At 47.4% G+C, this 61,128-nt stretch overlaps 9 protein-coding genes, 2 long non-coding RNA genes and 1 pseudogene across 19 annotated transcripts in view; 6 read left to right on the plus strand and 6 right to left on the minus strand.

The window, feature by feature from the left end:
- The window catches only part of LOC112902793 (protein ZINC INDUCED FACILITATOR-LIKE 1-like), a 6,344-nt gene extending 3,520 nt beyond the window's left edge, over positions 1-2,824 (minus strand). The window contains exons 1-4 of one of the 2 annotated variants that reach the window (XM_025971972.1): positions 2,436-2,569; positions 1,212-1,889; positions 367-407; positions 111-171 (exon numbers count right to left, since the gene is read on the minus strand). In XM_025971972.1, coding sequence (XP_025827757.1) covers positions 111-171; positions 367-407; positions 1,212-1,356 — 247 coding nt within the window. In that variant the 5' untranslated portion in view covers positions 1,357-1,889; positions 2,436-2,569. Of the gene's footprint in view, positions 1-110; positions 172-366; positions 408-1,211; positions 1,890-2,435 lie in introns of both variants that reach the window. The other variant, XM_025971971.1, reaches the window with a different exon arrangement.
- A 3,388-nt stretch (positions 2,825-6,212) lies between these two features.
- LOC112903222 lies at positions 6,213-9,613 on the plus strand. 3 transcript variants are annotated; one of them, XR_003230758.1, is made up of 4 exons: positions 7,534-8,112; positions 8,763-8,818; positions 8,999-9,174; positions 9,289-9,613. It is a non-coding gene; the product is annotated as an uncharacterized LOC112903222 (long non-coding RNA). The 3 variants fall into 3 exon arrangements; XR_003230759.1 differs by lacking the exons at positions 7,534-8,112; positions 8,763-8,818 and adding an exon at positions 6,213-6,431; XR_003230757.1 differs by lacking the exon at positions 7,534-8,112 and having other exon boundaries at positions 8,698-8,818.
- Positions 9,614-12,262: 2,649 nt separating this feature from the next.
- On the plus strand, positions 12,263-14,629 carry LOC112902167 (L-aminoadipate-semialdehyde dehydrogenase-phosphopantetheinyl transferase-like). The gene is made up of 5 exons (XM_025971093.1): positions 12,263-12,651; positions 12,893-13,025; positions 13,180-13,415; positions 13,995-14,166; positions 14,350-14,629. The coding sequence occupies exons 1-5, from the start codon at positions 12,527-12,529 to the stop codon at positions 14,509-14,511; spliced, it is 828 nt and encodes a 275-aa protein (XP_025826878.1). The 5' UTR covers positions 12,263-12,526; the 3' UTR covers positions 14,512-14,629.
- Positions 14,630-14,635: 6 nt separating this feature from the next.
- On the minus strand, positions 14,636-18,752 carry LOC112902168. Of its 6 annotated transcripts, none has more exons than XR_003230503.1 (4): positions 18,206-18,752; positions 17,606-17,681; positions 17,110-17,185; positions 16,666-17,024 (listed from the first exon to the last, which is right to left on the minus strand). XR_003230503.1 is itself a non-coding variant. In XM_025971096.1 (3 exons), exons 1-2 carry the CDS (start codon positions 18,611-18,613, stop codon positions 17,616-17,618), a joined length of 474 nt encoding a protein of 157 aa, XP_025826881.1. In that variant the 5' UTR covers positions 18,614-18,752; the 3' UTR covers positions 14,636-14,654; positions 17,606-17,615. The 6 variants fall into 6 exon arrangements, 3 of the variants coding, with proteins under 3 accessions (XP_025826881.1, XP_025826879.1, XP_025826880.1); XR_003230502.1 differs by having other exon boundaries at positions 17,110-17,301; XR_003230501.1 differs by having other exon boundaries at positions 17,110-17,507.
- LOC112902164 (calcium-dependent protein kinase 25-like) lies at positions 14,962-17,069 on the plus strand. Its single transcript, XM_025971090.1, has 6 exons — positions 14,962-15,949; positions 16,046-16,161; positions 16,245-16,412; positions 16,511-16,638; positions 16,727-16,826; positions 16,929-17,069. Exons 1-6 carry the CDS (start codon positions 14,962-14,964, stop codon positions 17,028-17,030), a joined length of 1,602 nt encoding a protein of 533 aa, XP_025826875.1. The 3' UTR covers positions 17,031-17,069.
- A 52-nt stretch (positions 18,753-18,804) lies between the features above and the next one.
- Positions 18,805-23,586, minus strand: LOC112902165 (splicing factor U2AF-associated protein 2-like). The gene is made up of 13 exons (XM_025971091.1): positions 23,304-23,586; positions 22,901-23,029; positions 22,620-22,819; positions 21,576-21,785; positions 21,394-21,486; positions 21,211-21,249; positions 20,539-20,628; positions 20,355-20,457; positions 20,197-20,277; positions 20,022-20,098; positions 19,782-19,862; positions 19,446-19,537; positions 18,805-19,094 (listed from the first exon to the last, which is right to left on the minus strand). Exons 1-13 carry the CDS (start codon positions 23,410-23,412, stop codon positions 18,968-18,970), a joined length of 1,431 nt encoding a protein of 476 aa, XP_025826876.1. The 5' UTR covers positions 23,413-23,586; the 3' UTR covers positions 18,805-18,967.
- Positions 23,587-23,956: 370 nt separating this feature from the next.
- On the minus strand, positions 23,957-27,150 carry LOC112902166 (dual specificity protein phosphatase 12-like). Its single transcript, XM_025971092.1, has 6 exons — positions 26,593-27,150; positions 26,197-26,249; positions 26,037-26,101; positions 25,877-25,955; positions 24,725-25,021; positions 23,957-24,431 (listed from the first exon to the last, which is right to left on the minus strand). The coding sequence occupies exons 1-6, from the start codon at positions 27,006-27,008 to the stop codon at positions 24,277-24,279; spliced, it is 1,065 nt and encodes a 354-aa protein (XP_025826877.1). The 5' UTR covers positions 27,009-27,150; the 3' UTR covers positions 23,957-24,276.
- Positions 27,151-38,350: 11,200 nt separating this feature from the next.
- Positions 38,351-41,452, minus strand: LOC112902955 (probable auxin efflux carrier component 1d). Its single transcript, XM_025972153.1, has 6 exons — positions 40,270-41,452; positions 39,734-40,007; positions 39,548-39,633; positions 39,287-39,444; positions 39,123-39,199; positions 38,351-38,728 (listed from the first exon to the last, which is right to left on the minus strand). The coding sequence occupies exons 1-6, from the start codon at positions 41,264-41,266 to the stop codon at positions 38,662-38,664; spliced, it is 1,659 nt and encodes a 552-aa protein (XP_025827938.1). The 5' UTR covers positions 41,267-41,452; the 3' UTR covers positions 38,351-38,661.
- Positions 41,406-46,473, plus strand: LOC112902558. The gene is made up of 4 exons (XM_025971677.1): positions 41,406-41,513; positions 42,104-42,247; positions 44,987-45,791; positions 46,052-46,473. The coding sequence occupies exons 1-4, from the start codon at positions 41,406-41,408 to the stop codon at positions 46,471-46,473; spliced, it is 1,479 nt and encodes a 492-aa protein (XP_025827462.1).
- A 5,976-nt stretch (positions 46,474-52,449) lies between these two features.
- On the plus strand, positions 52,450-54,399 carry LOC112903189 (annotated as a pseudogene).
- A 283-nt stretch (positions 54,400-54,682) lies between these two features.
- Positions 54,683-55,280, plus strand: LOC112903190. The gene is made up of 3 exons (XR_003230752.1): positions 54,683-54,842; positions 54,933-55,062; positions 55,258-55,280. It is a non-coding gene; the product is annotated as an uncharacterized LOC112903190 (long non-coding RNA).
- A 2,687-nt stretch (positions 55,281-57,967) lies between these two features.
- LOC112902559 (atherin-like) lies at positions 57,968-59,197 on the minus strand. The gene has a single exon (XM_025971678.1). It carries the CDS (start codon positions 59,195-59,197, stop codon positions 57,968-57,970), a length of 1,230 nt encoding a protein of 409 aa, XP_025827463.1.
- Positions 59,198-61,128: the final 1,931 nt, after the last annotated feature.

A 61,128-nucleotide genomic window follows, 5' to 3' on the forward strand; every position in this document is an offset into this window, starting at 1 on the left:
CGATTAGGACTCCGATTGACGGACCAAGGAATCATTACTTGCTTTAGTAATATTTATGAATATTGAACTAAGCCAAGCAGAATAAAAGGGAGCAATTAATAAAAACTAACCTACAAAACCGGCATAGAAGCCGATATCTTCTGTTCTTTTAGCAACATTCAAGTCTCTTATCTGTGTAGTATAAGAAACAATATGAACCTTTGTCAGATGAATTAACTTAACAGATGCATGGTATAGATCGATGAAAAAGAACTATAGGCAGATCAAGTTATCCAAAAATATATAATTGACGTACTAGCTACATAATGGTCATATAACACAAAACCCTAAATAACCAGATAAAAGAGTATGAAATTGTGTACATACCATAAAATACAAGAAGGGGAACAATGATGATATTGGTAAAGCTGAAAAAGAGAGAAGAAAATTAGAAACAGCATCTAGGTATCTATGAAAAATAAAGAAAAGATATGAGAAGATAAATAAGATTAGCAACATAGAAAAAAATTCCAGTTATGTTCTGTAGGTCAAGAAGTGCAGGTGCTGACATCTATCAAGCTAGTTCAATAATAGCAACTGAGAAACTGCTTAATAAGACCTGACAAAAGTGGCCGTGCACTCAGAGAAATCAACCTTAAATAAAGAAAGCGTATAATCATTTATTAAAGGTCGTGACATGATGAACAAGTCTCATAAGTATAAAAAGTTTTAACTCTTTAAGTCCTATATGCCACCTAATTGGAGTGATCTAGCAACTTCTCACAAATAAAAAATCCAACGGGAGGAGCATGGTATGTCTGTCAGTACATCTTCAGAAAGTGAGGAAGTAGAGGTAGGGAGACACTGCAATGACTGCAAAATAACCTAAAATTACTGAATAAAATCAGTAGCACTACAGCTTCACAGCAGGAAATTTTTATCAAGGATTGGACTTTAGCTGCTATGACACAGTAACAGAGAATAAAAGTTGTAGTTAGCATACTGGACCATCGACCTACCAACAAGAAGCACAACCTAACATTGAGAAAAGATTTCTGCCACTCATGTTGCAGTACATTTGTCTGTCCTGCCAACCTCAAGCACTCGTTATCACCTGCTATAGCTATTGTAATAACATGTGGTCATCCAAATTCTCCAAAGTTACGAGCTCAAGAGAAAAGGCACCCGAAAGGGCTCGGAAAGAATGTGTTGTGAGGAAGAGAAGTCTGTACCGGCCGTGAGAGAAACCATCCAGACATAGAGGAACTCCTTGTACGGCATTCCCTTGAGGAGGTCCTTCCTCCGGTCGTAAGCGCAGCCGGGGCACCCCGGGTGGTACTCCTCCTTGAGCAACGGCGAAGTGCGCTCCTCCCCCATCGGCGGCGACCGGCGAGTTGCTTGCTCGCCCCCTCAATGCTCAGAACAGCAATTGGATGGAGGTCCGAAGCCAGATGAGAGCAGGGGACGCGCAACCAATGCCGCCTCTCCTCTCGGCCAGAAGAACCGAATCAAGGAAGGCCAATCAAATCAGTCGGTCCCGCCGGGCGCCGAAGTCGGCAAAGATGCTTCCTTTCGCTCTGCCCTAATGGTGGGGGCAATTATTTGGCAATGCGAGAGGCGTGTTCCAATGTTTGAGGCGTCCGCGCTGATAAGGCAGGCCATCAGGACGAGGAAGACGAAGGCAATGCGACGAGTTGAACCTCGTCGGTCCACATCGGAGGTGGCGCCAAACGGAACGGGGGATCCAATCCGTTCACGGCATTGGCGCATTGCATCTCGGCCTTCACGGGTACACGGAAGAGTGGTGGATGGCTGCCAAGAAGAAGAAGAAGGTTCGCGGCGGATGGAGTCGTGTATAGATCGGGCCGCCAGACCAAATGGGCCTGAGGAGAAACAGATCAAAGCCCAGCCTGCTAACACGGTTGAGCAGGCCTATTAATTTCTTCTACGGACCCTCAAAGAAAAATTCTTCTATGGGCTAGGCCAATACAATTAAGTAGGATTCTGGCCCAATTTCAATTTCAGGTCGAACTTCATTTTTCTATTTTCCCCATAGCTAAATAATCAGCACCGCATCTCGATATATTTGCAGCGTGGATGGTTTGTCCCAGAAAAAAAAAATGAGAGAAGGGATGCAGTGATGGCAGCCGCGTGTTGCGTGTTGATAGCTAGAGATGGCAACTCCACATCGTCAGCAAAAGAAAAACACAATTATATTAGAAGGTAGCCCCAGCCATGCTGACTTTGTTAGTTTATAATAATCCACACGTATGGTGCATGATTAATACGTAGGTTGGAATGAATGAACGAGCTACATACACCCAGAAGAATCGACGGTGCTAGTAAGCAGCAGCAGCAGGCCAGCAGCTTAATTTGCAAGTTATTATTAGCAAGCAAGCAGGCGATTTTATTCATTCGATATGATCGAGGAGCTATGGACAGAGAGATATGCGTACCTGTGCAGAGGGTGACGATCCAGACGTAGATGAAGCTGCCATAGGGGATGCCCGGGTTCGCCGCCTTGCGCCGGTCCACGGCGCACCCGGGGCACCCTTCCACCGCGTACGTCCTCCTCCCGCCGGCGGTACGCTTCTTGATCTCCTCCAGCAACGGCGCCGCCGACTGCCCCTCCTCCTCCGCCATTGTTGTCGCCTCCTGCTGGTTGGTTTGGAGATCTCGATTCGCTCCTCAACCTCTTCTTCGATCGGTACGTTGTTCACCCCCCCCCTATCGATCGATCCCTATCTATGATGAATTGAATTGAATTCAATTCCCTGAGAACGTTGCGTTTTTTTTTCTGGTCGAATATAATGACTCTGGCCGACACCCGTACCTACAACAGACAGATGGAGCTAATATATACTACTAGCTAGTAGATCGATGGAGAGAGAGAGAGAGAGAGCGCACAGAAGAAGAGATGGAATCAATGGTCACGTGCTGTTTTTTATTTGGTGGCTAGCTAGCTAGCTTCCGTGGTGGTCAAGCGGGCAGCTATATGATGAGTACCCTAAGCTGATCCGATTCATCTACTACCTCCTTTCCGGTCTCCAGCGAGTTGTCCAAAAGCAAGCAAGAAAGCCAAACCGAATCGCCACTTGCTACTTGTCCGCGGCGCAAACTTAACTAAATGGCTAGTATTTACCAAATTTTCCTGATGAGAAGCCATGGATTGCGCTCCTCCTTTGTTTGTTTCTCCTCGATCAATAATTGAGCGAGCGAGTCATCCGAGGAGGAAAAGTCGAAAACGAACTTGCATGCTTCTGCTGCTGCTTCTTTTTTTCCCAGGAACGAAGAACTTGCTTGCATGCTTCTGGTCATGTGTCAACTTCTCCTCCTCCACATGGTTATTTCTGCCACTAGTTCGAGCACTAGTTATACCAACGACAGCGGAGAGCGCCCCCAACAACGACATTTGATGTTCACGAGCATTTAATAATTTGATTTACGAAATAAGAGTGACAGCCATAGATGTCTTTGTCGCGTTCTTGGTGTTTGTACATATGATCCTTAATTTGCAGATTTCTTATATTTCTCTTCAAAACCTTCCGTGCGCATGTGGGCAAGTATACCCCAGCGTAGATCATGGAAAGTGCTTCTCATCTACCCCCGTTAGGTGGTAGTGCCTTTGTGTGAGAGGTCAGGTTGGGTAAATTTAATCGAGAATAGAATCGAAAGAATCCAGAATCGGAATCGAGAAAATTCAGTTCCTTTTTACCAGAAACCGAATTTACTCGGTTAATTCGGTTCGGTTCCTGGTTAACCGAAGGAATCGAGATTAATAAACATTCAGCCTATTAAGGCATTAAGCTTAATGGAGCACTAGCTAAAGTACCCAACTGGCCACACCGAAATCCTAGCCGTGCGCTCGCCCTTGTCCCGCCGCCCAGTCCTAGGCTCTCAACGGCCAGCATCGAGCCGCCGACGCCATCCATCCCGCCGCCCTCGCTGCTCAGTGCCCCTGCCCCCGCCGCCGCCCAGGCCATCCCCAACCCTGGCCCCCGCCGCCAAACGGCCGCCACACGCCCACGGCAGCCTGAGCCGCCGCCGCCGCCCAGCACCCCCACCCATGGCAGCCCAAGCCGCCGCCGCCGCCCGGCGCCCGCCGCATGGCCACAGCTAGGCGGCCAGCGCCCCTATCACTCGACCTAGGCACCCGTCTAGTTGGGTAGCAGGGCTATTTTTTTTTCATCCTGAAAATTTTTCGGTTCCCTCGGTTAGAATCTGGAACCGAACCGAAAGAACCGAAATCAAAATTTGATTTCGTATGTTCCTACATCGGAAAAAAAGAATCCTCAATTTTTATTTTTTAGGAATCGAATTTTTGAAAGAACCGAGGAACCAAACCGATCGGCCGGTTAGAATCCAATGCCCAGGACTTGGCACTCGATGACCATTTGTCTTCTTGCATCATTGTTTCTCCTCTCTCTCTCTCTCCTCTCCCCCTCCCATACTGCTGTTGTGTGTACTCCTGAGCCATGGGTGTGCTTGATTAATTATTGTCCACGAAATGGCTTCTACGTAAATTGATTTGTAGCTACTTTTTATTAATTCTAAAATTATTTCTAGAAAACAGATGACGTCTAGATTGATGTCTAGCATCTTGTCTAGAAAACCAGATTAGTTTCTAGCTCCTATCTAGATTCTAGTTTGATTTCTAAATTTTTTATAGAAATCAGATTCTGTCTAGATTGATTCTAGCATTTTGTCTAGAACTGTCGGAGTGGCTTGTGCTTAATCTGAAACTTTGGAATGAGCAAACAAGGTGACGAGAGAGAAAAAAAAAAGAGAAACAAACATGTTCTCAGTAGGAAACTTTGGAACAAGCAAATTAAGCAACTTGACGAGAAACAATTTGAGCAGCAGAATGCGATTTAGGATTCGGATCTTGGGTTTAGAATTAAGGAATAAAGATTTGGAGCTCAAAATATGACAAGAAAAATCTGACAAAAAGATTGCAGCCTTATGGCCTAAACCTACCACCATTTGTGCCAAACAGCTGCAGCACCTAGAAGCTACCTGCAGCAGCTGTTTCGTCGGTGGAGATAGCAGCAGCAATTGTTCTGCCAAGCGCGCGGTTGCGAGGTGCACGCCACGTCGTACAGCATGCAAGCCACACTATACCACAGCCCCATATTAGTATCACACATGTATCGGTATAAATAGAAAATCACCTTTAAACTATCAGTTGGTGTATAATCTTATCGACCAAGATCATTGATCGGTATTTTATAATTTTTCGATTGAACATCTGTCGGTATATCTAATTACATTTACCGGACAACCATCAGTCGATAAATCCAATTGAACCACCGGTCGGTACAGTACACCTAGCCATTTCCTTCCAAATGCGCGCTCCGGTCCAATAACTGACGTGCTAAATTTTTCAAGAGGTACATCGTCAGTTATTGCCAAACCCTAACTTTCCTCTTCCTCCACTTCACCAAAATTACACTGCCAGCCCTAGCTACCTCATCTCCCCCAAATTGATGCCAGCCCCAGCTCCCACCTCTCCCAAATCCATTTGTTCCACGCTCGCGCCCTCCAATTCGCGCCCTTCACCTCCCAATCCCGCACCTGCCGATCTCCACTCGCCGCTAGCCACATCTCCACTTCCCTCGCTACCAGCTCCAAGCCGCCGCGCGCCTGGTGCCATCCAAGCCTCGTCCCAGCGCCCCGAGGCCCGACTACACCCAGCACCATCAGCGACGCAGACCCACAAGTTTAAGATGAAAGTTGCGCCTTTTTCCAGCGCAACGGTGAAGTTGAACATCGCCATCGAGTTCCCTATGGGATCTTCAATAAACATCCCTACCTAGCGCGCTAGCTGCCAGTGTTTTACCGTCAAGCCTACCGAGGGATGCCCCAAGGTGGTGGATTTTTAGGTAGAGTGTCGCCGAGATTAGAAACTCGAAGGTGCTAGCAACATAAGATTTAAACAGGTTCAGACCGCGAGTAGCGTAATATCCCACGTCTTGTATGGTGGTTTGTATTGCGTGAGGTTTAGATGATAATGTTTGGAGGGGGTTCCTGCCCGGCCTTATATATTCTGGAGGACAGTGTTACAGATATCCTAGCCTAGTACGAGTTTAGAAGTTCTACTCTAATCATATCGAGTAGTTTCCTTCTATACTGACTAGTGTTACTCGAGTCCGAATACATTAAAGTTGATATAAGATACGAGACATGCTCATCTCTAGAAATAACTATACCACGTTAGCATTTAGATGGTTCCGGATCCGACAGGTAAGGCCCCGAACGCCACTACTACCTGCTGGGGCCACGCCCTGAGCCACTACCACCCCAAGGAGCTCAAGGGACGTGCCGTCACCACGATGAGCCCAGGCACCACCGCTGTCGCTTGGAGAGCACGGGTGTTGGGTGTGAGAGAGGAGAGGAGGAAGAGAGAGTGAGGGGGCGAAATGAATGCTAGGCTCACATGGTGGTGCATGTTGGTAAGTTTACTGGGGAACTGCTCCAACATCTACTAATAAATCTAAAAGTGGTATTGAACATCCCATTTAATTTAGTTATCAGAAAAGATTTATCGGGACACCACTAGATATGCTCTTATTCAACATCTAAACCATCGCATAATCTATGTAAACAACCGATGAGAGTTAATGTGAAAGGTTATCCTCATCTTTAAAGTAGAATACATTTTGGAATCAATTGGGTCACTTATCCTTGTTTCCCTTTTGATCTCTTTAATATATTTTATCAGCAGGGATAGTCATGTTGCTTTAAACAAACAACTTTCTTAGGTCTATAAGACATAAGTAATTCAATAGCAACGAATCTTGTGGTAATTGCTCAATTAGTATCCATAACATCATCCTTATGCAACAGAGTCTTTGCATTTGCTTAAGCTTATAATTAGTATTTCAGTTTTCTATCTTGTATTAACACAAGTCACGTACATGTTAGTCATAGCCACTGATCATTAGGTCATAAAGTGGTTTCATAATCACTAGATAATTGTTATAATATTTTCATATATAAACATGGTACACAGATATGCATCCAAGATATCATCTAAATACAAATAAGCACGTATCAACCGATTGGTGCATTTTGTACAGAGAATACATCTTTTGCATTTTAACCTATGCTCGTGCAGTGCGTGACGATGATGTGCTAGCTGGATGCAATAATCTATCGCTGCTTGGTTGGTGAGGCTGACTCCCCTAATATAATCCTCGTGTAAGAACGCACGCACGCACGCTGATGATAACTAAGCATGAAGAGAAATCTAGCTGCGACGACTCTGCGATGGAGTAGACTTTTTCGGTCCTAAACTATCCGTATACTCCTTCTATTTTTATTTACGTATCGTATTAGGTTTGTTCTACATCAAACTTAGCTAATTTTGATTAAATTTATTAAAAAAATAATAATATTTATAATATTTGTTTCATTGAATCCATCATGAAATATACATTAATAGTGCATATGTTGAATATAATTTTTGTTATATTTTTCTATAGATTTGATCAAAATTAGTTAGAATAAATCTAATGTAAATAAAAACGGAACCTCAATTTTTTGATAAGAAAATATGTCCTCGCACACCTCACAGGCTTACACTTGACGACCGCGGAGAAGGAAAAGCCCGCTCGAACTACTTGGCTCCCTCGAATTTGGCCCAGGCCCGCGACTCTGCTGCTGTTTCTACGACGAGGACGCGGGCCTTCCACGTGAAGCCCACCGAAATCGTCCATGTCACCGCCGGCGGATGGCGAGTCGGCGACGCGCCGCCGCCCCTCCCTCCCGCCCCGCCGTCGGCCGAATCAATACAATAATCCGTCTCATCCTCGCTCCCTTCCTCCCACATACTGGCCATTGCGCGCGGCGGCGGTACGGTAACTGATGCGTGGCCTTCAGATCATGTTGCCTGCTTACCTCTACAGGAAAGAGTTTCAGCAATGCCTGCTGCTCCATCCACGTCATACGTAGCGTCTGAACCTCTTTCCCTTGTTGGCATGGACACTGCATCCGTCTCCTTGCCCCAGAGAGAAACTATCACCGAGTTCATCTTCATCAGCAAATTCTCTTCGTACCTCACAGACCATGAGTGGAGCTGTATTGTTCGTGCTGCTGGCACCCCAGTCAAATGTTATAAGAGTAGTTCTACAGGTATACATTTCGTACAGGGGTTTCTTCATACATGATGATGGGTACATTCAGAACGAGCAGTTCTTCATACATGATGGGTACATCTTTAATAGTCATTCCCAACCCATGCTATCTATAGGTAGTATCCATCTTGCCATGTCATCAAAACTACACTCTACAACCTATAATATCTTGGTGCAGATTCCTATTAAACTCTATCTCTTTCTTCTCAATCTATCATATTTGTTCTCCATTTATTAGAAAGACATCACCTCACTCCAAATGCACAACTTGATAGTATCTAGTGCATAGGTTCTCCTATTGACACTAGGTCTTGCATGAGATCCGTTTCTTCCTCTCTCCACTCTCTCTCATTTACTATGATGCTATATAAGCTAAAAATCCTATGTGGCAATGTAATTAATGCTATGGAAAACATCCTACATGGAGGGTTGGGATACACTAAGTGTGCTTACTGTACGGGTTTTTTTGGGTATGGTTCATCAGCAGTTTGAATTCTTAAGTTCTGATGGGGCCCTGGACTAATCGGCATTATACCTATACCGACCAAGCATCTGTACGTCCAGAATGATACATAATTGCAAGCAAATTTACCCTGGAATTCGCCAATTATGCATGCCTCTCACTCAGCTTCTCATTTGGTTGGTTAGGTTACATCTGAAAGGCTGAAGGGTAAAGTTCTTCTTCCTATCTTCAGTAAAAAAAAGTATGTCTTCATTTTATAAATGTGTATCAGTGCTTTCAGTGATCTTTTCAAAAAAAAAATATCAGTGCTTTCAGTGCTATCTGCTAATAAGCATGGCGCAGTTCTGTTTTTTGGTTCCAATTATTAACTTATGAAGTTGAAATTATGTCAGTATTCAGCTTCGTTCTATTTATTTTGTAGGCACTGGTGTCTTGAAGAATCATTTGTTAAAGCCATATATAGGTGCTGGCATTTGATTTGATTTGCATCGATTGGAATTCCAACACTAAAACTGGACAAATATTTCTATCCGTATCAATGGTGTTTCGTCTAGTAGGTGGATGTTTTGGCTCTTCAAGCTTGACGAAATGCATTTGGTATGTATGGATTATTAGTATCATCTACTTCCCATAAACAGGAGTCAAGCTAGTTCCAGTTCTGGTTATGACTGCTCATCTATGTACCATCACCAACACCAATGGAAATTGCAGGCATCTATAGCAAGAGGAAATCCAGAGGGTGCTGTAAACAGCTACAAGAAAACATTGTCCAATGTAGCCACTGAGGTTGCGGTCATGCGGAGAAACACAATTGCAAGCTACACTGGAGATTCCAGAAGAGAGGCTTTCACTTTGTGGACATTGGAACAACTTACACAACTATAAGGGCATTCTTGAAACCAGCATTGTAATTTGTACCACATTCCCTCCCTCTTAATGAAAAACGTGCTCAGGCACGATCGCGAAAAAAAAAATTGTACCACATTCCTAACAACAGTTGACTAGCTATTCCCATCGAATGTTTTTCTTCAGAAAACGGCTCTGGTTATTTGGATTGCCTTCTTTGCCATAGAAACAAGTACTTGTGCCTTCTTGGGGCACTGTATGTAGTTGATCGGAGTTAAATAGCAATTTTGCTTGTGTGTTCTCCTGATCAAGCTAGCAACATTGTACAGCCTTTGACCACTTCTGATATGTTTACTTGCTCAATATAAATTTGTAATAGTAAGTACCACGTATAAGAATGGCAGCAAAGATTTTTGTCAGTTCCTCTAACCTGAGAAAGACGTACTAGATCTTTCTCTTTTCAGATAAACTGACTGATTTGAGATACCTTTCACACGACCTGGTGCAGAGTTTGAGCTCTGCCCCGTAACCTAACCATATAGCTAGCACTCCTATGTATAGTACGATTTCTCATGCAATCTACCGAAGCCCAAATTAAACAATCTCGGAAGAAAGTAAGAAACTATCCTAAGAAAACCTTAAACCTTCTCAAACAAACGGGAGAGCCCATCCATACAAAATCCTAGCACAATGGCAGCCTACTGTTGAGCACCAGCGGCCGAGAACTCCTCCGTCGTCGTGCCGGAGCTAGCACTGTTGCTCTGATGGTGCCTTCACTTTCGGACTGATGTCGATGCCAAAGAGACGCACTACTCTGCCAGCTCCGGCCGGCGCGGTCGGCGGCGCCTCCTCCTTCTTGATCGCCAGCGCAAGCGAAAGGCCCGTTGGTGGCGGCGGTGCCGCAACAATGTCTGCCGCGGCCAGCAGCGCGAGACCCCTCTTCCTGTTCTTCCTCCTGGCCGGCACGATGGGCGGGCCGGTGTAGTGCACCCTCATGTGGCCGCCGAGCGCGACCCCCGTGGCGAACACCTTGTGGCACTTGCGGCACTGGTGGTGCGGCGGCGCCTCCGCCCTGCGCGCGCGGCGGAGCGCGGCGAGGAACGCGCCGCCGTCCTGGAGGGGCATCGCCATCCCGGCAGCCGCGGCCTCGGCCTCCCTCTGCCCGCTCTTGTGCTTTGCGACGTGGCCGCCGAGGGCCTGGTGCGACGTGTACGCCTTGCCGCAGAACTTGCAGGTGTACTCCCGCTGAGGACGATCAGCAGCGCGCCGGGGGACGACGACGGGTCGGGGTAGCTGCTGCTGCGCTCCCGCCGTCTGGTGGTGGACTAGTTGAGCAGCTTGGTCGGCATAAGGCAGAGGAGGCGGCGCAGGCGGCTGGTGGACGACGACGGCGTGGAAGCTGCTGCTGTACTCGTCGCCGGACACGTTTGAGTGGCTCGATTGGGCATCCAAGAGGCGGCGCGGCCGCCTCTGAGAAAAGTTGAAGCTTGCTCCCAGTCCAGCCTCGCCTGCCGGTGGCGGCCCAGCCCCCGTCGAGCGGCAGTACGAAGCGGTTGGGCTCCGCCCTGAAGACGGAGGCGTGGCTGGGGTTGGTGCGGCCGTCGCTGATGGTCCCGTCCGACTCGCAGGAGGGCGTGGGGGACGGCAGCGCGTCGCCCCGGCCCAGAGCCAGGAGCTCTTCCAGGCTGAGGCGGCGGCGGCGGCGGTAGTGGCCGACATGCGTCGGGTGGGCATCGTCGTCGTCGGTGTCGGAGGATTGTTGGTAGGCGGTGGGGACGAACTGGCCCTCCTCTAGGTCATCATCGTCATCGTCCAGGCGGCGGCGGGGAAGGAGAGAAGAGGAGGAGGAATAATCCATGGGCGCGGTGGGATGGATTGCGATGAGTAGCTAGGGTTGCAGTGGTGGACTAGACTTGCAGCTAGCTAGGGTTTAGTTGGATTGTATCGGAAGAAGCGGCGGCGGCACTGCGCTGGCTTATATGGCGGCGGCAAGGCAGAGTAGAGTTGGGTTGCGTCGGGGAGGGGAGGGGAGGAGAGGAGATTGCGCGGCAAGGCAAGGCAGCAAGTCGAGTGGGGCGCGGACTCCTCTTCCTCTTCCCACCCACAAGGCCACAAGCATGGAGTCGATCACTGGAGAGCTCCTCCGATCCCTCCCAAACACGTACGGTAATCGATATGATCTGTTACGCCGCCATCGCCATGGCCATGCTACTATAAGCGCGGAACGACGACGACAGCCGTACATGTTTGATTAGGTGGCAAGTATACGGTAACCGGATCATGATCTGTTACGCCCGAAGATGCATGGTATATATAGTAACCGAATCACGCTCGATCGGACGGAGCGGTAATAATCTACCAGAGACGTACGTGTTTCCATGCATCATGGCCTGTGCGTGATGTGATTCATGCATGCTTCGGTTGCAACACAGTCAAGGTATGGCTGTTTCATATACAGTTCGCGGGCTATCTAGCTACTGACGGAGAGCGAGCTAGCAAATCATGCTTAATTAGTTACTCCCTCCATCCCGTAATATAGACATCTTAGCATTTTTTATGATAGATTAAGAAGATGAGAAAATGACGCATGTATCCCTAATTCCCCATTCGGTGCCTTGTTTGTTTGTCATTTTGCTGATTTCATGGCTCGCTGGGAATAATTAGTTTTCCAAAACACTCTAGGATACTTTATATTTCGGTACAAATTTTAAACCTTTCGATACCTTATATTTCAGGACGGAGGGAGTAGCTACTGCGGAGTATATATGCAACAAGTTGAAAATTCAAAATTCAACTTACTTGCCTTTGACAAGTTTACCTAAAGGTCCGTGTGTCCATGTCTTTATCTGAAGTCTATCATCCATCCGTTCATCTCGAGGAGGAGACCGGCGCGTGGGATTTGGGCCGCGACCCATCGGTTTGATCGAACTGAGGCCTCCTCCATCAGTCCACCAGGCTACCGTCCTGCAACATGGGCTGGGCCCATTTCACCAGCAGTACCACCCCTGTCCAGGGCCGTCGATGTCACCGATGATGATGACGCCGCCGGCCGCGTGAGTTGAGTATTGCCCGCCGGCAGCGGCCCCAGGACAGTTGGCTGGCGATGACGGAGGAGGAGAGCGGGGCGCGGCGGTGGCTCGTCGACATCGCCCGCTGGCGCCCCTCCCCCGCCCAATTCGACGCTGCAGCCGCCCTCCTGCCGCCGCACGAGCGCCCCGCCATCTCCAGGTGCTTCTTCAACCTCCAGCTGATGATCCCATATGCAGATATGCTGCTGTCCCCGTGTCTGATCCCCACTTCTGTCAACCTGATCCATGCCCCAGCAGATGATTGATCCTTGCCCCTTGGTCACCACTACAATCAGAACACCGTAACCGCCAGTTGCTCCACCAAAACTGCATACAGTACAGTTAGCATAGATCAGGGCTAGGTGACTCAAATTGAGCTCCTCCTTGTTAACCACCTGCAGGTTTGTGAAAGAAGATGACAGGAAGCGGGCGCTTGTCAGTCGCCTGCTGCAGTACTCGCTCGTGCACCACGTCCTCCGCATTCCGTTTCACCAGATCAGCATATGCCGCACACCTGAGGGGAAACCGTACCTGGTACTTGTGCACACTCTATCCACTTTTCATTCTAACAATCATCATCATCATTTAAGTTCAGCAACACCCAACAAGCAGCATACCTTTCCGACTGATGTCTGGACTGTTGCATTCTTACCACTGATCGCTCCAGGGTTGATTTTTCTTGCTGCAGAACAATTGTTCAACCTTCCCAAACTTCAACTTCAACACCTCGCATCAGGGAGACTACGTCGGCATAGCGTCTGAGCTGATTTGCCTTGTTGGCCTGGACATTGTATCCATCTCCAAGCCCCAGGGAGAAACCACCACGGAGTTCATCAGCAACTTCTCTTCATATCTCACTGACCATGAATGGGACTGCATTGTTCACGATGCCACTCCCAGTGAAGTGCTCACAGAGTTCTACAGGTACACCATTTTATTTCTTTTGGAATTTCTTGATAGACGACCTATAAAATCACAATCAGAATTTCAGTTGCGGTATGTTGCATCATATATGCTGGGAGTTTAAACTTCTATTGGTGGATCCTGGAAATCATTTATATATGCACTGTCTTCTGTCTATAATGATGAAGTACCCTCCTATGTCTAAAGTTTCTCCATAACCTCCTGGAAAATTCCTGATGATGCAAATAACCTTTGAAATCAATTCATCTGCATGTGGCTTGAAATTTACATTTAGCATAACGAATCTGCGGTTTTGCCAATAAAATGGACTTCTCACACAGCTCCTCTTGCAGCTAGATGAACAACATCAGAAGAGTTGAAAGGAAATTTTCTCTCTTTGAAACAGAATAGGTCTCTGTTTACAAAAACGTGTGCCCTGTACTTTCAGTTTTAGTACTAAGCATGATGCAGTTCCTGTTTTTGCTTGGAATTATTAAGTCGAAATCATGTCAGTGTACTCGTAAAAAATCATGCCGGTGTTAATGATGATGTGCATTGTTACTTCAAATTCAGTATGTAAATTACTCTGTTCTTGAACAGGTACTGGTGTCTCAAAGAAGCTTTTGTTAAAGCAATAGGTGCTGGCGTTGGATTTGGGTTGCATAGACTGGAATTCCACCATGAACACTGGACTAATATTTCTATCCATGTTGATGGAGAATTGTCTAAGAAATGGAGATTCTGGATTTTCAAGCTTGATGAAATGCATTTGGTATGTACGGCTTGTTAGTAACATCTACTTCACATACACAGGAACTCAGTCCTACTCTTCTAGTAGTATATTTTTTGAAAGACACTCTAGTAGTATATTTCAAGTATAGAGAATGGATACGGTCCATCTAGTTCTGATCTTGTGGCTGCTTATATACTAACCAGCAACTAATGGAAATTGCAGGCATCTATAGCCAAAGGGCATCCAGAGGATGCTGTAAGCAGCTACAAGAAAACATTGTCTAATGCAAACGTTGTGGAGGAACAATTACATTCTACACTGGGAAGTTCAGAAGAAGCTTTCACTTTCTGGACAGTGGAACAGCTTACACAATCACTGGAGTAGCAGCCTAACTGGTATCAGGCATTCTTGGAATCACATGTCGAACTGCAGGCACGCTTGGCACTATTTAAAGCAGCAGGAACCTCTGGTTGACTCGATGTAGTTCTGATGTTTGCAAATACTCGAAGTTGCTGTGTTGCTGGCATCTGCAGTTTGGAAGAAGTGCAGTTATCAGTTTTGCCGGAAACAGCAAGCAGTCTATATCTGTCACGAGACACCTACACAAGGGACGGAAGGATAACTACCTCTCCTCCTTCCCGCCATTCCCTCCCTACCCTCCAAACTGCAAAACAATTTCTCGTTCTGAATTGCAAAATTTTCACAAGCCCGTCTCCAAACTAAGCAAAAAAATTCCTGTGTCTCGCTCTCCATCTCTCGTACGTCGTCCAAGTCCGTTCATGTCTGTGGCTGCCTGCCCTCCGCCGGAGCAGGCAGCACGCGTTCCCCGCAGCCATGGGCCAGTGCTGCGCCAAGGGCGCCGGGAAGGGCGCCGACGACGCCGACGCGGACGACCCGGCGGCGGCACCGAAGGCAGAGGACCATGGCGGGCAGCGGGCGTCGTCGGCGGCGCCTGGTACGAAACCGTCGTCGCCCTCCGGCGGCAGGGCGAGCACGAGCAAGCCGGCGGCGCCGATGGGCGGGGTGCTGGGGCGGCCTATGGAGGACGTGCGCACGACGTACTCGATGGGCAAGGAGCTCGGGCGCGGGCAGTTCGGCGTGACGCACCTGTGCACGCACCGTGCGACGGGGGAGAAGCTGGCGTGCAAGACCATCGCCAAGCGGAAGCTGGTGGCCAAGGAGGACATCGACGACGTGCGCCGCGAGGTCCAGATCATGCACCACCTCTGCGGCCAGCCCAACGTCGTCGGCCTCAAGGGCGCCTACGAGGACAAGCACAACGTCCACCTCGTCATGGAGCTCTGCGCCGGCGGCGAGCTCTTCGACCGGATCATCGCCAAGGGCCAGTACACGGAGCGCGCCGCCGCCGAGCTGCTGCGCACCATCGTGCAGATCGTGCACAGCTGCCACTCCATGGGGGTCATGCACCGGGACATCAAGCCGGAGAACTTCCTGCTGCTCAGCAAGGACGAGGACGCGCCGCTCAAGGCCACCGACTTCGGGCTCTCCGTCTTCTTCAAGGAAGGCGAGGTGCTCCGGGACATCGTCGGAAGCGCCTACTACATCGCGCCGGAGGTGCTCAAGAGGAGGTACGGGCCGGAGGCCGACATCTGGAGCGTCGGCGTCATGCTCTACATCTTCCTCGCCGGCGTGCCTCCCTTCTGGGCAGAGAATGAGAACGGCATCTTCACCGCCATCCTGCGTGGCCAGCTTGACCTCGCCAGCGAGCCATGGCCGCATATCTCACCGGGAGCCAAGGATCTTGTCAGGAAGATGCTCAACATCAACCCCAAGGACAGGCTCACGGCGTTCCAGGTCCTCAGTAAGTATCTCCATAGATGTTGCTCTCACCATGTTGCTCTTCGCTAGCAATTATGTGACATTGACACAACAAATTGGCGTGAATTTCAACTTGTAGATCACCCATGGATCAAAGAGGATGGAGATGCACCTGACACGCCACTTGACAATGTTGTTCTCAACAGGCTCAAGCAGTTCAGGGCCATGAACCAGTTCAAGAAAGCGGCATTGAGGGTACGTATCTGAAAAGTACACCACATACCAATCTGCTGCTTACAAGACATGTTTTCATTATGCCCTCAACCTAATGAACGTAGATCATAGCTGGGTGCCTATCTGAAGAGGAGATCACCGGCCTGAAGGAGATGTTCAAGAACATCGACAAAGATAACAGTGGGACCATCACGCTTGATGAGCTCAAAAACGGGTTGGCGAAGCATGGAACCAAGCTGTCAGACGGTGAAATTCAGCAACTGATGGAAGCAGTGAGTTTTCAGTGTTCAAATTGAAGATATAATGGTTCTATTCAGAGTCAGAAGGTGATCTGAAAATCTCTCTTTTGAAACCTTTTATATAATTCCAGGCTGATGCTGACGGCAACGGGTTAATTGACTACGACGAGTTCGTCACCGCAACAGTGCACATGAACAAACTGGATAGAGAGGAGCACCTTTACACAGCATTCCAGTATTTCGATAAGGACAACAGCGGGTAAGTTGAACGTTAAAACGACACAGCTGAGATCCTGAATTCTTGAGTACAGATATCTTATAACACATTTACTTCTTTTATCTCACAGGTACATTACAAGAGAGGAGCTTGAGCACGCCTTGAAGGAGCAAGGGTTGTATGATGCCGATAAAATCAAAGAGGTCATTTCAGATGCCGACTCTGACAATGTAAGGAACAAATACTATGAAAATTTAATGGTTCCTCGTATTGATTGAATATGTTTTTATTCCCTTAAATCAAGAGACTAAAATTTACTTCTGCACATGTAGGATGGAAGGATAGATTATTCAGAGTTTGTGGCGATGATGAGGAGAGGGACAGCTGGTGCTGATCCACTGAACAACAAGAAGAGGCGAGACGTAGTCCTGTAGTGAAGCAGCAGGTGTGTAATGTGTATAGCAGCTCAAACAAGCAAATTTGCACAACTGTATACAAATGCAATGGAGTTACTTTTTCGATTCAGTTCATCCATGGCTGTGTGCATTGTGCTATTGAGCGAGAATGCATACTTTCAGCTCCAGAAGTCCTAAACCAAACATAAATTTTGAAAGAGTGCAGCTAGATGCAGAAGAATACGACGGTAGATTCAGAAAGTGCGTATTTCAGAAAGACTACTCATGCCATCTATTCTTCTCATTCATCCTTGCAAAAAAAAAAAGAACAGATGATACATTTGAGGGAGCATCATGGAAAAAAAAACAGATCCCATATCATCACAAGAACAAGATAAAATAGGCGAATCTTTCCTTTTGTAAACGAAACGGCTGTTGAAATGAACAATTCCCTAGATTGTACAAGAAGCAGTTTGGTACTTGAGACAGCCACTGATGAGGAGAATGTTTGATATACTGTCAAGGAAGAGGTTCTAGTTCAATTATTTCACAGAAAGTTGTTTCTCGCATTGCATGCGACAGAATGAGTAAAAATGCGAAAAGCTTTTTCTTACCTAGGCAAACTCAATTAGTAGTTTTTAGAGAACCCCTCAGTTGCACAGCTTCACGTTCCCTCCGGCGGCGTTCTCTCTATAAATAGGACCCGAAGTTAAATGATATCAATGTTTGGGTTTTTGTATAAATCGTATCATAACAAGCATATGGAATCAAGAAAAGAATGCACAGATGACCATAGATGTCCACAAAATGGCATTGTTATGATACACAATTGTGCGGAACTCCTGAAGCATGATCGTTGAAAGCTACTCGTGAAGCATGACCAAAGATGAAGCTACAATTTCGCAACAACATGCAAACTACAGGTCCTGTCATATGTTTCATCCCAGCCAGGCATTTCCACAAACAGTTCGTGCACACATATGGAACGGGAAACATAACACCCAGAACGCAAATTCAATTGAAACAACACACATAATGTTAGCTTGCAATTACGAGCCGCAAGGTAATGTAATCCGATCAAATAAATCCCAGTCCCCCTGGCCACACAGGCATTTCCGCAAACAGCTGACGCGCCATACGCACGCCTGCAGACAACAGCGATCCGACCGCAGGCAATTAACGCCACGGCACCAGAAATGAGGCGAGTACCGTACCCTTCGTTCCCAGTAGGGGTGGAAGCAGACGAAGTCGTAGACGGGGGAGATGGTGCTGACGAGCACGAGGTTGACGCCCATGAACACCAGCAGCCCCGTCATCGGCCGCGCCCGGTGCGGCATCTCGCTCCCTCTTTCCCCTCGCTGCCGCCTGACCTTCCTCGGCCGAGACCAGACGAGGGACGACTGGTCGACGAGCGGTGAGCAGCTCAAGGACCCACACGAGGGGGAAGGGCGGCCGCGCCGGACGCTCGGTGAGGTCAGGGAGAGCAACGGCGGGCGGCGGGCGCGGCCGGTCCGGGCTCTGCGCACAGCGAAGAGGGAAGAGGGGGTGGTTACGATCAATCTCTGCCGCACACCTCTGATCCGACGGCTAAGGGTTAAGGACCAGGTTGACAAATTTTGCATCCAAGCCCTTCGTTTCGTTTGGGACGGATGATACTTTTGTTTCCTTCCGGCCGGGATAGAATCAAAGAATTTCCTTCATGCTTCGTAGCCACGATCCACGCGCGGTGCCGAGGCGAGCGGCGGCGCTCCTTCCGGCTTGCCGGCGACGGGGGGGAAGCGTCGTCGTCGGAGAGGGCGTGTTCCAGTAACAGACGACGTGATCATGGCTCATAAGTGATACCCACTGACATAATTTCTTTTCACTGGTTAATAACCAGCAGGCACATAAAAGGCCGAGAATATGGAAGAGGCGAAACGCAAAACTTCCTATCCCCATGCTATCTTATGGTACAAGAAGGCAATCCCAGTTATCCTCTATGTGGACTCTTCCAACTCTTCTCCGAATCGATCCAGCCTTGACACCTCTGCATCGTAATCACGGATCAGAGTATGGTTAACGGAGCCATCATCTTCGCTAGCATGGATTTGCCGCCCACCAAACCTGCAAGGTAAGAAAAAGAGAACAAAAGCCATCAGAACAGATCAATCCAGGAGCACGAATGTTACCTGCTCAGAATTCCTTTATATATAATCCTCCAGTCTTCCGCAAGCAAACACGGACAATTACAAGAGTTACTCGTATTTTTATTCTAATGGCAAAACTTTTCAGACTAAAATCAATGCGGAATGGTGGTGAAATTTTCCACAGCATTTCAGACGAAAATCAATGAATAAATACATAATAAAGGCTTGTGAGGGAAACAAACGCCAGGAGGCCAAATTTCCATTTCAGCACTCCACTAACATCACCAGATCAGAAACAAAGGGGAGATAATTGTTTGTGTTGACTTACCATCTGCCATTCATCTTCTCTATGCATTTGGCGCCATCTTTCCGGTCTTTGAATTTCACCAATATGACACCCTGTGGATGATTTTCACAAACCTGCATGCAGAAACATGTCAATTTTAACAACAGTGGTTTGGTGGAAAACGGAGAAAGATGTAATACCAACAATTCAGTGAGTTTGCTTCGCCAACCTAGCTTCCTTTTGGATGATTCTTATTTGTATAAAATATGCAACTTGCTATTATATTGAAACGGTGAAAATTTTGCATTGCAAAAAGAATTGGTAATATCTGTTTTGCAGTTAAGTTCAAAAAAGCTACATATCTAGGGGTAGGTGTACCTTGACATTATCCACTGGACCAAACTTGGCACATTCCTCTTTAACATCTTCCTCAAGCTCACAAAGAAGCTCTTCATCAGCCTGCAAGTTCAGGATATTCTTTGGTTAATCCAAAACGAAAGTTGCTACGAAGCATGAACCTCACAAGAGCAATATGAAATGACCAATTGTGCAAGCAACTACAAGTAAGCCCAATCCCAAATCAAAAGTACACAAATTGTGGGAGGCTCAGCTACTTACTCTCAACTCAGCCGGAGTGAACATGTGCCGCAAAATAATGGTAGTAGGAATCGTGATCTTCTTATCATCATGCCCACCTAGTTAGAGAAAATTAATAAGAAAAAAAATAGGTTATATCGCAAGTTTGAATCAGCTATAATTAAAATAACTACCAAAACCCAACGATCAAACTTACCCCATCCAAGCATTTTGTCTTCAACCTTCTTGGTTCTCCTTTTCTTTTGTTTATCAGTTTTCTTTGCAATGAAAGCATCACCTGAAACAAATGGGACCACATCATTAATAAGTTTTGTTGGTACAAAGAGTATTTAGTTTTGATATAACCATGAGTACCTTTCTGCTCAAATTTGGCCGGACTTACAGACATCAGAGTCTTACCACCAGGTCGGAATGATGTCCCATCCAACAACTGAACTGCTAAAGCTACAGATGGCTCCTGAACCGTGGAAATGGAAATGTATGTAAAAATAAATGCATAGCGATTCCAAATAATCTGAGGAGTTCAACAACAAGATACCTTGAGATATGTCACCAAGGCATCACCCTTTTTCCTCCCGGTTTCCTTGTCAGTATAGACCTTCACTCGAGGCTTTTTAGTCTCCGGATCCTGTAGTGTCAATTATCAAAATTTACACATGTTCAGTGCTTTAAAGTTCAGGAAAGAAATATAAATGCCACATCACAGCCATACTATACTTCCAAAACATATTATTAATAAACGAAACAACAATAACTATTTGAAACAAAGTAAAAGTCAAATAAATATTGCAGTATTTTTTCAGTTTATTTAAGGCACCCACAGCATTTCACAGATTAATATCATATCATCTAATATAACCTATGTGCACTGTGCCAATATATAGTAACATAATGCATGCTGCAGGTTTAGACAGCGGAAATTTGCTAAGTGCTCAATTGACCATAAATATATAAATCGCTGAGTTGAGCAGTTTGAAAAAATGAACAGCCTTGACATGTATTGAAGGTCCCAAAACTCTCAAAGTCAAACTACAAAGTTCCTTTGCCAGTACACCAATTAGTTACATTCTCAGATGGCAACTTATATGCTAGTCCAAGTACTGATAAAACCAAGTCCTTTCACAAGTGAGAAAAAACAAAACATCATCAAGAGTGAATAACACAGATCTATCAGTTTTTGTCTCCGGAACACAGCAGATTAAAAGCATACCTCCTTTATTATTCCACACTTGGAAAATACCTCCACAATCTGCAAAAGAGATTCAGCATCAGAAGTTCAGAACAGGTATTTTTAGAATAACCAGCTGATTAAGAATTGTTAAATGGTCATCAAAATGATCTCCCTAAGAGAAATGAAATGTGACTACACAATTAGCTGGTGCAAGTAATTTACCTCCTCCACCGTGACGTCATCAGGCAATCCATTCACATAGACATGTGTATTGACTTTGAGATCAAACCAACTGTCCGGAGGTTTGTTAGCTTCCTACCACAGAAGCCCAACAGGTTAGTAGAAAACTAGAAGTAAACTTGTCAAACTTATCAGGAACCCCCAGAATGATTTGGAAACTATACCTTTTTTTCAGCTGGCTTCTCAGAAGATTTTCGCTTCTTCTCCCCTCTCTTTTCTGCTTTGTCTAATTCTTTGTTTTTGTTTTCAGCCAGGGTGTTGATTTCTTCTAAAGCAGAAGGACCAGGGATATCTAGTGCTTGAAATACTTCTTCCTCAAGTGCAAAAGTCATCTCTTCCAGAGCATAATCATCCTTTTTACCTGATGCATCATTCTACAAAGGCATAAGAAAATTCAGAATAATTGAAAAATGGCAAATGGGAATATTAAACAAGATGAATGTGGGAGGTTTTTACACTCAAAAGGATTATTGGCAACATAAACCGATAGGAGGAACTAACGATACTTATTGAACTAATAATTAAACCATAATTTATACCAGTATTTGCTTGAAGAAAACAAAGTTTTTTAGTCCTTGAAATAAAACTTAAAGACAACTTGAAAACTAAATAACAAACTTCTGCCTTCAGTAAACCAGCAAAGCAAGAAGGAACATGGTGAGGGGAAAGAAACTGATGAGAAAGTTGGCTGTACAAAGAAACGTTGATTCATATGGACAAATGAGTTTCCCAACTTCCCCTAAAGTTGCTAATGTGAAATATAAGATTTATTTTTAATGAACCTGGCTTCTGTCCTGAAGGACCAGGCCTGTTGTTTCAGAAACATAAATTGAAATCTTGCACCAGCTAGCTAATGAAACTTATAAACAATGAAAAATCAAAAGTAAAAAAAATAACATAAGGCGCAAATAAACTAAATCTCTTGAACTTTGAGTCAGAAGACAAAAGGCGCAACAAACATTAATTAACAAGCTAGTAGAATCTTAAAAATGAAACAAATAGCCTCACAAGAATTTTTAAGACTGTTAACCTATGGCTGATTGACTGGTACCTTCCGCTGGTTGGTCCTTAATACTATGTAATTACATATCAATCGCACAAACGATATACCAACATGAGTTTTCATTAAATTCTGATCATTAATAAAGAAAGTACAGGACAGATGAATTGCAAAAATTCTTACTTGAGGACAGATGAGCAATACTTACTTGAGGAACCCATGCCCTCAGAGTACGGTCCCATTTGTAAATGGTGCCATCATCATCAGTAAACTCCTCCTCTCCATCCGGTGGGGTTGCTGGCCGCTCATCACCATCTTCAGCACTACCTTTCAAGGCCTCTGCCTCCGCCTCGGCTTCTGTAACCTCTTTCTGAAATTTCTCAAAATCGTCTTCGGCATCCAGAGCAGCTGGACACAAATTCTATGAATGAGAGAAGAGGACCTTACAAAAATCTTCTTTAAAGGTACAGGGCAAGGCAAAAAATTAACCTTGTTCAGGTTGATCCTTTGTTGTGACAGCAGTGTGTAACTCAGGGATGGAAGAGAGTGGCATCCATTCAGTCCTTCCTTCTGCCCAGAGTATTGTGCTCTCGTTGAGATACCCGTTTGCAAAATGTTCTGCAAAAGGAGCATTTTTTGTTACATTTTCAATATTATATGGGGGGATGAGAAGCGAAATTCCTCAAGTTCAAAGGCGTGGAAAGGAAACCTTCTCCGCGAGATTATCAGGAAACGAGAATGAAATAAGCAACAGGCTAGCTTCAGCAACGATGACGATCACACAAAAGGAAAACAGTTCCGCCTCGTCGACTAAACCCTAAGCCCGACCTCAGCGAGAAAACTCTATGCTTAAAATGCACTTAATTGCTATGAGAAAGCGGCAAATGCTCACCTCGCAGCTCGGTAAGCGCGTAGGGGCCCACACTCTCCTGGTTCGGGCCGAGCACGTACCAGCCTACCTCGCCGACGGCGGCCGCCGCGCCGCTGGTCTCCATGGGCATCCAAGCCGGGAGAGAAGGGGAGGAGGAAGCGGGTGGGTATTGGGTGAAGAGAGGCGACGCTAGTTCATTGAAACGGGTGCCGGCGAGCGGCGGGGAAGGAAGGCGGAGGCGGGTGGTCAGAGAGGCGAGCGCGGCGGGAGGGAAGAAAGGGGTCGCGGCGGTTGCCAAGCGGAAGGTAGGAGAACGGCGAAGGCGAAGAGTCGGGAAGAAGCTATCCGGACGGCTGAGATGGCCCCTGCACCCGCGATCCAACGGCAATGGGATGGCAGGGCCTCATTTTGCTACCAATTTGCCAGCCCACTACGCTATTCAGTTTCGTTTTTCTTTTTTCAAAAATTTCCAGTGTGCCTTACTAGCTGGACAGGTTTCAAATTTCATACATGTTCATAAAATAAACGCATGATCATAGCAAAGTGCATTCAGAAATGAACCAAGTGAAACCAATTCTGTACCTCTGGCAAAAAAATAGATCTGAACAGCAGACTAATTTATCGCACATCACAAAGTTTGAATCTTGAATACACCGTGCGCCTTGGAAAACAAATGGAAAAGAGTAATTCACGCATTTCAATTCACGGAACAATATAAAAACTAGTGTGCCTTTCTCTCCTCAATTTGTATTCCATCCATTTCCAGCCCTACGGACGGCTGACCTCGCAGCAAATCTGTTACATCAGCAAATGCGTCATTCTGTAAGATATTTGCTGCACACAGCCCCCCTAGTCAGCAATGGCAAAACATACAATATGCTGTTGCTTCACTGTGTACGTATCGTATATTATACACGAAATCTTAAGCCACTACTTTCACACTCCTAATCCCTCAAACTTCTCAATGGTTTGCTCACTGCAGATGATTCCCGGTTTAGATGGTGCTGATATCAACTTTGCTCTTAACAATTTGGAAGGCAGGGGTGACCCAACTGCCGCAATTGCACTGTATTCCTGACCAGTTGAAGTATCCTAACCTAGCTCCACAGTGGATGCATGATAGCTTCCCCTCCAAAGCACCGTCTTCTACTGCTAGGTGAACAAAGGCACAAGTGAAACAATGCAATTGTTAGTTAAAAAAGAAGAAGCAGAATAAGGCGGGGCGATAACATCAAACGTCAAAAATGACCAACCATATGTATATATGAAGGTTTCAGTTCTAACATGACCTATAAATCAAATTATAAAAAAAAAAAGCATATATAGATTCAGAGGGAACCAACCATATGTGCAACAGTGCAAGATTTGTATGAATTTTCCTTTGCACAACACAAATAGGTAGTAACATAGTCCTCAAAAAATAGGTAGTAACATCAGCCTACCTGGAGTCATCCATTTCAGAGGCTCGACAAATAAAGACGAGCAATCTTGTTCTTTGTTGCTGTATGGACGACCACTCTTCCTTCGGTTCCAGTCAAAGCAAGATTCACCCTCACCAGGAACATGACTTATAACATTGTCCTCCACAGCAATAATTCTCCTGCATTTCCTGCAGCGGTAAGCTGTTTTATGTTGCTCTGTCTTTGAAGAATCTTGACAAGAGCCAGATTGTGGAGAAAGGCCAGGGTCATCTTCAAACATATAGCTGCCTATTTTCTCCCCAAATTTGTAGGATTGACCTGTAGGAGGAAAACAGGCTAGGTTACAGAATGAAATCGAAAGGCAAATAGGCAATTGTACTAAATGAAGATTAGTTGTTTAAAGATGGTAAATGTTCTCACACTAGATGTAAAGGAACGATAATGTTAGTGACACTGAAGCAAGCATATCTCTAATTCTATGGACCTTATGCAGTCACAAAATCACATGACATAAAAATGCAGAAAGGATACAACTGCTTCAACTCAAACAAGGATTACTAATTACAAGTGCTAATAACCAAATTCTATTAGGTGAACCGATAGTATTGTTGAATGCTCAACCTTCTGCCAGATTAGAACTGATCTATCGACAATTTGACTATTTTGAGAGGAAAAAATGATGAAACACATTTTTGTTTATTTCAGGTGCAGCTGCAGATTCTAAGTTTCTAACCATACAGCACTTAAAATGTATACATAAGTACAGGCAGGAATACATCACAAGACAAATTATCAAGGAAAAAAATATTCAAACACTCTGGAAAATGAAACAGAAATCTATTGGCCCCAATCATCTGCTTTCAATCTAGAGATATCAGAACACAAAAAGAACTTATATCAACAACCAATTGCCCACCATTGAAATTCAAGGAAGATATTTTGTGATTCAGTGTCAACAAGTTTCCTTCTGAAAGCTTGCATATAACCTATTGGTCTACCTAAACTACACATGGCAACTAATTGGTGCTATTTTCAGTGAGAGTAGTCAAAGAGAGACCCAACAAATAAAACATAGAGAATATCCCACGAAAAATGGAGAAGGCCTATTTGACTCGAATTTTATGTCAGGACAACCAGCAAGTGCCACTTTAACAAAGATGGATCAAGACTAACCTAATATTTTTAAGCGGAATCTCTTGTACAAAGGACTTGAAGTATCAACTTTGAAGCCCATTTCCTCAAACAATTTCAACTGCACAACAGAGAATATTTGACTAAGCAACAAACACTCCTGGAGTTCATACACTGCCAATAGATCATGAACAAATCTCACCTGGTCAAGAAAACCATCATTTGGGCATGCCGACTCAGAAATTTCCTTCAAAGATTCTAATGCTTCTGGAAGAAAATAACAAGCAAGGCCACATGAGTAAAATTGAACTAGAGTATATGAAAAGATACATGTTCTCTTTCCAGGAAAAGAGAGTTCAGACCTTCCAGAGATTTCTGCTCTGATCTCATAAGATAAGCAACAATGATGGAAGCACTGCAATAAGTTTGAAAGTAAGTGTGAATGCATATATACAGATGAAAAAGGGAGGTGACAGTATTGAAAGTGGACAGGCTCATGCTAAGAAATTTCCTTTATCAAAAAATTATATGGGTAAGCTAATCCAAATTTGCAATTGTCAACCAGCAGAATGCTGCAAGTGTTTAGTGTCAGACAAGTTCAATTTACATGCGCCGCCGATTGGTCAGGTAAAACTGATATCTTTAGCTCACATTCGTAATTATGTAACAAGGCAGTAACAGTCCGGTTCTTGCTACCACCTGGAGATTCTAGTTTTACAGACAATGAAAACGAAAATGATAACGCTTCAGACTCCTACCTCCTGGAGACCCCGGCGAAGCAATGGACGAGGACGTTCCCGACCTTCCTTCCCTCATCGACGAAATCAAGGCAAGGCTCGATGTGGTCGAGCAGGTTCTCCTCCTCCGTGTCCCGCAGCGGCACGGCCATCCGCATGACCCGCAGCCCGTCCCCAGCGCGCTCCACCACCCGCATCAGCGTCCCGGGGGGCACCGCAGCTGTAGGTGGCGCGCCCTCCTCGCCGGAAACGACGCGGCGGACCTCCTCCGTCGGGATTGCGAGGCCCGGGCGGCAGTCGGTGATGAAGGAGATAGAGGCAGAGCTGACGACCGAGAGGACGTGGGTAAAGGCCGGGGTGGAGGAGGATTCCGTGAGGGCGGCGATGGCGTCTTTGATGTCGCCGAAGTAGAGCCGCTCGCGAACGAGGTGCGGCATGGCGGCGGCGGCGGAAGAGACGGGTGAGAACCAGTGAATCCGGCGGGTGGAGGAGGACCTGAATTTTTTAGAAAATACCCCTTCCAGGTTTTACAAATAACCTCTAATTTGGATCGCAGTCATAAATCACGATCCGAATATTTACATTAAACATTTGTATATAGATCCCTAAATCGTATCGCGACTATAAATTACGATCCGATTAGAGGGTTATTTAAAAAGTATGTTTTGTAAAAGAACACCCCGATCTCAGTCCCGATTCTTATTCAGCAGGGCAGCAGCCTTCGTTAGCGTCGGCAAGGATTGCAAGGCTTCGGCAGCATTCGGTGATCAGGAAGACGGAGGAGGTGACACTGAAGAGGAGGAATCGGGTGAAGCGCGAGACGTCCGAGCCTGCGTCGCCGGAGAGGACGGACATTGCGACGTCGATGAATATGCGCCGAAGAGGGGGACTAGGCGCCATGCGCGGCGTCCGAGCCTGCGTCGCCGGCGAGGATGCTGTCGTTGTTAATAGGCGCGAGGTGCCGCTACTGATTCGCGATGCAGCGTGGCAGGGATTCCATGTTGCAACTATCAATCGCTGAATTCGGAGATGATATGGTTAATCTGGAGATAGTATTGTTCAGAAAAAAAATCTGGAGATAGTATCCTACGCATTGCATTACTGACCTTAACCTCATGATTAAGCAGTGGTTTGTTATACTATAAGCACAGTCTGCAATGGTAAATGTACCATTGCTTTTCTGCCAGTTTTATGACTAGTTTGATTCAGATTCCCGCTCCCGTTTCCATTTTCTCTGTTGTTGATGATTTACCGTCACGCCTACCGAAGGATATACCTCTAAGGTGGTGAGTTTGTAGGTAGGATGTCGCTGAGATAAAAAATATGAAGGTGCAAGGAACACAAAGTTTAGACAGGTTTGGGCCGCTGAGAGCAATACCCTACGTTCTGTGTGGTTTGTATTGACTTTAGGTGGTGATCAGGTGATCTCCTGTTTGAGGAGGGTCCCTGTCCGCCTTTATATAGTCTAGGAGGACAGGGTTACATGGAAGATCTAGTCGGATACGAGTCTTAGAGTCTTACCCGAGTGGTTTTCGCGTAGATTTCTACTGTCTCCGACTAGTTTTACTATTGTATGAGTAGTTCTACTACGCTACGAGTAGTTACAACTGGTGAAGGGCGTGGGCCATGTCCCACCCCTTATCCTGTAAGATGTAAGCTATATGCACAGTCCCGTGGGCCCGTGTCTAACAAGCCCTCGAACTCTTCATAGTCGAGTATTGCAGTCTTCCGAGTACTTTTGAAGGCGTCTTCGAGTTCTCCGAACTCCAGCTTGAAGGTGTTCTTCGAGTACTTCCTTGGCTGCATCGAGACTGTGAGGTGCTCATGCCCCGAGTAGTTGTCAAGTCTACTTTTATATGGGTTGCGATTATACTCGCACTCCATATGGAGTAGCTCTCGAAGGTTAGGTTGACTCGTAGAATCAGGCTGAGGGTCAATTTAATATGGAGTCTTCTGTCCTTATCCTCTAAAAGATTTGAAAAATAAGTCGTTGATGGCACTTGTCCCGCAGCCCCCGAGTCTTGAATCCAAATCACCAAGGTTTGGAATAAAGGATCCAAAAGAATCGTGGCATGCAACATATGACGATAAGGATTTTAAGGTTAAGATGGGCAAATTGGTCCAGAAATTCAAAAACTGCTTTTTTCGGAAGAATTCTCTGAAAAATGGTTAAACAAATAACTACTCCAAAACGAACCCTAAATTACCGCTCAAATCAAATCTTATATCCAAGTTAATGGCTAGATAAGACCTCTAGGTTAAAAATTTGAAAACCCACTTATTTCGGAATAGAATCCCAGAAATAATGGTTAAACAACTATCTTCCCGAGATAAATCTTCAAAAGCCTTTTGAATCAGGATCTTTCGAGTAGTTTTATAGCGTCCAACCTTAAAGCGTGAGAGCTATCACTGAAAACCCGCTGAGTGCCATGTCGCATCTAGCCCCTGAGCCTGGGATCTAGATAAGTCGCATAGTATACGCCTGGTAGTCGGTGGCACCAGCCTCCCAGCTCAGGCATTAGCCAAGTTACCACTGGGTCTTGTACTGTTGAAGAAATCAACTAGTCAGAATAGAGTCCAACTAGATGTGTAGGCGAGACGAGTAGACGAAGTAGTCGAACATGCGTAAAACTAGTCGGAAACTAGTAAACGTCTTGTCCTGATAGCGAGGCCCCTTCATTAACATAGTGTACTAGTCGGAAACTAGTAATCCATTACTTAAATTATGGGAGCGAGACCTCTTCAGCAAACTTGCGTGTAATACCAGTCGTAAACTAATAAAACGGAGTTTTATTGAAAATATGAGAACGAGGCACCTTTAATAACATAGGATACTAGTCGGAAATCAGAAATCTTTTACTGGAAGTATGGGAGCGAGGCCTGTTCAGCAAACTTACGTATAATAGCAGTCGTAAACCAGTAAAACGGAGTTGTACTGGAAATATGAGAGCGAGGCCACTTCAGTAACATAGGATACTAGTCGGAAACTAGTAGTCTGTTACTGGAAGTATGGGAGCGAGGCCCCTTCAGCAAACTTGCGCGTAATACCGGTCGTAAACCAGTAGATGGAGTAGCACTAGGAGTATGTGAAGGTGACTGGAAGTCAATTAGCGAGGGAGAAATAAATCTTGCTAGCAGCTTTAATCGATTCCTTGGGCGGACCATGAGAATTCCCATGTTGACGTGCAGGAACGTCACGGTTGGCCCGAAGGAATTGATGACGAGGTCCTTCACGTGGGGTGATCTGGAGAGGGCGAAGACAAGTCGAATGTTGCCATGCGACGATGTCTCGGTTAGCACAAAGGAAGTGACGATGAGGTCCTTCACTTGATCTGTAACTTGGGCGGGCCAAGACAAGTCGTATGTTGCCATGCGAAGATGTCTCTGTTAGCCCAAAGGAAGTGATGACACAATCCTTCACTTGCATTATTACGGAAGTGCTCGTTGTGCGAAGATAACTCGGCTAGCCCAAAGGAATTTCTTGCGCGGGCCAAGACAATTCGTACGGCGCTGAAACAGGAATGAACAAACAAGCTTTGTTTTGGGTAAATCCCTCGATTCCCTGACCGAGTGGTTGAATGAAATTCTTTAGGAAAAACCCCTTGTTTCAAGATAAAACTCAAGATAATTGTTAAATAAGTTCCCTAAAGATCTTCGTAAAACCTCCTTGAATTGGATCTCAGTCTTCATGTGGGCAGCCGCCTTGTTGCGCTCAGCCCCCGAGAGCATAGAAACCAGACGAGCATGGGTAGTTGTTGATCTTGATTCGTGGGTGATTGCCGATGAAGCCGTATCATTCGTTGATGGAGCCGCGGCGGTTTTTTGATGAAATCCGACTAGTCGGAATCAATTCCAACTAGTCACTGATGGAGTAAATCCCGCTCCCGACTAGTTGTGTGGCCGAAGTAGTCGTCAGTGAGTCATCGAGTGCCCTCGCGAGGGCGAAGTATTCGTCGAATAATCGAGGGTCCTGCCTTCCTGGAATGGTTCTAGGCCCGACAGGTTGTCGGGGTTGATGGAGCAGAAAAGTGGGCTGGGATCAGGTAGCTTGGAGGACTTCGTGCCCGTCCGATGCCCGAGCCCACCTAACCAAGTTCAAAGCACAGAAAGGAGGGATGAACCGGGTAGCTCGGAGGGCTCCGTGCCCATCCGATGCCCGGGCCCGCCCAACCAAGATGGAGGCATACTCAGGCCCTGGTGGCCGTTTGATAAGGGTAGAGCGTCGTTGATGAAGTCCGAGTAGTCAGCGGAGGTGGGAGCCCTTCGATGGATGGTGGCTAGTCCTCCTCCGACTTGCAGTAGATGATCAAAATTCTCCTCCAACTTGTGGGAGACGATCCAAATCCTCCTCTGACTTGTATACGATCCAAATCCTCCTCCGACTTGTACTAGATGATCCAAATCCTCCTCCTACTAAGAGAAGAACTTGTGGTACAGGACCTCGGACTGAGGCGGATTCAGTTCGAGGGGTTTCGGGTTGTCAATCAAGTAATCAATTGCACAGTTGACATCCATACAGGTGTTACGGGTGTTTCAGTATACTTCTGGTCGGAAAATTAAATTCCGCCAAGATAGTTGTCGAGATTGTATGGGAGCAAAGCCCCTTCATTAAACTACGCGTAATACTAGTCGGGAACTAGTAAACGGAGTGTTATTGGAAGTTTGGGGTCAAGACCCTTCAGTAACATAGAAAACTAGTCGGAAACTAGTAAACTGAATGTTACTGGAAGTTTGGGAGCAAGGCCTCTTCAGTAACATAGAAAACTAGTCGTGGACCATTAATCTGAGCGTTACTGGAAGTGTTTGATAGATAATCTCGTAGGTACTTTATTTTGCTAATTAACGGATTCCACTAGTCATTGCCAAACGAGCCAACCACTTTTGGCAGTCGCATGGTTCGACTGTGACAGGGTTCCCTGAGTTTAGCGAGGGATTCATGATTAACCCGAGTAATAAACATAAATAAAAACTAGTCGTGGACTAGTAATCTGAGTGTTATTAGAAGTGTTTGATAGATAATCACGTAGGTGCTTTATTTGGCTAATTAACGGATTCCATTAGTCATTACCAAACGAGGCAACCATTTTTAGCAGTCGCATGGTTCGGCTGTGACAGGGTTCCCTGAGTTTAGCGAGGGAGTCATGATTAACCCGAGTAATAAATATAAATGGCGATCCTGACTAAGTGGTAAAAAGGGGTGTTTTTAGGTGTACGGAACGCCTTGTTTAGAGATATAGTCCCAGAATAATGGTTTAAACAAGCGAAACATCTAAAAGACTCTTAGAAAATCTTCTTGAATCAGGTACCTAATTTATATATAAATCATTAATCGAGTAGTCTCATCGCCTTTCTTCCAAGTTTTGGCAGAGCTCCCAGGGCCCTCCAAAGGGTTTGATATTCAAACGTAGAATGCTTGCTCTTCGGGTGCCATGGGCATTGCCCGTGGAGGTCTTCCTCGAATCGTTCCTTCAAACTGAGAGTCTTCCTTCTACGGGTGGATTGTTCCATAGCTTCTGGCTTGCGCTTTCGAGTTGTCTCCAGGTAGTCGAGAGGGAGTTGATAGTTGGTGGGGCTGTAGGCTTCCACTTCTTCACGCTCCTGCTGCCTGGCAATGATGATATTGCGGGCATCCCGGCCAACGTTGATGGTGGCACGAAGGTCGCCCATGGAGGAGTCGTGGAGGTTGCCGCTCTCCTGCTGGTTCGTCTCGACCACACGGTGCCTGCATTTGGCGCGGTTCGCATTGCTGAGCCTACAGCGTTCCTTCTAGATGTCATCTGCGTCTTCACCCTTGATGTTGTCTAGGGATTCACTATCCATTGTTACGTCCACGTCTTCATCGAGTGGATCAACGAAGTAGTCATCGTAGTCATCTAGCTGGACCCGCAGTCCTCGCTGGCTTGAATCATGAAAACTTATCGATTGGGCGTGAAGCGTTTGGCACTCCGCACCACCTGGGCCTCATCTTCGTCGTCAGAAGGGATGAGGGGTCTGCCTTCTTGAAAAGGGAGTTCCCCAGGTGTGGTAATGGATCATGGTGGACTTGATTTAAGAAACCTGGAGGGTTTCATGCCCTTCCGATGCCCAAACCTGCCCGACCAATCTGATCCCCTTACCAGACCTCGGGTCGCATGAGTAGCTCAATCCGAATAGTTGTTGGAAACAATAGCCCCCCGACATGAGGTGGCTTCTCCTTCTCCGAGTGGAGGTAGAAGATCCAAATCCTCTTCCAATGCGGAAAGGGTCCTGGGTTGAACCGCCGCAAACCAATCTGGAGATGGTTTGGGGTTTTCAAGTTTGCCGATGGGCAGAGTGTGCGTTGCGCAAAAAATAGGCGGCAAAGCGTAGCTTTGATCCGTGGGCGATTTGTCGATGAAGCCGACTAGTCAGAGCTGATTCTGACTAGTTGTTGACAGTGCGGAGCTAGTCGCCGAGTGGTTTAAGACTCGTACCCGATTAGTTTCTAGTCGAGACGAGTAGTCGAAGTTGTCGTTGGTGCAGCCGATTTGTCGAAGAAGTCATAACTGCGGCGCGAGTCAAGTAGTTGAGGTCGTCGCTGCAATGCGTCGATGTCGTGATGCGAGGTGAAGTTGAGCGGAGTAGTCGAAATTTTCTAGCTCCCTGGGGTTGATACGCTGAAGGGTGGATTCTGCCACAAGACGGGAGTCGTATTCGAGTAACTCAGAGGTCTCTAGGCCCTTCCAGTACACGAAACGGTCTTGCAGCGTAGATGTTAAGGTTAAACCTAAATGATTACCCGAATACAATTCGGGGTAATCATCGAGTTGCGAGTGGTTGTCGAGAACTTGGACCTCCTGACGAGCGGTGGCTCCCCCTCCTCGGGTACTCTTCGTTTGAGTCTGAGTAGTTGTCGAACACGCCCCCCCAACATGCGGCGGCTCCCTCGTCTCGGATTTTGAGAAGACGATCCAAGTCCTCCTCCAAGTCGAAGGGGGACTTGGATTGCGTAACCTCCTCAGATCGGTTTGAATCCGATCCGAGTAGTTCTGGTGCAGCACGAGTTGAAGTCACTTTGAAAACGGACGTCCTTTCGATCTGCCTGGGTAGATCGAGGAGCAGCAACTCATCGAGGTTGTCGATGAACTCGTCGATATCACTGCTTCGAGTTGGTGTAGAGGCCTCCGGCTTCCTGGAGTCGGCTAGGTAGCTGTTGAAGCCACCTAAGCCGTTGGCGACGCATATCCAAGAGCCAAAGATGAAAGTTGTGCTCTCGTCGAGCACGGTGCTAGTGAAGGTGAGAGATGCTATCGAGTTCTCCGGTGGATGCTCAATGAACACCCCTACCTGGCGCGATAGCTGTCGGTGTTTTACCGCCACGCCCGCCGTGGGGTACTCCTGAGGTGGTGAGTTTGTAGGTAGGGTGTCGCCGAGATCAAAAACTTGAAGGTGCAAGGAACACAAAATTTAGACAAGTTCGGGCCGCCAAGAGCGTAATACCCTACGTCCTATGTGGTTTGTATTGGCTTAGGTGGTGATCGGGTGATCTCTTGCTTGAGGAGGGTTCCTGTCCGCCCTTATATAGTCTGGGGGGAATGGGTTGCATGGAAGATCTAGTCGGATACGAGCCCTAGAGTCTTACCCGAGTGGTTTTCGCGTAGATTTCTACTGTCTTCATCTAGTTTTAAGTAGTTCTACTACGCTACGAGTAGTTACAACTGGTGAAGGGCGTGGGCCATGTCCCACCCCTTATCCTGTAAGATGTAAGCCATGTGCACAGTCCCGTAGAACCGGGTCTGACATCTGCCATTGTTGAACAAAGATAAAGAAAATCGTAGTAGTTGTCCACCATTTCTGCGCTGCTCATCGGCAACTTAGTTAATCAATGGTACACTATGCAAGGATTGAGGGGGTGTTTGGATCCCAAGGGCTAAATTCACATAGTATATTTCGATGCCAATTAGAATGGCTAAACATGAACTAATTATAAAACTAATTGTATAAGCTTAGGGCTAATTCGCGATATGGATCTATTAAGCCTAATTAATACCATGATTAGTACATATTTACTATAACATCATATGGGCTAATCATGAATCAATTAGACTTAATAGATTCATCTCGTGAACTAGCCTAGGGATTGTGCAATTAGTTTTATTATTAGTCTACATTTAATACTCCTAATTAGAAACTAAATATTCGATGTGACAGGGCTAAAGTTTAGCCCTGCCGGATCAAACAGAGCCTTAACAAAGATGGTAGTTGATCTGATCAATGAAGTCAACAGTGTCTTACAAATAAGATTATTGCAATTACACAATAGACAATACTCTTTCTGTTCCCCAACGCTAATGCTAGTTATAGTTCTAATGCTTCAATCTGAATTTGTAGTTGTCCACTACATCACCCAGACAAAGTAGACATCAGAGATGCCATTGCAAAACAAGACCGTCAGTTGTCAGTAACATCAAGCTTTTGCGAACTTCAGAGGTGAGACTTCAGACTTCAAAGCCCCGAGAGCATCTCGAGTATCACACTGCAGCAGGGAGATCTTTGTGATCATTGTCAGGACCCATCTTGACCAATCAAGTATGAGAGAAAATATGTAAGTAGGAAACATGGTATTGCCAGAGTACAGTGATTGGCTACTCCAGATTCCAAAACATTATCATTAAGCGTCACAAAGAACTTGGTGCATGATGATGTGAGATTATATATAGTAAAAAAAAGTTAACCAGGAAACATGGCATGAGATTCCTAATTACAAGGTGAAAAACGGCGCCACTAAGAAGCACTTAATCTGGGCAACACTGAAGTTGATAATAAAAAGGTGAGGAAAGTTAAGAGATGATCTGACCATGTGCTTAGTATGTCAGAGTGAAAACAGCATGTTTCCTTGAGGGAAAGAAAAATAAGTGACTGCAAAATTGGTGACTTTTTCCCTGAGCGCAGCCCTACTCAGAGGAATCAAACCACCATAAAAAAATCAGAAAGAGTGTTCCTGCATGCATCCTCGGCTACCATACCATAAATAAGCCTGAAAAATGAATGGCCCTACATTAAAAAGTTTCAGAGATCTACAAATCTAGCCTGAACATTGCCGTTCCCAAGCCCTGCACCAGCTAAATCATACAGCACAAAAAATAAATCTCAGTCCCCCACCTAAATCATATAGCACACAAGTTAAATTAACAAATGTGAATCATGACTGACTGAAGATGATAGTGTTAATTGATCTGTGATTGAATGGCATGGAGTAAGTGTGAGGTTCCTCAACAACTTCCACCAAACCAAGATCAGGATGAGCCTCGTGCATGAGTTCTGATGCTTCAATCTGAAATAGTGGCGATCTACGAAAACAACCTAGACTAGACATCAGTCATCAGAGATGCTATTGCTATCAGTGGCAGGGTTATCCACTACTGACTACTGAACTAACATCCGAGCAGGGATTGCCCAAACAAAGAAAGGCAGCTCAACAGTGATGGATCCTAAACAAAGCCGTCAGTATCATCAAGCTTTTGCTAATTTCGTCGTTCAGCATCGGTGTATATAGAGCTTGCATTTTACTTTATTGGTCATGTACGACGGGCATCACGAATGCTGCGAGTTTGTTCCCACAGCATTGATCCTTTCCTTGGCTGCAATACCATGAACAAGCCTGAAAAAATTGAAAGGTAAGAGGTAAGTGCTTGCAGCTATACACGATGCAGCAATAGAAGCTTTGAGCAACTGCAGTATCAGATATCTACAACTGAACATGGCCATCCCAAGGCCTGCATCTGACAGGATCGAAATCTAACGGGCAATGATCCTGGGCATTTCGATCCCCCCACCTTCCTAATGCATCACAGTTCGCATATCAGACAAACATGGCCCTGGGGATTTGAGAAATTATCAATGTGGTCTGGAGGAAGCTGATCAGGAACCCCAACAATTGCGCCTGATCAGGATGAGCCATCACGCTCGCCCGCGGCATCGCGGCCGGCCTCTCCTCGCCTTCGTCCTTGGGGTAGAGCTGGGCTGTCGAGTTGGACCCGAGCTTAAACAGGGCCGGGCCGCTCTTCTCTGCGTCGTTCCAGTTCTTGTTCTGGGTCCTGCTGAAACCGTCACGGCCGTACTCATCGTAGGCCCGAGCGGTCGAGCAGGTCCTCCTCCGTGACCCGCAGCGGCATACGGCCGACGGCTGCAGTCGGTGAAGAAGGAGATGGAGGCTGAGCTCGACGGAGAGGATGTGGGTGAAGGTGGTGGAGGAGGCTACGACGGCGACGGCGCCGTTGATGTTGCCAAAGAAGAGGCGCACGCGGACGCGCAGTCCGGCATGGCGACGGCGGAGGACGAGACGAGACGGTGAGGATCAGCGAAATCCGGCAGGCGAGCGGAGGCGGAACCGGTTTTACAAAATGACCCTTATATTTTACAAAATACCCCCTGATATGGATCCGGTTTTAGTAGTCGCGACCAAATCAGGGGTATTTTGAAAGAGTCGGATCTGATTATTTACATAAAGCCCCATACAATATGCAAAATAGCCCCTATTTGGGATCGCAATTAATAATCGTGATCCGAGTTTTTGCATAAACCCCCCTGGTTCGGGTCCCCGGTCCTTATCTGCTCCGCGGCGGGCTTCCTCGGCGAGTCCCCGCCTCCCCGCGCCCCCGGCGGCTGTTAGCGACGAAGGAGACGGAGGCGGAGACGCGGAAGGGGAGGAGGATGGAGGTGAAATCGGCGCGGACTAGGCTGATGCGGCGGCGACTTCGGCCAGTCGGCCACGGCGTCGAGAAAAGAGGCAACCACGGGGGTGACGGCGATGAGGCGAAGCGCTGACACGCGCTGCGGTGTGGCCCTCGCCATTTGCTATCGATGAGCTCGCCAAAGATTTGCCGGATGTCCTTTATACTGCAGTTTTATGCATAATGTGAGAATCCTCATCTGCCTCCATTTCTTCTCTCTTGTGCGTTGCCATCTGAATCAACCTTTGATTGCCAGAAGCCCAGAAGTACGTGGAATTATCAGAGCAACATCGGTTGGCCTATTCATTTTGCAATATATGTATGTGGAGGCCAACACACAATCTGCATTTCTCACACAAGATGGTGAATTGATGACACATGTAACCTTGATTCTCTCTGCAGGGCCTGACCTGAATGGTCTTTTTAGGGGCAGTCTTCTGTAGCTCATTGTTATTTGCCATGGGTTAGGAGAAGCACCACCTGCTTAATTCCAAGAAGGTACTCGTTCTCTGGTGCCATACCTAAGCTAATTTCATAGTTCAGCTTCAGTGCATAGAGCTTGCATTTTACAGTAATTTGTTATCCTTGCGCCACGGGCCATGGTACCCGTGTGCGGTTGTGTTGTTTTTAGTTCAGTTCATGACTAGTATTTTGCAAGCTTTTTTTATGTGTTTGCCTTGTCGTATGATTGGTTTTCCCAAGAGCATCATGGCTGCTTCAAGTGCTCATGCCGAAAGCTAGAACTTTAGGCTGACTCCCAAGTCCCGACAGCATCATTCTGCGGCCCCATTTGCTGAAGCCGTCACCTTTTGGTCCACCCTTTGTAGCAAAGGTAACCCCGACGAAAATGCGACTACTAGTTCTAGTGAACTGGACAACTTTCGCTGTTTATTCTTAGAAAAGGTAACACGTTGAATCTTTTCCCCGTAAAATATGACGAATGTTCATCAGAAAAGACAAAGAAATTCGTCCACATCATGTTACATTTCAATTTTCAGCAGTGCAAGTCATCTTGGCACCTTAACTGCATCTCCTCAGAAAGCAATGCTATATCATCCAGACAGACAGCACGAGGCAGGTAAGAAAAATGTTGCCAGATTTCTAATCGATCTGATCAAAGAAGTCCACCAATGACAATGTCTCACAGACTAGATTGATTATCATCACAAATACCCTCCTTGCTTTCAAATTCTAATGCTTCAATCTTGAATGATTTCTGTCCATGAAGCCACCTAGACTAGACACCAGAGATGCTATTACTATTAGTGGTAGGGTTATCCACTACTGACCTACCATCCTAGCATGGATTACCCAAACAAAAAGGCAGCTCAACAGTCATGGATCCTAAACAAGACGGTCAGCAGCATCAAGCTTTTGCAGACTTGAGGGGTAAGAGAGCTCAGAGCCCCAGCAGGATGTAGTACACCAGGGTGATGGGTAGAGCAATCAGCATTCCGAAAATCACACTGCAGCAAAGAGAGAATTATGAATGATCATTGTCATTGTGGCATGGTATCCCCCCATGAATGAACAAGTAGTATGAAATGCAAGATGTTAGGAGCAATCATGCTGATTCTGCCCTGGCTTGATGCTTTGCTTATTATTACTTTTTGACTGCACGAGGCACTTCTCAAACATTATCATTAGCATTGATTGGAAACTTGGTGGGTGATAATTTCTGTTTGTCATTCTTTTTAAAATGATGATTTCTAACTATCTAATTTAAAAAGGAAAGCAGGAAACATGATCAGAGAATCCTCATTGCAAGACCACAAAAAAAGCATCAATGTGCACAGATTGATCGTTGGCAATTTGAAGCTGGAACTGAGAGAACTGTGGAATGTCAAGAGATGATCTTACGCTGTGCTCAATATGTCAGGATGAACATTGTACTCCTTGGCAAACACAAAAGGCACGATTCCTTGAGGTAGAGCAGCCTGAAAATTGAGTGGCAATTCAAATTCTGGACCTTTTTTCCCAGTTATGTACAGTGTGCTAATTTGACACACAAGATTGCAGTGTACCTGAACAATGGCTATGTGCAGAAGAACTCCACGCAGGCCGACAGCAATGGAGGCAGCAGCCATGACTGCTGGACCCATGAGGAAGCGGACGGCCATCGCGAATGCAGCGAGTTTGTTCCCACAGGCAATGATCCGTGGCTGCAATGCCATGAACAAGCCTGAAAGAATAAACAGTTAGGTGCTTGCAGCTATTAAGCGATACATGATACAGGAATAGAGTTACAGAAACATAGAGCAATGCAATATCAGATATCCACACACCTAGACTGAACATTGCCATCCCAAGCCCTGCGTCCGACAGGATCGAGATTGACCGGGCGATGATCGCGGGCATTTCAATCCCCCACCTAGATTATACAGCACACAACACATGAGAGACAACACAAATGCAGGGATGACTAATGAAACATAAAGCTGAATATGAGAAATCGACATCGATTGGCCGACCTGTATGAGACCAGGGACCAGATGACACCAATGAGGCTGGAGTAGGTGTTGGGGTTCCTGATCAGCTTCCTCCAGACCATGATCAGGATGAGCCTCGTCATCACGCTCGCCGGCGGCATGGCGGCCGGCCTCCCCTCGCCGACGTCCTTGGGGTAGAGCTGCGCGGTCGAGTTGGAACCGAGCTTGGACAGGGTCGGGCCACCCTTGTCTGCGCCGTTCCCGTTCTTGGTCCTGCTGAAATCGTCACGGCCGTACTCATCGTAGGCCTGGGTTCCTTTGCAGGCAAAACACGATCAAAAATGAAAATTTGGTTCAGCAAGCCATCTCACACACTCCAATTCACAGATGTAAGCAAAGAATTTAGCATAGTTAAAAGCAGAAGATGCTAAACAAATTTTTGGCATTTATTCAAGAAAATTCAGTTTCTGAATAGAACAGTCAATGGTTTGGTCGGAGGGTCGACAGCACAACGACAAGAATCACTAGGAGGAGGCAGCCAACCAGTAGTGTCCTAGTCAATGGGGGAAAAAGGTTACCTTTGGCAAGGGCGTCGCCATGGTCGGCGCCGAAGACATGCACGGTCCCGCCGCCGGCGCGCTCGGAGACCGGCGAGGCGCTGGAGCTCCACACGAACATGTGCAGGTCCTTTCTCTTGGCCGCCTGCGCGTGCGGCTGCGGCGAGTGGCCGCCGCCGCCACCCTTCTCCTCGTCTGCTGCTGCTCCCTTGGCGCCGGCGATGTTGAAGAACTCCGCGTGGTTGAAGCTGGAGCCGCGCGGCGTGGGGTTGCGCGACGACTGCAGCGAGTAGATCTCCACCCCGGAGAGGTTGGAGACCCGCGGCTGCTGCATGGACATGGAGTGCGAGTGGGAGTGGGAGCAGGCGGCCTCGGAGCGCGAGCTGGTGGACTTGCGCACGGTGACCCGCACCCGGCCGTCGTCGGCGACCTGGGCGTCGGCCTCGAGGTCCCCCTTTGCGAGCGAGACGACGTCGGAGTCGACGCGGAAGGAGACGATGGACGCGGCGGCGCCATCGGGGAACTGGTCCATGACGAGCGCGCGCGCGGCGCGGTACTCGAAGAGGAAGAGCATGAGCGTGTACCAGATGATGCACTGGAGGACGACGACCTGGACCATGAGCGTGCCGGCGGAGTCGGCGCCGTACATGCCCCGGAGCAGCGGGATGCCCATGACGAGCGTGTTGGGGAGCGTGGAGAGGGAGAAGAGCGTGATGCTCCAGTCGAGGTTGAGGACGGAGGCGAGGCGGGAGGCGAGGAAGAGGAGCGCGAGGACGATGAGCTTCTGGAGCGTGTCAGCGGCGAGGAAGCGGAGGTTCATCTGGAAGGGGTTGTTGGTGGAGATGAAGTGGAAGGAGAGGAGCGGGACGGCGAAGAGCGCGACGAAGCGGTTGATGCCGGAGCACTGGTCCGGGGTGAAGATGCGCCACCAGCGGACGGAGCCGTAGGCGAGCGTCATGGCGACGTAGAGCGGCACGACGGCCGTGAGGACGTGGTACAGGTCCAGCGCGGTGATCATGGCTGCTGCTGCGTGAGCTCTTTTGTTCTGCTGCTGGGACGGAGCTCTTGCGGTGAGCAATTGGGAGGCTTGTGTGGCTGGCTAGGACCTGGCTGGAGCGTGGAGAGCTCTTGCGGTGAGCAATGTGGAAGGGAAGTCAATGGAGGTGGTGTACTGGGATGCCCTCTGGTCTGAAGGGGAGACACAGATGAGGCAAGCCGGTCAGAGAGGGGAGGAAATGCAGGAGGCGCAGGGGAAGCATGGCATTGTACAAGAGATTTTTCAGGCCTGCAGGAGTGAGCAACAACGTCTGGCTTGCAGGTGCAGAGGAGCGAGCATGGGGGGAGGGGAGCCCGGGTAGGCTGCGCGCGCGGCGCAAAGGGTGAGACTAGGGAGAGGGAGGTACGCTTCCTGTTGGCGTAATGGCAGACAAGAAAGGCATGGCATTGCATTGGACACTGCGTGCGTCTGGTGACGAACATGACGGTGACGGGGGGGCCTGGCCGTGGCCGGGAAGAGAGGAGCTAGTAGGATGGATAGGGTGGTGGTAGAAGTTGTCTCTTGCAGTTGCAGCAGTGGCCGGCCTGCCATCATGTGTGTGTGTGTGAGAGAATCTCTCTCGTAAAGACAGAGATCACTTTAAGCAGGTGCAGCCTTGGAGTTTTGGCGCCTTGCTCGCTCTCCTCCAACAGTGCAGTGGAGTGAGACTGGTACTATCATCAGGGGATCAATCTCTCTTGACAGTTTTAGCTCAAGAAAATCTCTCTTGACAGTCGCGGAGAAACGGTTCTAGCTGCTCGCAGTCGCAGAGTTAAATACCGTAAACCACACTGAATCACTGATTGACTGATTCTTCAGCTTGTGAGCTGCAGCGGCGCCGGCGAGGCGAGCTCAGCAGTGCTGTACCTGTGCGTGTACCGTACGCGAGCGACGGATGGGCATGGGAGCGCTGCCGGCTGCGTGCTGACCACTGCTGCAGCCACGTTCGTCACGTCAGCTGCTGTATTGCAGCAGGCTTGGACTTTCGCTGCCTCTACACTTCAGCAGAACTGTTGCTGCTACCTCCCGTTTATCCCACGTACAGTACAGTACCTCACACAGCTAGCTGTTGCTGCTGGGAACAGTACTAATGCACACTGTAGTGTAGGAGCATCAACGTGCCGGATGCACGCACGGATGTCTGAAACCCATGTATGTCTGTCAACTGAGCTCCAACGATAACCAAAGTAGCATGACAGACAGTATTTACACGTGCATGATTGATACTTACTACTCCTGCGAGGCAGCTCTACTAATTTCATGACAGAAAAAAATGTTTGCTAGCTGTACGCTAACCAATGTGTGTGCGCGCGCTTGCACCTTCTCAATGAAAGCCTCAAAGGGTTCAGGTTTGCTTTACTTTTTCCCAAGAAAAAAATACAATTTCTATTTTCAGGGCTATTTGGTTCCTCGGAACTGAATTTTAATCCCGTCATATCCGATGTTTAGACACTAATTAGAAGTATTAAATATAGTCTAGCTGCAAAATCAATTGCATAAATGGAGGCTAATTCGCGAGATGAATCCTAATTAGTCCATAATTTGGCCATATTGAGCTACAGTAAACATACGCTAATGATAGATTAATTAGGCTTAATAGACTCATGTCGTGAATTAGCACCAGCCTATGCAATTAGTTTTAGAGTTAGCTCAAGTTCAATCTTTTTATTTGGCATCCAAACATATGATATGATTTGGATTAAAAATTAGTCCTTAAATTCAAACACACCCCCACAGGACAGTATTATTTATATTCGTTTCCCTTTCTTGGAGGGAGGAGGGACTAGGGACAGCAGCAGCCAGCAGGTGAGGTCGGTGAACTCAGCTGCAGATGTCTTGCCTGTCTTGCCTGGTCCTTGAGTCCAATTTCTCGGGTGTCGCCGTTGCAGCTACATACATTTGATTGAGATGATTCATCAAGGGATTACGAAATACCTTGAGCTCCTTGGCCCTCGCTCATCATTTTCAGCAAACATATATACAGTAATTAGAAGATATTTGGTCCGGAGATCTAAACTTTAGTCATATCACATCAAAAAGAATTTTATCATTTACAAGTATTAATAAAGTTTAATTATAAAACTAATTATAGAATCCCTAGGCTAATTCGCGAGATGAATCTAATAAGATATATTAATCCATAATTACTGAACGGTTACTACAGTATTATTGTAGCAAATTATAGATTAATTAAACTTATTAAATTCATTTTGCGAATTAGCATTTATCTATAAAAAATTTTATAAATAGATTTTATTTAATACTCTTATAATATGGCAGAGCTAAATTTTAGCCCTCTGTAACCCTAGCCGGCGAGACCACCGTGGAAAATCGGAGCATGACAACTATGTTTTGGTCAAAATATCGGACGCAGGCAGCTTGCCTCCTACTCCTAGGAAAGCAGAGCGGAGGAGAGGACAAAGGACTCCGTGACGACCATGCTGACTTCCTTATCGTCAGCATAACGCGCAACGGTCCGCCCGTGCCGGCATGAAAACAACCGGAAAACACAAGGTAAATTCGCTAGTCAAGAAATCAAGACAATAATGAACAACTTTCAGAATCTAGGGTCCCTTTGGCACCGCTCATCCCGGAAGACTTTGCGCTACAAGCGCAGTACTATGCGGGAATGTGTTGTACTGTAGCGCGAAGCTAAAACAAACTCCAAGATGCTACAGCCAACTGCACGGGGGAGAAGCAGGGCCGGGCCGGGGGGGGGGGGGGGGTGGGGTCGAGCAGTGCTCCCGCCCAGGGCCCACAAAACGTTGGGACCTCCAAAATTCAAATACATATATATAAGTATATACATACAATTAAGCCAGGTCCAAACAAAAAACAAGAGCCCAGAGCCAAGCAAGAAACAAGAGCCCAGAGCAGAGAGCCGCAAAGGCAGCGCTAAAGCCTAAAGGCTACAGTACAAGCTAATAAGCCTCACGTCCATCTGATTGACGTAACATTCAGCGCCGCCGACCAACGGCCATCGCTCCAACTCACAGTCGTCTGCTGGCGATTCATCTACTCGCCCGGATTGGAGGCAAATTGGATTCCAATCTCGCTGCACTCGTAAGCCTCTTCATTGATCCTCCTTCGTTGAATCAAAATTCAACTGTTAGCATCTGCCCTAGTGCCCTCTATTTCAATGTCTTGTCTGATGATTACCTTTCTAAAATTCTAGCGCCCTCATATCATCTAGAAGGCACCCATCAGGTAGTGAGAAAAGAAAAAAGAGAAAACGCTTAGATGAGTTGACAGAATCACAAAGAGGATCCATTGATAAATTTTTTAAGCCCAATACTAGCGCTTCGAGAAATCAAGATGAGTGGGCGATAGTTGCTGTGGAAGAACAAACTAACACTAATCCAGAAGATCAAGACCCTACCGATGACAATGTTGGCATCAATACAGATGATAACAATGTGAGTAATCATGTGCCCTCTACCAGTGTAGATGAAGAACCAGTTTTTACTACAAATTAATACGTATGATCCGGTAAACTGGGACAATCTTGATAATAAAGCAAGGGATATATTAGTGGAGAAAGGACCTATAAGAGAAGAAAATATTATATTTCCTTTGGATGCCAACTCAAGATATTTTTCATACAGCCATTACTATAGAAAAATGAAAAATGGAGAGCTACGTGACACAAAATGGTTAGTCTATTCAAAATAAGTTGACAAAGTATTTTACTTTTGTTGTAAGCTTTTTGGTTCTCACAACCGCAAGAGCTACTTGGGGCTCGATGGTTTTAGAGATTGGAGGCATACTAGTGAGAGGCTGAGAGAGCATGAAGCTAGTGTTGATCATATTATCAACATGAACTCTTGGAATGAATTGAGAGCTAGACTAAGCAAAAATAAAACGATTGACAAGGAGTTGCAACAGGAGATTGCAAAGGAGAAAGAGCGCATAAGGAAAGTCATGCTAAGAATAGTTGCTATTGTGAAATTTCTTGTTAAACGAAGTTTAGCGTTCAGAGGATCTAGTGAGCAACTTTACAATGATCTTAATGGAAATTTCTTAGCTTGTTGTGAGATGATTGCAGAATTTGACTTTGTAACGGAAGACCACATTAGACGTTTTAAAGACAAAGAGATCCAGTATCATTATCTTAGTCATAAAATTCAGAATGAGTTGAGTTCTCTTATAGCCTCTGACGTTATAAATTCTATCATAAAGACTGTTAAAGAAGCCAAATATTTCTCAGTTATCCTTGATTGCACCCCTGATGTGAGCCACCAAGAACAAATGAGTTTGTTGGTCCGATATGTTGATATGTCTGATGGAAAAATAAAAATTGAAGAGTACTTTCTTGGTTTTTTAAAGGTGGATGACACATCTGGTGAAGGGCTTTTCAATATTTTGCTTGCTTCTATCAAATCATTTGGTCTCAATATTGATGACATTAGGGGCCAAAGCTATGACAACGGCTCTAATATGAAAGGAAAAAATAAGGGAGTACAAAGGAGGTTGCTTGATATAAATCCAAGAGCTTTGTATATGTCTTGTGCGTGCCACAATCTTAATCTTACTTTTTGTGATATGGCGAAATCATGTCGTAAGGCTATTTCATTCTTTGGAGTTGTGCAGCGGATATATGTATTATTTGCTAGTTCTACCAAGAGATGGAGTGTTTTGCTTGAACATGTCAAAAATTTAACTGTGAAATCATTGAGTAGTACTCGTTGGAAAGTCGAATTAAAAGTATCAAAGCAATTAGATATCAAGCTTCTAAACTAAGATCAGCTTTGCTATCACTGAGTGAAGATAGCGACACTGAAGCCAAGGATAGGAGTGATGCAAAAAATTTATTTGATATTCTTGGCAGCTTTGAGTTCATACTTAGTATGGTTATTTGGCATGATATTTTGTTTGCTGTAAATACTATCAGCAAGAAGCTGCAATCACCATCCATGTGCATTGATTCTACCTTACAACAGATAGAAGGAATGCTGAGTTACTTTGATACCGATAGAAATGAAGGATTTGCTTCGAGTATGATCATTGCCACTGAAATTGCATCTGAAATGGGTGTAGAGACAACATTTCCAGTAAAGCGTCGTGCTACTAGGAAGAAACAATTTGATGAAACCGACTACAATGAAGCGATTTTGCAAGCTGAGAAGGACTTTGAAGTTAATTATTTTCTTGGTTATGGTCGACAATGCAATCAGTTCACCGAAAAGTAGATTTGAGGAACTCCAATCATTCAAAGGTATATTTGGGTTTATAATGAGTTCAGAAACCTTGAAGTCATTGGATAGTGATGGACTAAAAGAGTGCTGCACCAAATTTTCAGAAACTTTCTCTCTAGATGGTTCATCTGATGTTGAGATAAATGATCTAATTTCTGAGTTAACTGTTATGCAGTCCACTTTGCCAGATAGATCAATGTCTGCTATGGAGATTTTTTAATTTGTCCAGGAAGCTGATTGTTATCCTAATATTTTTATTGCATACCGGATCTTATTTACTGTGCCTGTGACAGTTGCATCAGCTGAAAGAAGCTTTTTAAAGTTAAAACTATTGAAGAATTATCTAAGGTCCATAATGTCTCAAGAAAGGTTAAATGGTTTGGCCACTTTATGCATCGAGAAGAAATTATTGGATCAGATCAACATTAATGCCATCATCGATGATTTCGCATCGAGAAATGCTAGAAGAAACTTTTAAGGTAATAATATAAATGGTATGCTATAAATATTGCCTTGGATATATTGAAATATTTTATTACTACTGCTGTTATTGTTACTATTAGTTTATAGTATTATTATGGGGTCCCTCTTTTTAGTTCCGCCCCGGGCTAATAAAAACTCAGGACCGGGCCTGGGGAGAAGTCGGTGAAGCTGGAAAATGTGGCACCTCCAGCTTCGCGCAACAGTAGCGCTATAGGACGCTGCAGTAGACGAAGCTAAAGCCGGAGAAGCTATGCCAAACGAGGTAGACGGAGTCCTACACCTACTGCTACTCTACGTTTGAGTTCGGGCCTGTTTAGTTCGGCGCCTGTATTAGCAAAAAAATTTTGCGCAAAGAAATCTTACTAATTTGAAGTACTAAATGAAGTCTATTTATAAAACTTTTTGCATGGATGGGTTGTAAATCGCGAGACGAATCTAATGACGCTAATTAATCCATGATTAAGCAATAATTAGCGGATGGTTACTGTAGCATCACTGTTGCAAAACATGGATTAAGTAGGCTCATTAGATTCGTTTCGCAATTTACAGCCCATCCATGTAAAAAGTTTTGTAAATAGACTTCATTTAGTACTTCAAATTAGCAAGATTCCTTTAGCATCTTTGCGTTTACGGCTTTTTTGCGTTTTTGCGCTGGGAACTAAACAGGGCCTTCATCATCTGGACCAGCTGGTGAAGTTGACGGCTTCCTCTGCTTAGGCCCCGTTTAGTTGGTAGGAAATAAAGCTTAGTCTGTCATATCGAACGACAATTTTACTATTTAGGAGTATTAAATAAAATGTTTATAATTTTTTTACAGATGCATGCTAATTCGTGAGACGAATTTAATAAGTCTAATTAATCCATGATTTGCTACAGTGATACTGCAGTAATCATCCGCTAATCAGGATTAATATACCTCATTAGATTCGTCTCGTGAATTAACCTACAGGTTCTACGATTAGTTTTGTAATTAGACTTTATTTAATACTTCTAAATGATAAGATTCTTTTTGACGTGATAGGGCTAAAGTTCGGTGCTCTTGCTGGTTCCGGAAATGGCCGGCAGCTAAACCTACTCGAAGTGTATATCGTGCGTCGTGATCGGAGGTGGCCTAACATACAATGACTCAAGGTATATATACTGTGTCGGTATATACAGATAGGGGTACCTTCTGTTAGTGTGTCCAGTCCGAGGGGCGCGTGATTATCCGTAACCTCGCACTAAGCCTTTGGGTGACGGGACGTACGGCTCGGGCCTGACAGCTGGGGTCACGGTCTCCGGACCTCACCCCGTGCTCTAGTAGGTCCGGCGCACCCACGTGCCCACCTGGACAAGGTGCTCAGGAACGGCTACCGCGGGCCCGGACCACCGCGGGGTAGTCCGGGCCCCTACGTGTGGAAGCTGGACCCTAGGGGACCTGTGCGCCAGCGCCAGATGGTGCAGCCCGGACCTCCCTTCCCACCTGAGAAGAGGTCCGGTGCCGCCACGTGCCCCTGGGGAGGCGCCTGCTAAACCAGCGCCGCCACGTGTCTGGAGGGTCCAGTCTTCTGCGAGAAGCCAACCTAACTATCGCATTAAATGCGGGTGGTTGGGGTGAGCGTGCCCGAGACAGGGCATAGGCTGCCCTCTGACACGGCAGGCAGGTATGACCCACATCACGGTAAGCCCGCCAGTTACCGAGGTGGCGTGTCATGTCACCGTGCCGCATGCGTGGACGAGAGATGAATAGTCACATCACGGCTCCACGCGCGTGAGCAAGGAATCATTATGACCTACTATAGGAAGGGGATGGCGTGCACAGCTACAGTGTGAAAAGGTTACAGCACGGTAGGTCAGTGTAGCCCCTTCGCCTGTCAGCAGGAGCTGACTCTGCAGCGACAGCACGACCCCCACTATGCTGACAGGACGACACAAGACCAAATCTAGACGGAGGACAGGCACAGAGGCTGATGAGGAAGATCTCCGGATCTGAGGCATTAAAGGCTCCAATGTGTACGTATGTTGCCAGGTCCACCTGTCGGGACCTCGCTCAGTGTACGCGCTCCCCTTGAGCCTATAAAAGGGAGAGTGCGCATGCTAGAACACAAGATTCATGGAAGTTTCACGAACACACAAGATTCACAAGCACAAACAATACAACACACAGTGGACGTAGGGTTTTACGCTCCGGCAGCCTGAACCACTCAAAACCCTTGTGTGCTTTCTATGTTCTTACGCCTCTTGATCAAGCAATCCTAGACTCTCCCCAAACCCATCCTAGACTAGGATTAGGCGGGTGCATTCCGCCACCTAGCTGGAGATTTCCTCCGACATACTGGTTCAAGGAAATGTGCCGTACGTCCAATGAGCCCAGGTGCTCGTGAGAGTTAGGGAGTTACAAACTTTCGAGTGGGGATGAATCTTTTGAATTTCAGTCTGGTCCCCTTTCCTAGGCGGCTGACCCTCCATTTTATAGTCCACGGGGGTCTCCTTTACAAGCGAACCAAGGGTAGGAAAAGAGAGATAAAGAGAGAGAGTTCCTAGCCCTGCCGGTCGAGGTCGTCAGCTCTGTCAGTCGGAGTCCTCGGACGGCCACCGTCCAAGTCCTGGCTCGCGGAGTGGCCGTCGCGTTCCGTCCCTGTACATCCTGTTCTGTTGGTCAGGAGGCGGGCGTACGCCGATAAGTACAGTACGGCAGTCACATCCCATCCCTGGCGCCATGCCCTGTCACCCCATCGTGACAGAGGCGTGTCCATTGTGTCATGATGACGTTGCGTCCTGTACCTTCGTTAGGACGGGTAGGTGGAATAGCATCCCTCTGTTGTGGCAGTAAGGGGACTGTAGCCTCCGTGGAGGGGGTGGTTGGCCTTGTACAACAAGTTGACTCCAGCATCCGTCCTTATCCTCAGCACCTACTCCCAAGGACCATCAGTGCGCAAGGTCTGGCGGGCCCCCGACCTCGTCAGTCGGGGGCAGCGACACGTGTTATGGCAGAGTCCGGTCTGCCCCTTAGTTTTTAGGACCATGGTACGGACCCAGGCCCCGGTCGTCCCTCGGTCAGGGACGTGGGTCGAGGCTCCTGCTGACCGACCAGTCGGTCGGGACCATGGGCCTGGGCGGCTTGGAGAAAGTCACGGCCCAAGAGAGCGGTCGTTTGATCCATGCGCGGTCTTAGGCTATCCAGAGGGCCAGCAGAAAGTGGGCCTGCTGGGGACCCCGGGCCGCTGGACCCGTCAGAGGCCCCCGAGCGGCTTCGTGATTTGTTTAATCACGAAGGCGCTATTCTCACTATGTCGTGCTTTTGCTCACCCTTGCAACCGCGAGTCAATTGGGGTTGCCTTGGCCTTGACCGTGTAATGAGTGCGCCGTAGCGGTACCAGCCACCTGCTTTCGGTGCGGAATATTGAGGCCTGCTCGATCCGTCACATCGGCCTGCTGCGGAGGAGTTCCTCTCTGTTTCCCTGTTTCCCCGTAAGGGTTTCCATCCTTTTGAGGTGGAGCCGCGCGCCACGCGGCGAAGCTGGCTCGCGAGACAGGGTGGCGCCTGGGTAGCTATTAATGGAGGCCTCCGGGGCTCTATTTTTTACTTGCCTCCGAGGGCGCCTCCGAGGGCCGCCTGGGTCCCAAGCAGGTTCGGCTTCCCCCGTGTGCTGACGGGTCCCAACGTGGGAACCTGACCGACCGAGGTTCGAAGGCCGGTCCGCGGAGGACTCAAGACCGCCTCGCGTCAAACAAAGCCAGGGGAGAAACGCAGATGAGCCCCAGCGGCCCTCACCCGACCTGCTCAAGCAGCAATTCGGGTCATCTCATCCTTCTCGTCCGATCCGGACCTCGAGCCATGCCCACAGAATCTCATTGAGGAGAGGCCAGCGGGCCACCTAAGTCGGTCGGACGGCTCGGGCATCTGCCGGGAGGTGGGCCGTGGAGCAGTGGAATGCCACCTATGGGCTAAGCCAACTCTGTCGCGAACGACGGACTCGGATTCCACTCGGACGGCCGAAATTTTGACCGGGCACACCCGTTAGGAGCTCACCGAGCCCGTCACTCGAGCCATTGAGGCAAGTGACGCCAGTTCAACCCCTTTGGTCGCAAAGACCGTGGATGGGGTCACCTCCACACGTATTCGCGTGTGCCGCCGCTGACCCTATCGCCTTCCTTTGCGGCAAAGCCGCGGTGAGTCGGGGTACCGCGTTCTCACCCACAGGGGACGACAAAATTCCAACCCCCGACCGGACTCACGGTCGGGCACGGAATACAAAGCACTTTAGAATAAACACATTTTATTCCTAGCAAATAAATATTAGAAAGTACAGTCGGCCCATAGCCATTACAAAGTACAAAAACCTGTTACCACCACAAGGATGGTAACGCTGGAAGCCTTAAGGGGGGCTACTAAAAGTACGGGAAGATTGGGAGAAGCATCTTCCTCGCAAGCCTTCCTTTTGCACCCCTTTCATCAAAGGCAACTTGGCAGGGGATGACGACGAGCAGTCCATCTGCCGCCACCGCCAACCGAACTCTCTTGCCATCTCGAACGATAGCGATGAGCTCTTCTCCATCTCCAGTTGCTTAGGAAGGACAAGCCTCCTCATAAAAGCGAACTAGGGATGAGTAACATGGGGTAGCCAAACCCGCTTGGGACCCAGGCGGCCCTCGGAGGCGCGCTCGGTAGCAGACACGAGGAGTTCGTCCCCTTTTGAGAGTCCGACCGGTGGAAACACTGACATATCCACCGCCCGAGGCCAGCGCTCCTCCCGTAGTCGCCCAAGGCGGCTGGGGAAACGGCGTCGACCGCCGGCCGGAAACGGTGGCCTGCCTGCGCACCCGCTCCCCACGATCATCCGAGCTGAGCACTCGGAGGACCCAGCTTGGGAGAGGCCCGGGCATACGGCGTTGACCGCGTGCTGTCCCCTACCGCTCACAAGCATTCTTCTAGCACTAATGCTGAAGGAACCACCGACTCCGTCAAGCGGACGCACACGAGCTGAAAGCAACTCCATTGTACAAGATAAGGTTCACCCATGACTCAGGTTCTGGATGAGTTCAAAAATGGAGCCCCAGATGTCTCCATTTATAGCCACCCAGGCACCCGAGACAGCTTCACCGGTATAAATATTGAGTTATTACGTGGCAGGTCACCTCCGACCATAACACATCATGATGCATATTTCGAATACATTTAGCTGCGCGGCGAAGAACAAAACCCGCTCACAAGCCTCGCACTTATCGGAGCTTCTTCGCAAACAGTCTCGACACGTGATACGGAGATAGGAGTCGCCCCAAACTCCGGCCCACTCTCGAGTTGACTTGGCTCTCCCCTGTCAGTCTGTCACCATCGCTCCCTCGCCCATTGACTTTGTCTCCCCCGGGTCTCAGGCTCTCAGCGTCTCCCCGCCGGCACCACGCTAGTCGCCACCACGGGACGGAGCTCCACTAACCGGTAACCACACGGCGCAGGGTGCCACGGCGCGGCGCCATGACCTGGAACAAGCCCCCGCTGGCCGCCGGCCAAGCTGCCATTGACACTGATCATGGCCGCCTACGCGAGCTCGGATACAAGCAGGAGCTCAAGCGCCACCTCTCGTACGCCGTCTTTCCGTTGCCAGTTTGACCATTTTTTTTTCTGCTTCTCGCTTCACTCGATCTTACTGGTTAGTCTCCCTTTTCCGCACTCGCAGGGTGCTGTCCAACTTCTCCATCTCCTTCACCGTCATCTCGGTGCTGACGGGGGTCACCACGCTCTACAACACCGGCCTCGCCTTCGGCGGCCCCGCCACCATGACGCTCGGCTGGTTCGTCGTCGGGGCCTTCACCATGGCCGTCGGCCTCTTCATGGCCGAGATCTGCTCCGCCTTCCCCACCTCCGGCGGACTCTACTACAGGAGCGCGCGCCTCTCCGGCGACCGGTGGGCGCCATTCGCCTCCTGGATCACCGGATGGTACTTCCACTTCTATCTTCCAATCCACCACATATGGGCAGTGCCTGTCCCTGTTCATTAAATTTGTAGCCATGTTCCTTTTAGTTGTCCCGGCCGTATAAAAATGAGACATTTTTTTTCGTAATCATGCTTCATCCCCCTGGTCAATGTGCATGCTTTAATCTTTATCAGCAAGGAAGAAAAATGTACTACTGTTAATTAATTTTTTTCAGACTGTAACTTACTGAAAAATTATCGGATCAGTGTGGGTCTAGTGAACTAAATCTTGCGTTTTTTATAACCAATTTTGCGTTTACCACTGGCTTGGAGCATCTTGCTCTGCATGGGTTGACTTGAGTACTGTACCATGATTGCTGCTATCACATACATATCGAAGCTTCCATCGGGGACCATAAGATTTCTGACAATAAACACTATTCTGAATTGGTTGGTGACTTCATGAGGACACCATTTGCTAGTCATGTTTTCATGCTCAGCACTCTGAGATCGTGAACTCCTTCTGACCTCAATTCTTTCTGCCGTTTATTTGCTTTCAGGTTCAACATTGTAGGACAGGTAACCAGTCAATTTTCTGAGGCTCCCTTTCTCCCCTCAATTTTCAGTATTAGTGGACTGACAATCCCATCTTCCTTTTGCAGTGGGCAGGCACGGCCAGCATCGACTTCTCGCTAGCGCAGCTGATTCAAGTGATCGTCCTGCTCAGCACAGGTGGTAACAATGGTGGGGGGTACCTGGCATCAAAGTATGTTGTCTTCGCCTTCCATGCCGCGATTCTGCTGAGCCATGCCATCATCAACAGCCTCTCTATCACTTGGCTATCTTTCTTTGGGCAGTTTGCTGCCCTTTGGAATATGCTAGGTAATGTCTTTATTAAGTATGGATCTCTTCGCTTACAGAACCAATCAAACACATTGTAGTATTTACTTTGTTGATTATGGAAGGCTCATTAAATTGCTTGGGATGTGCATGTTACATGGATATATACCCGTCCTTTCCAGGTGTCTTTGTCCTGATGATCGCTGTACCAGTTGTTGCCACCGAGAGGGCCAGGCAAAGTTTGTGTTCACCCATTTCAACACTGATAACAGTGCTGGAATTCACAGTAACCTCTACATTTTTGTTCTGGGACTCCTTATGAGCCAATACACACTGTCAGGATATGACGCGTCTGCGCATATGGTACAGAAAAATCCTCAAGTAACTGCAATCTTATTAGGAAATCTTACTATGGTAAATAGTGCTGTCCTAATGCTTTGATTCTAAATTTGTTCATGCAGACCGAAGAAACAAAAAATGCAGACAGGAATGGCCGATTGGTATAATCAGCGCGATTGGCATATCGTTGATAGTTGGCTGGGGCTACATACTTGGCATCACGTTTGCAGTGAAGGACATTTCCTACCTCCTGAGCCCTGACAATGATGCGGGAGGGTATGCAATTGCTGAAGTGTTCTACCTTGCCTTCAAATAGTGGCGGAGGACGCGACGAAATTGTGGTATGGCGAAGAAGAATGCAAAAAAAATTGACGACAAAACAAGCGGCGGCGCGGCGGCGCGCGCGGGGGGGGGGGGGGGGGGGGGGAGGGGAGAGGGGGCGGCTGCACGCGGGGGGAGGCATGGGTGGCGGCGCGCAGGGGGCAGCGGCGGCGCGCGGGGAGGAGCAGGGGGCGGCGGCGCGGGGAGGAGCAGGGGGCGGCGCGCGGGGGAGCAGGAGCAGGGGGTGGCGGCACGCGGGGGGAGCAGGGGCGGCGGCACGGGGGGGAGCAGGGGCAGGGGCGGCCTAAATTTTTTTCTCCCGATTCCCGAGCGTAGGTATGGCGGTTGCCATACCTTGCCACGTAAGGTCCTCCGCCACTGCTTCAAAAGCCGGTATGGGAATGTTGTTGGAGGGATCATTTGCCTGTGGATCGTTGCCATCGCCATATACTTGTGTGGCATGGGCTCCATGACTAGCAACTCGAGGTGATCCTCTGCTTACACGTCATTGAGATGTCTGACCTCCATAGTAGAGTGATCACGGCAACTCACTGATGTCCTTCTTTTGAATATTAGGATGACTTATGCGTTCTCAAGAGATGGGGCAATGCCGTTCTCGTCCCTCTGGCGCAAAGTTAACAAGCTCGAAGTGCCGATAAACGCTGTCTGGCTCTCAGCTTTCATTTCCCTTTGCATGGCATTGCCGGTAATTGAACTAAACCATTCTATTTCTAACCTTCGGGAATGAGCTTACAGTTCATTCCTAATTTTTCAGTATTTGATCAATGCATGATCATTTCACTGCTACCCTTCAGAAATGAGCTTTCAGTTTGTTCCTGCTTTGGCAGCATTTCAGCATTTGAACAACGCATGATTCACCTTGTTTCCAATCCAAATGCAGTATCTGGGCAGCCTCGTCACGTTCAGGCCCGGGCCGGGGGGGGGGGGGGGGGGTCGGGTCGAGCAGTGCCCCGCCCTGGGCCCCCAAAACGTTGGGGCCTCCAAAATCCAAATACATATACACGAGTATATACATACAACTGGGCCAGATCCAAGCAAGAAACAAGAGCCCAGAGCAGAGAGCCGCAAAGGCAGCGCTAAAGCCTAAAGGCTACGGTACAAGCTAATAAGCCTCACGTCCATCTAATTGACGTAACATTCAGCGCCGCCGGCCGCCGGCCATCGCTCCAACTCACAGTCGTCTGCTGGCGATTCATCTACTCGCCCGGATTGGAGGCAAATTGGATCCCAATCTCCCTTCACTCGTAAGCCTCTTCATTGATCCTCCTTCGTTGAATCAAAATTCAACTGTTAGCATCTGCCCTAGTGCCCTCTATTTCAATATCTTGTCTGATGATTACCTTTCTAAAATTCCAGCGCCCTCATGTCATCTAGAAGGCACCCATCAGGCAGTGAGAAAAGGAAAAAGAGGAAACACTTAGATGAGTTGACAGAATCACAAAGAGGATCCATTGATAAATTTTTTAAGCCCAATACTAGTGCTTCGAGAAAACAAGATGAGTGGGCGATAGTTGCTGTGGAAGAACAAACTAACAATAATCCAGAAGATCCAGACCCTACCGATGACAATGTTGGCATCAATACAGATGATAACAATATGAGTAATCATGTGCCCTCTACCAGTGTAGATGAAGAACCAATTTTTACTACAAATATGTATGATCCGGTAACCTGGGACAATCTTGATAATAAAGCAAGGGATATATTAGTGGAGAAAGGACCTATAAGAGAAGAAAATATTATATTTCCTTTGGATGCCAACTCAAGATATTTTCATACAGTCATTACTCTAGAAAAATAAAAAATGGAGAGCTACGTGACAGAAAATGGTTAGTCTATTCAAAACAAGTTGACAAAGTATTTTGCTTTTGTTGTAAGCTTTTTGGTTCTCACAACCGCAAGAGCTATTTGGGGCTCGATGGTTTTAGAGATTGGAGGCATACTAGTGAGAGGCTGAGAGAGCATGAAACTAGTGTTGATCATATTATTAACATGAACTCTTGGAATGAATTAAGAGCTAAACTAAGCAAAAATAAAACGATTGACAAGGAGTTGCAACAGGAGATTGCAAAGGAGAAAGAGCGCATAAGGAAAGTCATGCTAAGAATAGTTGCTATTGTGAAATTTCTTGGTAAACAAAGTTTAGCGTTCAGAGGATCTAGTGAGCAACTTTACAATGATTTTAATGGAAATTTCTTAGCTTGTTGTGAGATGATTGCAGAATTTAACTTTGTAATGGAAGACCACATTAGACGTTTTAAAGACAAAGAGATCCAGTATCATTATCTTAGTCATAAAATTCAGAATGAGTTGAGTTCTCTTATAGCCTCTGACGTTATAAATTCTATCATAAAGACTGTTAAAGAAGCCAAATATTTCTCAGTTATCCTTGATTGCACCCCTGATGTGAGTCACCAAGAACAAATGAGTTTGTTGGTCCGATGTGTTGATATGTCTGATGGAAAAATAAAAATTGAAGAGTACTTTCTTGGTTTTTTAAAGGTGGATGACACATCTGGTGAAGGGCTTTTCAATATTTTGCTTGCTTCTATCAAATCATTTGGTCTCAATATTGATGACATTAGGGGCGGCGGCGCGCAGGGGGAGCAGGGGCAGGGGCGGCCTAAATTTTTTCTCCCGATTCCCAAGCGTAGGTACGGCGGTTGCCATACCTTGCCACATAAGGTCCTCCGCCACTGACATGGATCGCCGTCCTCTGGGTGGCAACCATCACCGTCCTCTTCTCGTTGCCGGTCTCATACCCGGTGACCAAGGACACTCTCAACTACACCCCGGTCGCTGTTGGTGGGCTGTTCACCCTCGTTCTGTTGTCGTGGATCGTCAGCGCGCAACACTGGTTCAAGGGACCCATCACAAATTGGGGAGGATAAGGTGGATTGAAGTTCTCGTGGTGCGATTTCAGTTTGGAACGCTTGTGAATTGTGATGTTCAGGCGATCTCAGGGGTTCTAGTTACACACTGCTGTAGTTATGATGAGGTGTTAGGGAGTGCTTATACTGTAACACTGATAGTACAGAATCAAGAAATTTCCATTTCTTCCGAAATGCATTCTTAAATATTGCCAGACTTATATCTTCATCGTCAGATATCAGTTTCATGAAAATAGGTGAAAAACTGAACATTTCCAAAAAAAAAGTGTTTAGTTCACCGTAATCAAGGTTCCTTGGCTGTAGGATTTCACTTGCCGCAGTAATCAAGCACATTGAATGATGGTACAAAAATTAGAAAAATCAGTAGACAAGGATTTGAATAAACCTTATCGAGTGGGAGTAATTTGCAGTTACATGAAATGCAGTCAACATGGGACAACAAAGAACAAATAGGCAGCCATTATACTACATCAAAAACTGTTGGCATTGACAGTGATAATGTCATGGACAGGAAATTCTTCCCTAGCATCAACATGCAACAGAGTTACATTCGGGATGGATAAAATTTCATCCATAGAATTTTTTTTTACAAGTGCTACATCCTACTACGAGATGTGAAGCCTTCTTCTGTATGGAGCTCTTCCGCAGCTGCTACTGCTATTGCTATTGCTGTCGTCAGTTATCAAGTTTTGTGTCTTCTCATCCAATTGCTTCCATTAAGCATGCAAACTGGTCCACCTTGCAAATTGTGTCTAGTGACTCCTTGGACGCTGGATCAGGCGCGTCCTCAGCCATGGTTGAGCCCTCAGAGTTTGCAGCCGCTTCCTCCTCTGCTTCGGCTGTGGGCACGATGTCTTCAGTGGACTCTACCAACTCGTCCCAGTCGTCATCTTGATCGGCAGCAGGGGACTCCTCCGACGGCAAATCAGATGCTGCGACGACCCTTTCCTCTTCTGCTTTGTCTCTCAGTTCAGCGGCTTCAAACGGATCACGTGTCATCTTCTTCGTCTGCGCGGACGGCTGAGGCCGGTAGTGGTGTGCCGGTACTTCTTGCACTGGCATGTGGCAGGCGCGTACCACGGGGAGGGTCGGCGGCGGCATCTGCTGCTTAGGCTGCCCAAGCGGCCGCGGTGGCGCGGGCACTGGCGTTGCAAGACGGGTCGGAGCTGGCGCCAGAGGCTGAGCTGAAGCGGGCGACGATCCTGTCACCGAGGGAGTCGACGGAGGAGCCACGCCACGGTTAGGCACGCGCGGCCGTGGTGGCGCGAAGGACGCCGCGCAACCGGCCGCCGGCTGCACGACCGGAGGCGTCGGGGCGACGACGGCACCCCGCGTCCGCTTGGGGCACGGCGGCTCGGCAGCCTGCGGCGCTGGCCTCTTGGGCGGCGCTGCCTGCGCGATCACGACGGGGGCAGGCGCAGGTGGCTCGATGAAGGCAGCGGATTCTTGGCGCGCCGCGGAGTGTGGAGCGGCCCTGGGGGAGACGTAGATGTTACAGAACACGTACTGCCTATCGCCGACGACGGCGTCCTCCGAGCAGCACGTCGAGAACTCATCCATGAGCCAGTCCGTGAACACGCCGCGCTTCTTGTAGCGGAGCTTCTTGATCTCGCCGACCTTGGCTCCCGTGCCGTCCTGGATGACCGTCATGCGCTGCAGGCTCCAGAAGCCGGGGCAGGCGTAGCGCACACCCTTCTTGCAGGAGGTGAAGAAGAAGCGGTGCCCGGTCCTGGGCATGGGGCGGAACTGGCGGGCGAGGTCGGCGGGCTCGCAGGCGTAGACGTCGGCTTGGTGGATGACGGGGCGGACGGCCTCTTGCAGCGGCGCGCCGGCGACGAGGCGCGGCAGGTAGTAGGTGGCGAGCTCGAGCGGCGTCGGGTTGAAGCGGAAGCCGCGGCTAAAGATCTCCGGGCCCAGCAGCGCCGCCATCTCCAGGATGCGGGGAAAGGGGGATCGGAGCGGCGGTGGAAGAAGGGAGGAAGGTGATAGGATGGATGGAGCGCCGTGGGCAGGGCTGGGATTTAAGGCCAAAGCTTGCGGATTTGCAAATTACCCCCCGATTCTGGTGGCGGTTATTCTACGTGATCCAGTACTTTTCGGAAAACCCCTTAGTTTGGATCCAACTATTTGCAATAATCCCCTCGTTTATTCTCAGAAAACCCTCCGATCCGGATCGCGATTCATAATCGCGATCCGACTATTTGCATAAAACCCCTGACTTGTTCTCAAATCTCAAATCCATCCCTTGTTAGCGGCTGCCTGCCCTCGGCTCCTCCGTTCGATCTGCCATGGCGCGATGGCTTCCGCGCCCGCCGCCGGTATGGACTCGCCGGAGATCCGCACCTTCTCTTTCTTATACGCCAGATTCTATATGCCCCCGTACCTGAATGTGGACCTTCCCAGGTCGATGGTCTCGAACTCTGTCCCCGCCTTTGTAACCGGGCCATGGCAGCTCGACTGGAGTAGTGGAGTCACGCCAGTGACCTATTCAGCTTGAGAGAAGGAGCACCTCGCGCGTCATGGAGGCGCCTCTGGGTCTCTGGGAGAGAGAGACTCCGCGATAGCACGCGACATCTTCCCCAGCACAACTGATTTCGGCGGCCACACCGGGCGGCGGATGAGGATGCCGGCTGGGATAACTACGTGTCCATGCAGCCTTAGCCCCTGACGCCCATCGACGCCTTATCGTCATGATCCGTCAGAGTATCTTGTTTTTGAACCCATTTGGGATGTGTTAGAGGCTTAGTTGCCCTTGTTCGTCCTCGGTTCTGATTCAGAGAACCGCGTCATCGTGGAGGGAACTTGCCAAGTTCTTTTTTCAGTTAAATGTATGCTGCACGGGCCAGTATGACAGTGTCAAGAATGACTAATCTCCACTATGATTCAGTAACCTTGGTCTGAAGCCACTAAATAGTATTTTCATTTAAGCACAAAATATCATCATACTAAACAGGTCATAAACAATTTGGTAAGAAATGGATCATAAATGTAGAACCAGTGAAAATTCAACATTGAGCGAACATGTCACAGATATCTTTGTCAAAGGAACAATCAACAATTTAAACAGGACGATTTAATAATAGTATACTGACAAAATTTATATGCAATAACTGTGATAAGGGTTCCGCTTAAAAGTTTCCTTGTTTTGTTGAAAGTTATGTGCAATCTAAGAGAAGAGTGTTCATTATTTTAGTTACTAATTAGCTAATCGTGTAAACTGTAAACGAACACGCCTTTGTTCTCCACTAACACTTGTGCTGAGGATCTTTGTTTTTGAGTATTTTTCAGATTTCACACCCCCTTTCCAATTACTATTGGCACTATAATAAAATACTTCTTTGTCAATCAGGATTCTTGTTTATGGATTATCTCATATGTCTGAATCACACAAAAAATTCTTCATTGCAATGGACAATTTGCATGACTGTTTACTATAGCATCATTCTTTCAGAAATGTCATCCCTGACGCGGTCAGTTGGTCCCTCTGTAGGGTGGCGGGATCGATTCTGCTGCGATGCCCATCTTTTACCAACAAGCTGGTAGCGATGAACTGATGCACGACAATGTGCAGCGACGCAGGATCAAGCTCCTAGCAGAGACGACAAAGTGTGGCGGCCCCTCATTTCAGGTGCTTTGTCCCTTTGTTCTTTCTTCTATTGTCGACTAGCATCGTATTCGTTGTGTGATACTCCACCGGTGCATGTGTTTGGGTGGTGACTTTCTAATTTGGTTTATTAACTCCCGATTTCAGCTTCTATTAGTGGTTGTAGACCCACCGTCATCATCCTTTTGCCAGAGTTATGATCACTCAATCAACTAGCAAATTATTAGGCTGATTTTGCTGAATTTGTTGATTATTA

This window comes from Panicum hallii, chromosome 8, assembly GCF_002211085.1.
Source record: "Panicum hallii strain FIL2 chromosome 8, PHallii_v3.1, whole genome shotgun sequence".
NCBI classification, from domain to species: Eukaryota; Viridiplantae; Streptophyta; class Magnoliopsida; order Poales; family Poaceae; genus Panicum; species Panicum hallii.

What these genes read in the sequence shown, in the direction of transcription:
- LOC112902167 (XM_025971093.1), top strand. Translation starts at nt 12,527, where the DNA reads ATGACGGAGGAGGAGAGCGGGGCGCGGCGGTGGCTCGTCGACATCGCC. An exon ending in GAGCGCCCCGCCATCTCCAG is followed by an intron (nt 12,652 to 12,892) that starts GTGCTTCTTCAA and finishes AACCACCTGCAG; the next exon opens with GTTTGTGAAAGAAGATGACA. An exon ending in CTGAGGGGAAACCGTACCTG is followed by an intron (nt 13,026 to 13,179) that starts GTACTTGTGCAC and finishes TTCTTGCTGCAG; the next exon opens with AACAATTGTTCAACCTTCCC.
- LOC112902164 (XM_025971090.1), top strand. Translation starts at nt 14,962, where the DNA reads ATGGGCCAGTGCTGCGCCAAGGGCGCCGGGAAGGGCGCCGACGACGCC. An exon ending in CACGGCGTTCCAGGTCCTCA is followed by an intron (nt 15,950 to 16,045) that starts GTAAGTATCTCC and finishes TTCAACTTGTAG; the next exon opens with ATCACCCATGGATCAAAGAG. An exon ending in TCAAGAAAGCGGCATTGAGG is followed by an intron (nt 16,162 to 16,244) that starts GTACGTATCTGA and finishes TAATGAACGTAG; the next exon opens with ATCATAGCTGGGTGCCTATC.
- LOC112902168 (XM_025971096.1), bottom strand. Translation starts at nt 18,613, where the DNA reads ATGCAAAATTTGTCAACCTGGTCCTTAACCCTTAGCCGTCGGATCAGA. An exon ending in ACCCCTACTGGGAACGAAGG is followed by an intron (nt 17,682 to 18,205) that starts GTACGGTACTCG and finishes TCCTATTTATAG; the next exon opens with AGAGAACGCCGCCGGAGGGA.
- LOC112902165 (XM_025971091.1), bottom strand. Translation starts at nt 23,412, where the DNA reads ATGCCCATGGAGACCAGCGGCGCGGCGGCCGCCGTCGGCGAGGTAGGC. An exon ending in AAAGGATCAACCTGAACAAG is followed by an intron (nt 22,820 to 22,900) that starts GTTAATTTTTTG and finishes ATTTGTGTCCAG; the next exon opens with CTGCTCTGGATGCCGAAGAC. An exon ending in GAGAAGATGAATGGCAGATG is followed by an intron (nt 19,095 to 19,445) that starts GTAAGTCAACAC and finishes CTTACCTTGCAG; the next exon opens with GTTTGGTGGGCGGCAAATCC.
- LOC112902166 (XM_025971092.1), bottom strand. Translation starts at nt 27,008, where the DNA reads ATGCCGCACCTCGTTCGCGAGCGGCTCTACTTCGGCGACATCAAAGAC. An exon ending in ATGATGGTTTTCTTGACCAG is followed by an intron (nt 25,956 to 26,036) that starts GTGAGATTTGTT and finishes TCTGTTGTGCAG; the next exon opens with TTGAAATTGTTTGAGGAAAT. An exon ending in TCTGAAATGGATGACTCCAG is followed by an intron (nt 24,432 to 24,724) that starts GTAGGCTGATGT and finishes TTCACCTAGCAG; the next exon opens with TAGAAGACGGTGCTTTGGAG.
- LOC112902955 (XM_025972153.1), bottom strand. Translation starts at nt 41,266, where the DNA reads ATGATCACCGCGCTGGACCTGTACCACGTCCTCACGGCCGTCGTGCCG. An exon ending in TGGTCCCTGGTCTCATACAG is followed by an intron (nt 39,634 to 39,733) that starts GTCGGCCAATCG and finishes TGTATAATCTAG; the next exon opens with GTGGGGGATTGAAATGCCCG. An exon ending in GATGGCAATGTTCAGTCTAG is followed by an intron (nt 39,445 to 39,547) that starts GTGTGTGGATAT and finishes TTATTCTTTCAG; the next exon opens with GCTTGTTCATGGCATTGCAG.
- LOC112902558 (XM_025971677.1), top strand. Translation starts at nt 41,406, where the DNA reads ATGGAGGTGGTGTACTGGGATGCCCTCTGGTCTGAAGGGGAGACACAG. An exon ending in CGCAGGGGAAGCATGGCATT is followed by an intron (nt 41,514 to 42,103) that starts GTACAAGAGATT and finishes CTGATTCTTCAG; the next exon opens with CTTGTGAGCTGCAGCGGCGC. An exon ending in AAGAGCTTTGTATATGTCTT is followed by an intron (nt 45,792 to 46,051) that starts GTGCGTGCCACA and finishes CACTGAGTGAAG; the next exon opens with ATAGCGACACTGAAGCCAAG.
- LOC112902559 (XM_025971678.1), bottom strand. Translation starts at nt 59,197, where the DNA reads ATGGCGGCGCTGCTGGGCCCGGAGATCTTTAGCCGCGGCTTCCGCTTC.